At 47.6% G+C, this 71,519-nt stretch overlaps 2 protein-coding genes and 1 long non-coding RNA gene across 4 annotated transcripts; 2 read left to right on the top strand and 1 right to left on the bottom strand.

Annotated features, from left to right (window-relative positions):
- Nucleotides 1–16,648: 16,648 nt before the first annotated feature.
- Nucleotides 16,649–32,340, top strand: LOC143261975 (uncharacterized). Its single transcript, XM_076528003.1, has 7 exons — nt 16,649–17,196; nt 17,356–17,768; nt 17,830–18,150; nt 18,209–18,554; nt 19,050–19,188; nt 32,206–32,211; nt 32,299–32,340. The coding sequence occupies exons 1-7, from the start codon at nt 16,649–16,651 to the stop codon at nt 32,338–32,340; spliced, it is 1,815 nt and encodes a 604-aa protein (XP_076384118.1).
- A 7,428-nt stretch (nt 32,341–39,768) lies between these two features.
- On the top strand, nt 39,769–41,727 carry LOC143261984 (uncharacterized). Of its 2 annotated transcripts, none has more exons than XR_013035964.1 (2): nt 39,769–39,862; nt 41,022–41,727. It is a non-coding gene; the product is annotated as an uncharacterized LOC143261984 (long non-coding RNA). The 2 variants fall into 2 exon arrangements; XR_013035963.1 differs by having other exon boundaries at nt 39,775–39,928.
- A 1,357-nt stretch (nt 41,728–43,084) lies between these two features.
- LOC117221797 (uncharacterized) lies at nt 43,085–44,125 on the bottom strand. Its single transcript, XM_076528002.1, has 4 exons — nt 44,074–44,125; nt 43,594–43,650; nt 43,357–43,505; nt 43,085–43,286 (listed from the first exon to the last, which is right to left on the bottom strand). Exons 1-4 carry the CDS (start codon nt 44,123–44,125, stop codon nt 43,164–43,166), a joined length of 381 nt encoding a protein of 126 aa, XP_076384117.1. The 3' UTR covers nt 43,085–43,163.
- Nucleotides 44,126–71,519: the final 27,394 nt, after the last annotated feature.

Genomic DNA, 71,519 nt, shown 5'->3' with positions numbered 1-71,519 from the left:
CCGCAGCTTGCGGTAATATTCGCGATACAGATGTACGCGTTCTACGGCTGCATCATAGGGTCGAGTCCGCGCGCCAGCGGTCCCGTCGTGATATCAATTCGCCTGCTCGGATTATAAGTTACATGTGTACCTATTTCAGCATTATCGGTTTCGCTGCGAGCCGAAACGCCTGTCCGACGGAATCTCTTTACCCCGGGAATAACGTTATTATCGCGTTACCTCAGACGTATCCCCCGTTTCCATGGAAATCGACGGAACAGAAAATCCCGGGGCCGTTTAAACGCGATAATTCGTTTGCCGACGGTTTCCGAACGGCTCTTGTTTTAATCAACGGTTCCGGCCTGTGAATGGAAACACGGAACCGCGCGGGGGCGCCAGACGGAAACAAAAGGAGAGGGTGCCGACGCGTCCGCGGTCTAGCGCGGATAATTATATCTGACCGCTTTTCCTCGAGTGTCGTCCAATTAATTTCCTCGAGTGCCGCCACCGCCGCTGGCTCGATACGTTGTCGCGGGAGAACGCGACACGCGGCCGGTCCATAAACCGGGAATGTGACCCAGGCCTGTGTCGCCGGCATAATCTCGCGGACGCGCTTCCCTCGGCCGCAATAAAATGGAAAACAAACACAAACGCGCCCGACATTTCAGAGCACGGTTAAATTGACCGTCGATTTCGCAGACCAGCATGTTACTTTAAACGTACCGACGATTTTTTCTGGCAGGAGGTAACTCGGGCATGGCCCGACGAAAGTGATCGTCGAAAGAATAAGACACTCGCGGTTTTTTCGCGGGTTCCTGTTTCGCTTGTGCATCATGGTGGGAATGAAGTCGATCCAGGTCGTGTAAATTTAACTGTACGGATCGCGTGTGAATTTAAACGTACGAAATTCGTGTGAATTTTACTCTGTGCGAAATTTGCGGAAATTCAACTGTGCGAAATTCTTGTAAATTTACCTGCGAGTATTGAACTGTGCGTACTTTGTGTAAATTTAACCGTACAGAATGGGCATAAATTCAACTGTGCGAATTTCGTGCAAATTTAACAGTACGGATTGCACGTAAATTTAACTGCGCGAATTTCGTGTAAATTTAACCGTACAAATTGCACATCAATTCAACAGCGCGAATTTCGTTTAAATTTAATAGTGCGGATTTCACGTAAATTCAACAGCGCGTATTTCATGTAAATTTAACCGTGCGCCACTGTATCGTATTCTCGACGGGCCGACAGCGAATTTCGACGCGTGGCCCACCGATCGTAAAAACCAAGGAAAGAAAAAAAACACGAAAGAAATAAAGAAAACCGGTGCTGACGAAAGATAAGTAAGATTTAACTTACTCTCGAGCGGACGATTTACGCAGCGCCACTTCCTTTTGTGGTGGGCACCAATACGAACGCGTAAACCGTTCAGCTCGCTGATAAGCCACGGAATGCTGGCAATGGGGGCGGAAAGCTCGGAAACGTGACCGGCTGCATCATCGAGCGTTACACCGGGGTTTGCGCAACTTTCTTCATTTAACTTGACTTCCGACATCCCCACTTCCCCGTCCCTCCACCGACGATTTCGTCGAGAGATGATGTATAATATCGTTGATCTGCTTCATAGTTATAGTGATTGGGAGCTTATCGAATGTAACGATTAGACTGCGGATTTTTGTGCGGAATAAAAATTGTCCGCGTCGATTGCAATAGAAACTAAAGGGACGGTTCTTTCCTTCAGTAATTATTTTAATCGACTGAAAATTATACATCGACATTTTTTAGATTTCAACTATTCGTCATAACTTTTCAGAAGAAGAAAATATTGAAATGTAGAAATTTGTTCAATATTTAAACAATATAGAATATGTATTGATTAGGAAAGAACTAAACATGATGAAAACAGGAAATATCGCGTACCGTATCTACAACTAGGATTACAACTACTTCACTTAATTCTACAACTCGCAACGCTCCTCACTCGACGACTCTCAAACACACTCTGTCCACTCCAAACACGCTCTTTCGACACAACGCCTGCCTTTCCAAAAACGTGACAATCGCATCCGCCGGCTCTCCGTCGCCAAGGGTTTTTCCCATCTGACCCGGCCTTCGCCAACGTTTCTCTTCTATTGCCTACCATAAATACAAAGTCTTAAAACTACGGTCTCCTAAGCCTAACACTCCTCCTCGTCCTAAACGTAACCACTAAATTACGATACTACAGAAATATTGAATATATTTCGAAAATAAATATATTAAATGTTACATATGTGTGTATAATGAAATATTAGAATAGAAATTTTTCAAAATTCGAACGGGTCGCGTGAATTCGTTTGAGATGTCAGAGGGAATATTTCTTGCAAATATTTTGCCTCCTTGCAACCAAAATTAACATTCATCACCAGCGCTTCCGTAGTCTTTTTGCCTAACACTAACATCAAAAATTCCCCGAAACAAAGTAATTTCCCTGACGAAACCAAAAAAGTAAAACGAAAGATCACGATTTGTCCCAACTCCATCACGCTCTAAAAATCGTAGAAAAGTTGGATTCATTCGATCGTACCGCAACGCAAAACCGAAATACATTAGTGTCGCCCATGCGTGACCGACGACGCGGTATCGAGCGCATTATTCAATTACCGGACACTTTTAAATAAACAGAGAGATCTGTTGGTAACATGCGAGCCGTGAGAATGGGATCGAACCTGACATTTTAATTCGTGCGGTTCCCGGGCAGCGTTTGCGAGAAACGAGGTCGGCACCGTCGTGAAACAGCGATCCTCCGCCGAAGTTTCCGCCGAAGTTCTTACGCACTGACTCCGCATTCCTGGAACACTGCTTACAAATCATTAGTAACAATTATTACTCGATTGCCTGCTCGTAACGAAGGACCTTTCGCCGTAAACCTCGGAATTGGGAATAGCGTGCCGGCGGACATGTCGCGAAGAACAACGAACTAAGACCCGGCGAAGGGAGGGAGATAGGGTGGTTGAACGCACAGAGGCATTAAAAGTCAAAAACTCATCATCGCGGCCAAGTGTCTGCAAAGTCGGCATAAAAGAGCTAATAAGGGACGGCGTTTTAAACACATAAAGTCCAACAGCTGCTTCAGCCGAGCTACTCCGCAGTGATAACAAAAGAAGTTGAAGTATTAAATCCGAAATGTTCCTGGACGCCGTAAATGCCCCGTCCATGTCGCACGCACAACTCTTAAAGTCCTCCCATGGGTAAGGTTAATATCGGCGCTATCGGAGACACGCCTTTTTTCACGGGACAGGAAAACAAAGTAATTGCGAGCAGCTTCGCGTTCGGTTTTTTTCCTCCGTCATTGATTTCATTTTTAAGCTTTTTACGAGCACGGGCATACCTGCGCAGTTTGTCGCCGGGAATGTGTGGATGGCTCTTCAAGCCGAGTCTGACAACGATGGAAAATCCACCGGCGTAGAATGTCCTGTCGTAAATTGAGTACGTGACTACGTTTGTTGCCGTCAAAACACCGTTCTCAGGATATTTACGAGTCGACGCTATTATGTGTCACAGGAGTGGCGTAAGGCTCCAATATTTTCGTTTTAAATACACTTATATTTATTTTTCATGGGCTGCCCCGTCGGTGTACGGGCGCGGACGTGCCGTACACGTATTTCTTCGTCAATTAACTACTACATGCGCACCACCTTTCTTCCCAACCTTTGTCCAACTATTGCCCTTTCCACGGGCACTGTGTCTGCCGAACGTTTTTTCGCTGTCCATTAAAGCTTGACCAAATAATTTGGTGTGGATTTGCAGTGGATACGTAGCATTCGCGTGTTTAACCTTGTTAACGCTTTTTGGAGTTTTGTGACTTCCGTTCATTCACGTGGCGATTTTCGTTAAAACTGACAATCGGTTTAACTTGAATTTAAAACTCGGTATAGAATTTTTTCGGAAATATCGAAAGTCAATTTTGGAATACATTTTTTCTGTTCGATTAGTATATACACGGAATTACAATGATGCGACAATAAATAAAATATATGAAATATATAAAATAATGATAAAGAAAACCAGTACAGGTCGATCAACGTATTGCTCTAATTTCTCTAATTTTCTGCAGTTGTTGTTCCATCAGAAACCGAAAATTCGTGTGCGACGAGGGATGTAATTTTACGTTTGCAACAATCAACTGTAACCCGGGGTGCTCGGAATTTTTATTTCGACAGCCACGAACGCTTGATAACCGAGTTAGTGGTCTTAAAAATGATGTTCACTATTCTGCAGCCCCGAGTCTCCTGACCGTAAAAAATTTACGGACTAATGCAGTTCTCCAGAACGGACCTCATCCTATTCTTTCTTGCGGATGCAGTGCACTTCTCCGCAAGAAGAAATCTAAAGAGCCATTAACACTGAACTGGAATAATGGACAGTCTTATCTTCCATCGCCAAGTTCTAAAGTTCCTTTCGCCGGCTATATAGCGATTAAAGTATTATTAACAGCTCGCAGTCATGCACGATTTTTTTAAATAACACATCACCTCGTGCCCCTGAAACTTGTTAACTTTTAAACATTTCTATGTAAAGCCTACTTTTAAACTACTTTTTACTTTAAATTTAATTTTATTCTCTCGATCAGTTTAATTTTTATTTGACGACTGTTATTTATTTATTTTTTAAGTTCGTTCTTTGTTGATATAGCAGATTACTCTGCCAATGTTCCTGGAAAATTATAATAATTTTAATCATTTACTTATTCTGGAACATCGAAATCTCCAAGTTACGCGTTTACGGGAATAAATAAATTCGCGATTATATTATTATTATTATTATATACAGGATAAAATAGCTGAATAGTAACATTTAAATGTCTCCATTATTTGTAGATACATCAGCGTACAACAAATTTAATCACACACTGAATATTGTGATATTAAAAATGTGATATGGAAGGAAAAATGTTGTTTATTGCTTCGCCTCGTGGAAAATATTTCAAATACCACTTTCAGGAAGTAAAAGGCGAAATTTTATCGGGAAGCGTGTGGACCGCTGTACGCGTACGAGAAATTGTGTGAGAAAAGCGAGGCGAAAAACATTTTTCTCTTGCAACCATTTTGCTCGCCCTGTCGAACAGTTTAGTTACTGCGCACGTTTGACTGCGGTTTTCTGAGAAACATGACGCTTGCTCTGCGCACAAGTAGCCATAATTGCTAAGCTTGCCGTCGGGCGTCTCGAGGTGTCAACATTGCACGATGGCGTTCGGTGATTTCTCGAAGGCACGAAACAGCTTTCGTTGTGCACTTAGAAACAGCAAAGATATTTCAATGTTTTTTTTCCACGCAGCTTCTTCGAACGCGTGTACGAAAATGATCAAAATTTCGGAACGAAAATAAACACGAATATACGACAAATGAAAATATGGTCTTCTTTCAAACTAATAAATGATCACGATAAGAAGAATACAAAGCCGGAGATTTATCGAGGACAATGAAAATAAAACGCGAACGGGTTACTATCGATCCACCAACAATGCCCATTACTTTTTTCGCCGTTGAGAAATTTGAAATGAATTTTTTATCGATGCCGGAATATGCCGCGCGCAAATGAACGAGAAAACTTGGTATAATTCGGATAATATTTGAATAAACGAGCCATCCCGGAAGGTCTCTTGTAATTTCAGTAATCGTCGAGAGAGGCTTCGATCGCTCTCGCTAGACCGACGAGCTCTCGGGTTAAGTACAGCTGCGAACCGTGTCGTTCCGTCCTTCGTTGCTCTCCCTGGACAGAATAAATTTGGATCGCAAAGTAAACAGGCGCCATCAAAATACTTGGACATTCAATATTCTCTAACAAAACCCATCGTCGCAGCGTAAGAGTTGAATGAAGAAGGGCCCGCGAAATCACTTTATCAAAGAAGGCGGCGCAGTAATAACCATTTCCTCGTTGAAATTGCAATCTCTCTCTCTCTCTGTCTGTCTGTCTCTCTCTCTCTCTCGTCGGGCGCGACAGAGAAAATGGAAAAATTGTTGGAAAGATTGTGTCCCTTAACAGAAGATGATGATGACACTCGTTACGATCGGCCAGGGGCGAGCGTCGCCGTTACGCAAACGACACTGAATAAATCTGGTGCTTCATGCGTGCTTAGGAATCGTCGCGGCGCGTCGCGGGGACAAGCGTTGGCCTAAGCAGAAGCGGCAAATTTGCGTCGAGTGACGTTACCTGCTTGCCTCGTACAGTAACGGACAAACGATTGAGACATCAAGAGAGAAGAAAAAGATCGGTGGAACGCGCCGTGCTTGCAGATCTTCCACAAAATGACGTCCGTCATTTGAAGCGCAATTCGTCACACGAAATACGAGCAAACATCGAATCATCCAAGAATAATATTTAGTATTTAAATTATATGTATATATTTTGATGTAATATTTTTATAGAATATTTTTATATAAATATTTTGCACAATGTTTACGATTGGAAGTCAGTGGAATTCATTATTTCTTTCGAATCAAATTCACCCTTTTACAAGCGACACTCGCAGTTTTCCAAACGATACTCACCCTCCCACAAATTAAATTCACTTTCGTTAACCTCAGCTTTTGCAAATCAAGTTCTTCTACGTTGTTTTCTAAAACTATTCGAATGAAAATAACATTTACATAGAACAAGGAACATGAACGTCTGTAATTTTCCTTCCAGTTTCGTAATTTCATCCACATATTCATGTAACAATAACGACAATCCGTGGGAGCGATGGTTGCAACAGAATAATTAACAACATCCGACACAAACTATTTGCCGAAATAATGTTCAATATTTGAGAGCTTCAACTGATGGACGTGATCCCGCGGTTCCTGTGTCTTCTGGAAGATGACATCATCTAAAACGATAATGATCTCTGAAGAATTTCGCGAAAAATATTTCCAGCTGAAAAATTGTGAATGTTATATAAGTGAGACACATATTTGCAGATTGAGGAAGGAAACAAACCGAAGAAACAAGTATCAGTTGCATGTTTGGAACTGAAATTAAAATCCGTCGTCTTAAAATTAAGACCGCTGCTACTCTATGCAGCAAAGTCTACCGTAGACGAATACTTTGTATGCTAGCATAATCGCCGGCGGGGGAAGATCGAACCAATATAATCTGGAAAGGGATCAGAGGGAATTTGGTGCGAGAACAGGAATTTGCATGTTTCGGACACAGGCCAACTTGAGCACAAGCGACCCCTGATACATGCTAATTAAGCTTCATGAATTTAAAATTGCGCTCGTTAACCGAGGCGCGTGTCAAACAATTTCATGTCACGATAATGATTATCTTCAGCTCGCTTTATTACTACGGGAGACCCATTTCTCGCGTGACGCCGCGAATTTAGGAAAAACCGGCGGCGGCCGTGGCGTGTTCGAAGGATCTCCCTCCGGAAAAGTTGGTTCGAGCCCGGCCGAACTCCGGGGTCAACTTATGCACGGATATATCCGGCTTTGATCGCGCGGCGACCGTTCCCCTCGATGAAAGGAGTCAAGCCCGCCGCGTCGAAGCAGGCCAGATAAACGTATCACGGCTGACGCCTTTGTTCCTGATTATGGAATTTTTTCGAGCGACGCGCAGCGTCCGTGTTTCCTTCTCGCCCGTTTCAGTTTTATTACCGCGAGACACTATTTTTATTCCGGGATTTATAACGGCCAGCTCAGCCGGCCTCGAAATAATCTCCCGCCAGGCTTTTCAAAAATTCCACTTTTTTCGGACAGCATTATCCTTAACGCTGCCCCCTACCCACACCATCCTGCACGCTGCTCCATCACGGTCGCGCGCAGGCTGCGACCAGCTGAAAAAGATGAACCGTCCATCGCACTTGCACTTTACTTACAACACCTGCGATTCTTTTTCTCCTTCCGGCGCGGCGGAGCGAGCCGCGAAGGGAACTATCCCCGGCTGAATTAGAGCCTTCCGAGCTGCTGTAACGAAATAAACGCCGACGCCCGGTTCAAACTGCGACCAACGTAATTACAGAGCTGCGCGGGAAGGGCTGGCCGCGCAGGTACGAAAATGAAATCGCGCTGGACAGAGAGTGTTTTTCTTTTTTTATCGGAGCGTCGCGTCGCGACGTTCGCGCGTCGCTCTCGCAGCGAGTTAACGAAAACCGCGGTGTCGCCGTGGGACGGCTTGCCAATATTATTGACGCGAATCTTGGAACAACGGGCAAGCAATATCGCGAAATAATAAATAACTTCGTCGCCGTTATCCGCGAAGCTCCGCGAGCGAATATTTGATATAATGCGTGCCCGGAATAACGGTGGGGGAGGGGAAGGAGCACGCCAGCGAGCGCCCGGCTCTTTAATCTATCGCCCACCTATCCTTGCTTCCGTTTGAGGCGTGGATAAAAATGCAGATTCCGAAAGGCCAGAAAAATGCTAACTACATTGATAAATGGCCTGCACAAATGGCCCATAAATCCTTCGAATGATGTACATCGTCTCCGCGGATCACCCGCGCAAACGACCAGTTTAAAACGGTGAGAGGGGAGGCGTGCGGATCCTCATATATTCCTCGGCTTTATTTATACTTGTGGATGTGTAATATCTAGACCACTGCTATTCGTGCAAGATGAACATTTTCCACGTCTATCGCAAAACGGTCCGGTGTAATCTTCTTTCTTTTTTCTTTTTTTTTAATGATTTTGCGACGTTCGCAAAATTCGTGTTTCACGCGAAGTACGTTAGATGCATTTTTTGAACATTATTTCAAATTGCTACACGTAGCTTGATGTTCAGAAAACATTTCTTTCTTTTTACTTTCGAGCAATTTTGATCTCGCTTGAGAATATTTTGCATTGCTTCTTATTTACGAAATTTTGTCAAAGTTGCATGTTGGTGAGAAGTATATATTTTTATAATAATACGATAAATGCAATAAGTATAACTATGTACGCTAGCGACGCTGGTAGCAAATGCGTTAATAAGTTCTAATTAATGTATCAACATTTTTAGTTTCGTTTCACCTTTTCACTATCTCCGATTCCACCCAATCATTTTTAGTAAAATTTTTCGAGTTGATTTTCGGTACATGTTGGATTAATTAACTCCATTGGTCAAAGATTTTACACGACGATCGCGTTTCGCGCGTGAACGAAAAATGTAAAACGTACGCGAGATGAAAAATGGTAGCACGCGAATGTTATTATATGTTCGTACAATGATAGCGGATGTAATTAAACTTTTATTTGAGAAAGTGAAATTTCGTGTGCGTCAACCTAACTTGCAACGTCGAGTACGTGCATTATCTCTGATGTTCATTCTGCCGCACTGAATGGAGACGGAATGAAGCATCGGGTGGAATGGGATTCTATTAAATGGTGCTTCCTGTTCAAAAAAAATCCACTTCGACGATTTTCTGCGTTGTTCGAATAAAAGAATTCAACGGTTTGAATGGAATGGAGCTGTCTGGGGCTAATATTTTATTATTCGCATTAACTTATATGCTAATAATTGATATCTATGGAAACAAATACTGAATTCGATAAATTTCTCGGTTGTTATAGTGTGATATATTCAATTTTGAGAATAATATGGGACACGAAAATTGATAGCGAATTGCCATGCAGTGGGTGAGCTCTCGACGAATTTAATATTCAATCGATCCAGATCCCCGTTCGTACGACACATATTTACGGATGATAGTTATTCGCTGCGTAACGAGTCGGTAAATAGTCACACGATATTACCGTGTGCAACGTACACTGTTCAGATTTTTACCCGTAAATCACGACAGCAGCGGAATGAGGAAGATTCCATGGATCACAATAAATCGAAATGATGGAATATAACTTTTCCTCTGATTGAAAGTTCCACTCCCCCCCCCCTCCCCAAAAAAATGAATTTCGAAATCAATCGAGTACATGTGCAAATGACTGATCGTTGCTGTAACCGGTTGCAATACAAACTGCTACCGCGGCCATTTTTCTATACGGTTATCTTTATCTTTTTGGACAATGAAGCTTCGTACGAGGAGAAGTTACTTTGTCATTTTGACTTATTGCGAGCCATGGGATGTCCATCACTGACGGATAGAATTTACTACCTAACCTCTATTCTTATCTTTCTTTTGCACGATTTATGAATTTTCAACGAATAAAATATTCGAATAGAATATTGCAAATAAATAATCTAGTAAAATATTGGAATAAAACATTCGAATAAAATATTGGAATAAGATATTGGAATAAAATATTCCAATTAAATATTCGAATAAAGTATTCGAATAAAATATACCAATGAATAATTCGAATAAAGTATTGGAATAAAATATTCGAGTAAAGTATTCGAATAAAATGTTCGGACAAAAAGAATTCCTTCGGATAATTATCGAGGATAATTGTCTTGGATAATCGACTATTCGAAACAATAGCCAACTGGAGCTAAAATAAATAATCGTTGGAACAAATAAGAATCTGAAACCAATTAATTCGTTTTAACGCGATCAACCGTACCTAAAATAAAAAACTGCAAATGTTCATCGAGCCTGTGATAGACCTGAATCCTTTAGTATCATTTGTGATATACGTCGAGCCTAACTGCGGTTGCAACATCTATGGTCTCACTGCAGATGATTCAGATCTCGGTGAAAGACAATCATAGTGCACCCGTAGAACAAGATACCGGTCCCCTCTGTATAGGATACGAAATACACTGCGACCTCATGGAAAGCTGTAGATTCAGTAGCTATGGAAATCAATAACGGCAATCCCAGCCCTGTGGAACACGATATCAAGGATGTCGTATTCCTGGCACAGATATTGCGTTACGTTGTTTTACTTTCTTTCCCATTGACGATTAACGTTGATTTACGTTGTTCTACATTCTTTTTCTTTGTTTTGCATTGATGATTTACGTTATTTTACGATGATTTACTTTCGTTGCTTCGTTCAGCGTTGTTGTTTAACACAGTATTACGTTGTTTTACATTGTTATACATTGGTTTTACGTTATTTTATATTGGTTTACATTTATTTGCTTTTTGTTATCTTGCTTTTCGTTGTGTCGCATTGATCATTAACGTTGTTTTACGTTGATTTACTTTGTTTCACGTGGTTTTTTAAAAATACTGTTGCGAATTACTGCACTTCTCTTGCGTCGCGGCATTTTGTTTACAATAGAGTACATAAACTATAATACAACTAATTCGATTATGTTAGAGATCTTTGAATTAGATGGTGTTGATCGCTCGACGGTCCGATCCCGACTCTTCGGTTGTCCGTTGATAACACACCTCCGCGGCAACCCCTCTCTTCTATTTTTCTTTAAGGAGTTGCTCACAACAGGGCCGTTTCACATTACAGCGACTTGATTTGGACAAGTCGCCGTAACAATACTATTACGTTGCTTTACGTTGTTATACATTGTTCTTACGATGTTTAGTATTGTTTTACATTGATTGACGTTGTGTTACGTTGTTTTTCTTTGTGCCGCATTGATAATTAACGTTGTTTTACGTTTGTTTTGTTTCACGAGGTTCTTTGAAATAGTATTACGTTGTTTTACGTTGTTATACATTGTTTTCATATTGCTTTATATTGTTTTACATTACCTTTATCTTGTGTTACGATGTTTTACTTCGTTTCGCATTTACGATTTACGTTGTTTTACGATGCTTTCCGTTTTTTGCATTGTTCCGCGTTGTTGTTTAAAATAGTATTACGTTGTTTTACGTTGTTATAAATTGTTTTTACGTTGTTTTATATTGTATTATATTGATTTACGTTGTGTTACGTTGCTTTTCTTTGTGTCCTATTGATAATTAACGTTATTTCACGTTGATATACTTTGCTTCACGTGGTTCATTAAAATAGTATTACGTTGTTTTACGTTGTTATACATTGTTTTTAAGTTGTTTTATATTGTTTTACTTTCTTTTACGTTGTGTTACGCTGAAACGACGTGAAAACAATGTATAACAACGTAAAACAACGTAATACTGTTTTTAACAACAACGAGGAACAATGCAAAGTACGTAAAGCATCGTAAAACAACGCAAATCATCAATGCGAAACAAAGTGAAACAAGGTAACACGACGTAAATCAATGTAAAACAATATAAAACAACGTAAAGTCAATGCATAACAATGCAGATCAACATAGTACTGTGATAAACAACAACGTGAGGCAACGTAAAACAACGTAAAGCAAGGTAAAAGAAAGTAAAACAACGTAAAAACAATGTAAAACAACGTAACATAATGAAAAAAAGCATAGAACAACCTGAAAAGCAATGAATAGCAACGTAAAGCAATGTAATACTCTTTTAAAAACAACGCCAAACAAGGCAAACGACGTAAAGCAATATAAAACAACGTAAGTAATGAATGCGAAACAAAGTAAAACAACGTAACGCAACGTTGAGCAATGTAAAACAATATAAAATAACGTAAAAACAATGTATAACAACGTAAAACGCCGTAATACTGTTTTAAGCAACAATGCGGGTCAACGTTAAACAACGTAAAACAACGTAAAAACAAAGTAAAGAAACGTAAATCATGAATGCGATACGAAGTGAAACAACCTAAAACAACGTAAAGCTATGTAAAACAATATAAAACAACGTAAAAACGATGTATAACAGCGTAGAGCAACGTAATACTGTTATAAACAACAACGTGAGACAAGGTGAAATAACGTAAAGCAAGGTAAAACACGTAAAACAACGTAAATGATGAATGCGAAACGAAGTGAAACAACGTAAAGGAGGAGGTTGGTAAGGTGGAGGGAGGTAACAGGCGGAGGTAGAGATAGAGATAGAGGTACATACGTAGCGGTAGAGGTAGAGGTACATGCGTAGAGGTAGCGTTTGAGGTAAATGCGTCGAGGTAGAGTCAGAGGTACATGCGTAGAAGTAGAGGTAGAGGAACATGGCTAGAGGTAGAGGTGGGGGTACAGGTGTAGAGATAGAGGTAGAGGCAGAGGGAGAAGTACAGACGTAGAGATAGAGATAGAGGTAGAGGTAGAGGTAGAGGTACGGCCGTAGAAAAAGAGGTAGAGGTAGAGGTAGAGGTACATTTGTAGAGATAGAAGTAGAGGTACAGGCGTAGAGGTCGAAGTAGGGGTACAGGCGTAGAGGTACATACGTAAAGATAGAGTTAGTGGTACACGTAGGGGTAGAGGTAGAGCCAGAGCTAGAGGTAGATGTAGAGGTACAGGCGTAGAAGTTGGGGTAGAGTTATAGGCCTAGAGTTAGTGGTACCGGCGTAGAAGAAGAGGTAGAGGTAGAGCTACAGGCGTAGACGTAGTGGTAGAGGTTGAGGTAGAGGTAGAGGTACAGACGTAGACGTAGAGGTAGAGGTACAGGCGTATAGGTTGGAGTAGAGGTAGAGTTGGAGGTAGAGGTAGAGGTGGAGGTAGAGGTAGAGGTAGATGTAGAGGTACAGTAGTAGAGGTTGAGGTAGGGGTAGAGGTAGAGGTACAGGTACAGGCGTAGATGTAGAGGTAGAGGCGTAGATGTAGAGGTAGAGGTACCAGCGCAAGGCTAGTGGTCGATTTATTGGTAGTGGTACATGCGTAGAGGTAGATGTAGAGGTACATGTGTACTGGTAGAGGTCGAGATACAAGCGAAAAGATAGAGGTAGAGGTAGAAGTAGAGGTAGAGGTAGAGGCACATGCGTAGAGGTAGAGGTAGAGGTACATGCGTTAAGGTAAAGGTACATGCGTCAGGGTAGACTTAGAGGTACATGCGTAGAGGTAGAGGTAGAGGTAGAGGTAGAGGTAGAGGTAGAGGTACAGGCGTAGAAGTAGAGGTATATGTACAGACGTAGAGGTGGAGGTAGAGCTACAGGGGGAAGTGCAGGCGTAGATATAGAGGTAGAGGAAGATGTACAGGCGTATGGGTAAAGATAGAGGTAGAGGAAGATGTAGAGGTAGAGGAGGAGGTAGAGGTAGAGGTAGAGGTAGGGGTAGAGGTACAGGCGTAGAGATAGAGGTAGAGGTACATGCGTAGAGGTAGAGGTACATGCGTAGAGATAGAGGTAGAGGTACATGCGTAGAGATAGAGGTAGAGGTACATGCGTAGAGGTAGAGGTACATGCGTAGGAGTCGAGTTAGATGTACATGAGTAGAGGTAGAGGTAGCGGTACATGCGTATAAGTAGAGGATGAGATACAGGCGTAGTGGTAGAGGTAGAGGTAGAGGTACACACGTAGATGTAGAGGTGGAGATACAGGCGTAGACGTAGAGGTAGTGGTAGAGGTAGATGTTGCGTACAGACGTAGAGGTAGAGGTAGAGGTACAGGCGTAGAGGTGGAGGTAGAGGTAGTGGTAGAGGTAGAGGTAGAGGTAGAGGTAGAGGTACAGGCGTAGAGGTAGTGGTAGATGTAGAGGTAGAGGTAGAGGTAGCGGTAGAGATGGAGGCACAGGCGTAGTGGTACAGGTAGAGGTACAGGCGTAGAGGTAGAGGTAGCAGTAGAGGTACAGTAGTAGAGGTGGAGGTAGAGGTAGACGTATAGGCGTAGTTGTAGAGGTACAAGTGGAGGTAGAGGTAGAGGTACATGCGTAGGGGTGGAGTGAGATGTACATGCGTAGAGGAAGGGGTAGAGGTTCAAGCGTAGAGGTAAGGGTAGAGGTAGCGGAGTAGGTATATAGGTAGCGTTCTGCAACCAACGGTGAGGGGATGGCTGAAACCGCGGCGAGGGGGGGTAAAGGGAAGGAAGCGTCATCGTGAGAGGCTCTCGGATGCTTTACCCGCAAGTTGCTTATCTTGCGAAGCGATATCGGGGATTTTGGTCTCGTTTATTAGATTTATTAAAGTAATGTTTTTTTATCTCGGTATAATATTGTAGAGAACGTGAGAGAGGGGGGATGCAGCGGTTGTTCTCTCTCTTGCAAAAACGATGCAGGATTTTTCTTGTGCGCGTTAGGCGCGACGCCTTTATAGAAGTTTGTGGTTTTGTATCCGGAGAGACTCGCGGATGCTTTACCCGCGCTTGCGAAGCGATATCGGGGATTTTGGTCTCGTTGAGATTTATTAAAGTAACGTTTTTTTTATCTCGGTATAATGTTGTAGAGAGCGAGAGAGGGATGCATTGCAGCGGTTGTTCTCTCTCTTGCAAATGATGCGGACAGGAAGAGAGATGTATTTTTTCTCTCTCTCTTACTGTTTTTGCTTTTTCCCTTTGTTAGCGAACATTTTATTTGCTACTGAGTTGGGAATTGGTATGGAAGTTGGTGCGTTGAACGTGCCATCGTTGCAATCGTTCGCAACGTCTAAGATATTTGAACACGGTGTTCATAATTTTTCGAGCATTGTTCGACGGATTTTTATTCGATATTGTGATGTTATTTTCTGCGACGTGTACTCCGTTTTTCGTCCGAGATATCCGCACGCTAGGTTTTCATACGTGAGTGCATGCGTGTTCAAACCGCGAGACTTGCTCGATTACGTGATATACAATAGTATTGATGTTTTAAAAGTAATCGTTCCTTTGAACACGCAATGTAGTTCAAAGAGATGGTTGAAGAGGATTATTTTTAAATACCGTAAAGAAACTGATTATGTTTGCGTCGAACCAGTGTTGATACCATTATCAAAATTTGAACGGTGTATGACCAGAGGTGATTTCCTCCCTCCATTGAACAAAGTGAAGAGGAGATTGGAATATTCATTGTACGACGACGATGATTGGGATATTCGTAAAATCAAAGGGGACATTAATTTACCGACCGAGAAACTCAATGCTTCACGCGTGAAATTCTTATCGAAGTATTTTTCATCGAGTGACGAAGATACGTCGTGAGATGGTTCCTACATTACAGAATTTGGCTTGGGGATACGTCATAAATTTATACCTGAACGATCAATTTCCGCTCGAGTGGAAAACAGCGACGGAACGTCTAATGCGAAAAGATTTGACGAGTCGCGCGAGTTTCATCTATACGAAACGATTTAGCCAAATTATAATGAAATGGCCCGCGATCGATTCACCGTCCGCGATACTACATATCATCGAGATGGGAGTGCACCGCATGGTTGGTTGTATAGTGTAGTTACGTTCGTGAGAACTGGAAACTTAACCGACGACGTGAAATCAAAAAAGAAAAAACTTGTTTTTCATAATTAATGTGGATTAATATTTTCACAAGATGGCGCAAGTTTGCAAGGGCATGTTGAAATCGTTAACACAGATGTCAAGGTTGATTCGAACTGTGGACGAGTATCGCGAATGGACGAAATCATGTATTGAATGTTTACAATGGTGTAGGAAATATATGAACATTGTGAAAAAAACGAAGCATCCATAGGTGTAAAATCGAGTTTGCTGTCGATCATGTGTCGTATGAAAACTTTGAAGGTCTCGTTAGATCATCGGTTTTCATTACGCGTTGGTAGCGGTTCGTATGGAAACGTTGGCGCGAGAGCATCGACTCTTCGTTGGGAGAACATCGAGTCGGCGTTTAAGAATCGTATATCGACCGGCGTTGTGATCAACGTCGAGCATGTCGATACACGTCATTTCTTGCAACACGCGAAGCGAATAGTTACGAATCGCATTACAGAACTTTTGAACGTTCATTTGTCGTTAAAAGTGAACGTAGTATTGGAGGCAGAATTTGTGCTGCGCGACGAGGTTTCGGTGAAAAGTTTTAGCACGCGAAACGTCGCGCTCTTTCAATCATCGAATCTACGTCGCTGGTACGCGAAAGATGTTGTACCAATGCTTTTGACATCGATAGAAGAGTTTGAAGGACGAGACAGTGGATGGGCGTTATCGAAGATCCTGCATTTGATGGTGAATTCAAACAAGTATCAGCCGTTACAAGCAGGTTGTCAGGCATCCGTGCCTCGAACAGTGCAATTAAAGAAAGCAGTCCTCAATGTGTACAGTAACGACAATAATGCATGTTTCTATTGGGCAGTGGTGGCAAGCCTATATCCACCTAAAAATAATTTGAATCGCACATCATCCTATCCGCATTACAGCGTCGTGCTCCGCACCGCGGGATTCCAATTGCCGATGTTGTTCAAGGACATACCAAAGTTCGAAAAAGTGAACGACGTTTCCGTGAACGTGGTCGAATGGGGAGGGGAACAAGAAAGATGTCGGACGTTGCATTTGACCTCAACGAAGCGGGAGAAACATTTATATTTGCTGCTCATACACGACTCTGAAAACTTGCGGAATCATTATCTCTGTATTAGGAATTTATCTCGTCTGGTTTCATCTCAGATCATCACGCAGCACAACAAGCACATTTGCGATCGGTAAGATCCACACATGTAAATTTTTTTTCTTTCTTTTGGATGATGGTGGTGATGGTGGTGGGCGAGAAAAATTAAATTAAAAAATTATGTTTTTTTTGTCAGGTGTCTACAATATTTCAAATCGCAGGAAAAATTGAACATTCACGAGATCGATTGCAGTCGAATGAATGAATGTGCTTTGAAACTTCCGACGGAAGACGATAAGTGGCTGAAGTTCAAGAATTATGCGTACAAGGAACCGACACCGTTCGTTATCTACGCAGACTTGGAATGCCTGCTGGAGAAACAGAAAGATCAAGGTCATGGAGCTTACTGTAGATATCAACATCACCATGCCTTCAGCGTAGGCTACTACCTCCATTGTCGATACGACAGTTCGTTGAGCGAGTATCGGGCTTATCGTGATGAGAAAGATTGTACCGCATGGTTTGCATCGAAGTTGTACGAGTTGAGCTGTAAATTGCAGCCGGTGTTTGATCGAACGGTTCCAATGGCTCCGTTGACCGCCGCGCAAATCTCAACTTTTCGTACCGCCACGTATTGCGAAGAATACGTGAAGAAGAACAAGAAACGTGTGCGAAGAACCACTCGGTAATGACGACGTGGGAGTGCGTGATCATTGTCATTTCACAGGTGTGTATCGGGGTCCGGCGCACATCCGTTGCAATCTGAGCTATCAATCCTCGTACGTGATACCGGTGGTTTTTCACAATTTGTCCGGCTTCGACGCACACTTTTTCATCAAAGAATTGGCAAACGCGTTCGAAGGTAAAATAGACGTGTTACCGCTGACGAAAGAGAAGTACATTTCTTTCGCGAAACACACTAAGAGGAATAACGATGTGATCAAAAAATCGTGGAAGACGTGCATAAAGTTTCGGTTCATCGATTCGTTCAAGTTCCTGAATTCGAGTCTGGACAAGTTGTCGTCGTACTTGGACAAGAGCGACTTGCGTATCGCGAGGAGCCAATTCAATCGTCTTTCGAACGATGATTTTCATCTTCTAACCAGGAAAGGCTTTTTCCCATACGACTATGTTTCGACCTATCAGCTATCTGATGTATTTCGATGTTAATAATTTGTATGACTGGGCCATGTCGCAGCCTTTGCCGTACTGGGGTTTCCAATGGGTTGACGATACGAGTAATTTCAACATCAATTCCGTGCCGATCGACAGTCCCGTCGGGTACATTTTAGAGGTCGATTTAGAGTATCCTCAGGAAATTCATGAAGCTCACGCGGATCTTCCATTTTGCCCGATTCACGAGGTTGGGGCGTTGCAAAAGAAACTGTTGACAACGCTTAGCGATAAGAATCGTTACGTTCTCCATTATCGATACCTCCGGCAATGTTTGAGGTATAATTTAAAATTAAAGAAAATTCATCGTATACTGAAGTTTGAACAATCATGTTGGTTACGCCGTTACATAGATTTAAATACGAGGTTGCGCGCCAACGCAAACAATGACTTCTCGAAGAATCTGCTCAAACTGATGAATCATGTGAACGTAAAGTTGCTCTCGCGATGGAGCGGTCGACACGGTGCTGAGCGTTTAATAGCTCGACCAAATTTCCATTGCTGTACCGTATTCTCCGAGGATTTTGTCGCAGTTAAAATAAACCAGCTTTCTATTAAATTTTATAAACCTGTTTACATAGGCATGTCAGTGTTGGACATATCAAAATTAAATTTGTATGATTTTCATTATGGCTACATGCTTCCAAATTTTCAAGAAAGATGCAGGATTTTGTTCGCGGACACGGACAGTTTAATTTATCAGATTATTTGCGACGACGCGTACGAGATGATAAAACGTGACATTCACCGATACGATACTTCCAATTATGACAGAAATAACGCGTATGGTTTTCCGATCGCGAACAATAAAGTATTAGGATTAATGAAGGATGAGAATGGAGGCAAAATCATGACAGAGTTTGTGGGTCTTCACTCGAAAATGTATGCGATTCGGGCACAGGACAAAGACGATGTAAAAAAGATTAAAGGAATTAAGAGTAACGTGACGATTAAAAATATAACTTTCGACGGCTATTTAGCATGCCTTCACGATCATCTAGAAAAATCAGTTTGCGTTAAATTGATAATGTCTATACAACATCAAGTGTATTCAGTATCGCAGAGTAAATTAGCATTGAGTCCATACGATGATAAGCGATACATTTTAAACAATTCGATCGAAACCCTTCCTTGGGGACATTATAAAATCGCGAAGGTGGGGAGTGAGAAAAAATAAAAGCGGTTATATAATTTCATCGATGTTCCGAATCCCATGTTGCGCGCGTGTTCACTTTTTATTTGTAAGCGGAAGGGGCGTATACGCTCCTTGTATTATCTTACGTGTAAGAAGGGGGGCGGTAGGGGAATTGTATATATAAGCTTTTGACATTGCATACAGCGAGTAGTGCGTTCTACAGATTACTTATTGCGCAGTTGTTCTTCAGTATTATAATATTCACAATGTCAAATCAAACCAATAATTTTCTACATAAAAATGGATCTCACAACGATTATAAAAATTATGGGTAAGTAAAAGAAAGTTTGAAGAAAATAAAAAGTTCCTTTTATGAAAAAAAGAAAAAAATACTGTATGTTATATATTCCTTTTTTTTATAGATACTCCATTTCGATGAAACGGACGTTTCAACAGTCGCAACCCCAGTCGCAGCAGAAGCAGTTGCAGATACCGCGCAACGCACGAATCTTGGATAGAAGATACTCCATAGCCGGCAATTATTTCAAGTTCCTTGAAATTTGTGTACGCGTGGATGAAAATTTGCGCGTCGAGTTCGTCATCATTCGTCGTAGGATTTGCGAAACGAGCGATCTTAGCGCCTCGCGCATAGTACAAATTGCCGATCGAGCATATGGCATTGTCGTGTACATAATTTTTACATATCGAATAAAAAGTTGAACTATCTGCCAATACTTTCTACTCGAGCGTACTCTGTCTTCCTCTTCTTCTTCCTCTTCTTCTTCCTCTTCCTCTTCTTCCTCTTCTTCCTCTTCTTCCTCTTCTTCCTCTTCTTCCTCTTCTTCCTCTTCTTCCTCTTCTTCTTCTTCTTCTTCTTCTTCCTCTTCTTCTTCAACACCAACAACTGGAGTAAATTTTGCTGTTGCTCGATCTGTTGTATTTGCCAGCGAACGTCGTCGAGTCTGAACTCGGTATTATTAAATCTGTCCTCCCAATGTTCGTTCACGGATAACGTTTGATTGGTTTCGCAGCAATTCCAACGGATACTCATTTTATCGAACCATTTGATAAATTTACCAACGGGCATTTCATTCGTTACTAACGTAATAAATATTCGAGTAATTTAATTTATAATCAATCCAGCTTCGCAAAGTTCTTCGATTATGGATGTTATTTCATTGTCGTGGTTGGTATGGCTAGCATTTTTCGATGCCATCAACAATTTCAAACGATCAACCAGAACATTGGTCCTGTAACAGTTTTGTACTTGTAGCCCTTATTTCCCATTATCTGATTACCACGTCGGTACGCATGCGTAGCGATGAGAATGTTTCTATAAATTTCCTTATCGTTCTCGGTGTACAGGTTCTCGTTGGGTATTCTTTTGAATATCAATGCGTAGAGACCTGGAGTTCCTCTGTACCTAATTTTATTAATAACAATATCATCGTTGATTTCCACGTCGAACGCAACGTTTCCAAGCATCAGTTTGTTATTATGAAAATACACTCCGTACACATTGTCCTGACTTTTCGGCGGCCCGCTAAAAACATTTCTCAAGTATTCGCTCGCTATAGGTCCAAGATTACTGAACAAATGCTCGTGTTCGTCGCGGTGCTTTTCAGGATTTCTCAAAATATTTCGCACCGATGATTCCAACGATGTTGCAGCCGTTGGAGATGATTCGAAAACTCCCTCCTTCTCCTGATGCTTTGAAGCTGTTGGTTCGAGCACCATATTGCTGTCCGTATCGTCGACGTTATTGTCTTCAACGTCAACATAATCGACGTCATCGCTGACACCGATGGGGGAATATACTTTATTCTTCTTCTTTTTCAAATGCATCCTTGGAGTTAATGCCGCTACATCGTGTTTCCTCTTTTTCTTAATTAATTTTCTCTCCACTTTCTTCACAGAGAACAGCAGCTACTGTGTTTGGTGTATTATCTTTCGCTTTCGTAGCTGTATTTTGAACCAGCTGTTTCAACGGTTCCACGATCGGACGTAAATTCGTCTCAATGTTGGACTGTATATCCATTTTTCCAACTTTCAAGGCTAAACTCTTTTTACGTATGACGTCACTAGTCTTAGCTATTTCCTTAACGATGACAGCTCGCAGGTTTTCCTTTGACGGGTGCATATCAAGTGGGAGCACGATGTGACACCGAAACCTCTTACTGTCCAAATGAGTCAGATCACAGCACGTCGAATTCGTTAAATCCGCGTCTGTAACGTCCTCGTTTCACAGGGCTGTCTTTGTCGATTACAAGGAATTCATACTTGTTTCGCCAACACCTTGAACAAATTGCGTTGAAACTTTCGAACGACATATCAGTATTCACATGATCCTGATGAACGTGTCGCAGATTCGTGACATCTTGATTGAATAGAAGCACTAGATTCCCATTGTCGCGAATCAAATGTTTGGGTATTCTCGCGTACCATTGCGACAGATAGAAACAAACGACGTGCGAATGCCTGCCCGTCGCGAAATATTCTCTCATGGCATCCTGTTCATCGCAAGCAACGTCGTCAAAGATAAATATTGAATTCAACCGAGCATCTGCCGGGTGAATCATGTCCACGTTGTCCGAGTATGCAAAATAACCTACGCCCTCCTCCCCCACGGACGAGGGCAAGTTGCTCAAGTATTGATACTTTGGTTGACGCAGCGATTTCGAATACACATATACGTTTGCGAATCGCAGCCAATTCGAACTCTCCAACAGACTAATCATAACGTTCGTTTTACCACATCCTGACGGGCCGCTTATCACACACCGTATAGTACTCGGTAGCAATGATCCGTGTTTCCGAATTATCTCATCGTGGTCGTCGAACGTGCGGCAGGTCGGAACCCGGATATTCAAGGACTGTCGTACGAAACTATAGATATCAGTCTCCCAGTATTCCAATGATAGAGCGCATCTCTATGTAAACTGGCGTACGTACATTTTTTTCTTTTTTCATAATCAACAGAAAAATAAAACAAACCTACGCATAACAGCTCCATATACCATTTACAGACTGGTAAAAACTGCTCTGTATACCGTAACAGATTGGTAACAACAGCTCTGTATACCGTTAAGGACTGGTAAAAACAGTTCCATATACCGTTACGGACTGGTTAAAACAGCTCTGATGAGACTAGGTATGGGTCTGAAGAAGAAGAAGAAGGAGGATGACCGACGAACGGTCAAAGGAAAGAGAAAAAAGGTAGAAACAGTATCGAAAGAATTCTACCGATCGCCAAACGAGGCGGCTTTCTACCGCTGTTGTTACCCGCTTTGGGAGCTTTGGGAGCGTTGACAGGTGGCGCTGCTGGGGTGATCAAAACGATAAACAATGCGAAAGCTGCGAAGAAACAATTGGAAGAAGCGCGACGACACAATCGCGCTATGGAGGGCCGTGGATTGTATCACACCGTACAAACGTGGAAAAGGAATGAAGAAAAGAAAAAAAAGACAAAAGAAAGGAAAAAGATAACTCGGCGACGGACGTTGAATTGAAAATTACCGCATTTTCGCGGAGTTTTCATGCGCGATGAATTGCCGAAACAAGTATGGGTAAACGAACGAGGAATAGTGAATCTGGATAGCGGTCATGGTTCAGCAACGCACTGGGTCCCGTATATAAAGCATAGTTCGCAAGTCAGTTACTTCGATAGTTTTGGAGATCTTCGACCACCGATCGAATTGATTCGTTATTTCGGACCGAACGCGGCGATCTCGTACAATCACAAGATTTATCAAAGTTACGACGAAAGCGTGTGCGGACAATTGTGTGCGAAATTTCTGCGAGGAACTCTGATATAGTTCGTCGCAAGGATGTCATACACGTTCACGTTATCGGGAAGAAGTAGCGTGTTATCGTCCAAGTAATTCCCGCCTATATATTATATTTCAACAATACTGATTACGAACTGGGCCTGCTCGATTTGCAAACTTATTACACGATACCATACATCAGTTCAAATATCGGAAACAATAAATTTTATTTCGGTGACGAGGGTGAGGAGATAATCATCCCGGACGGTTCGCACGAACTGGAGGTGATCAACGCTTACTTGAGGCGTGAGTTAAGTGCGCGGTATCCTTCTCCAATCAAAGATAACAACGATGTAAAATATCCACTAATCCTACGAGCGAACAACAACACTATGAAAAGTGAAATTAAAAGTGCATATAAGATAGATTTTGCGAAACCTGACACCGTGGGTCCTATCCTAGGATTCTCTAGGAATCGCATTCTATCACCGAACTCGTGGTATGTATCGGACACTTCCGTAAATATCATTAACACGAATAATATTCGAATAGAATGTAACGTAACTACCGGTTCGTACGATAACGGGATACTGTTTCACATGATATACGAATTCGCGCCCAACGTGTCGCCGGGGTATAAAATATCGGAAACGCCAGCACGAGTCAATTACCTTCCAATCGTTACACGATCAATGGATGATTTAACGATTCGTATCGTGGACCAGTCTGTACAATTGACTGATTTTCGAAACGAAGAAATCGCGGTACGGATGCACGTTCGTCGAACCGTCTCATAACCTTGACATAACCGTTATGTTAATTCATAATAATAATACGATATCGAATACGTCGAACATAAAAAACGGTGCACCGTTTCGAAATAACAACAACAACAGTAAGAAGAAGAAGACAAGAAAACTAACCGCGCGAAAAGTGGAATATCAACGATCTTTGGGATTCATCGTTCACAAGTAATCGAACTCGCTTCACCACCATGTCCGACGACATTTTGAACATCTCCGAGGCACCAATCTTCGATAATCGAATAACTAAGATCGACCTGCACACCTACAATCCGTGCGTCAACACAACGTTTGGAAATAGCGATGAGATAAGAATACCCATTCAACATCAAGACTGGTACACTCTTCCGTGTAAAAGCTTCCTATTCGTGGAAGGAAGACTCAGCCTACCATGAGGATCGACCAACGACATGGTGGCTCTAGACAACAATGCGGTAGCGTTTATGTTCGACGAGATACGTTACGAGTGGAAATCGATCGGTCCAGAAATACCGATACAACGACGACCTTGAATAATTACGCCAGTCTGAACATTACGAAGAGCATCGCGCTATGCAACGCGGGATGGATGTACAGAAACGACGATCAACGGAGGGAAACTCTCATCGCTACGCTTACGAATTTGCTAAATTTCAACTTTTGCGTGCCTATGAACACATTGCTAGGCTTCTGCGAAGATTACAAACGCGTTTGTAAAAAAAAATGCTCGACACGGATTGATTTTGATTCGCGCGCGCAACGACGCTAACGCGTTACGAAGCTGGTCCGACAATGCGAAACCTGTCCTGGATTTGTATAAAATTCAATGGAGAATGCCGCACATCGCTTTGGATGAAATACACAAGTTGTCGATACTGCGTATTCTTGAGAGCGATAGATCGATCAGCATGAGTTTCCGTTCGTGGTAACTGTACAAATATCCGATGCTGCAAACAACCACGAAGCACACGTGGGCGATAAAAACAGCTCCGCAAATGAAAAAACCGCGATACGTGACATTCGCGTTACAAACCGAAAAGAAAAACGATTTAAAGAGAAACTCGACCCAATTCGATTCGTGCTTATCATCCAATATTAGACTTTACCTGAACTCGGAAATGTGTCCCTATTTTCGATTGATGCGTATGCTTTTACACAGCAAATTTACAAATTAAAAAATATTTTAAACTTTGTATTACATTTTTTTTATTCATCGTTGACGCCACCATCCTCGTTGTCGTCGTCATCGTTGATAGACACAACGGACATTGCGCCCTAAACATATATTATAATCAAGCGTTTTTTAAAATAAATTTTTAATTTCATTAATTTTCAAACTCACAATTATTGCATACGCCTCTGTCTTCTCCCCCATCGTATGGTAAAATATGCCACACTCGTCCACGCTTCTTGGCGGTATCGACGTCGTTCGAGGATCGTACGAACAATTCCTGGACCAAAAGCGATGCTCCAACATGGGTTTGTCCCCGGCTTCCCACCAATAGAGTTCTATGCCGCACACGAAGCATTCCACGAAATCATCCTCCCTCAGATAATAAAATCCAGCGATCGCGAGCTGCTCCGGCTTAATAAACGGGACCGGCCAATTTTCAAAGCTGCAAAGCCTGCCCTCTTCGCACCGATAATCCATACGTTTCAACGTTCTCTCTCTCTCTCTCTCTCTCTACAAAAAGGCGCGATAGAAATAAAAAATAATTGTAACTAAAAAAAAAAAGAAAAAAAATGTGTTACCTTTCGATTTCATTAGCCACATCCAAAATACACAAACTTCGCTCAAACAACAATGATATTGAATCTTCTCTTTCGAAGTTCGCGTCCAGCAATGAAGCCTGCATGGTACGTGGTATTCTTGATACATCGGTTCCGCGATCAATGAATTGAATTTCGGACAGCAGAGATATTCCAAATTGAAACTGCGAACTCCTATTTTATTTTAAATATCCTTTTCAATATGCCCCCCTTTGTACGCGACGACGGGATCCTTGTAGTCTCGAACGAAATTTTTTATAATAGTGTCAATGTCCTCTTGTAGATAATTCTTTTTCCACTGTAAATTTTTAAATGGAATCCCGTGCACGAAATTCGAGACATGCCATGCAGGCTTCCGATCGCTTCTGGATAAATCCATGTAGCGAACGCGCAATTCGAATTCAAATAATTCATATTCAGCGGTATAAGCATTTACGATGGCTAATTCTTTACAATTAAATTTGTTGGCTACGAAGAAACCGTCCATATCGCCAATAAAATCTATTGCGGGCATCTTAAACGTAAACTTACTTTTTGCAAAATATATGTCTATAGCAACACGCACCTCTCCACTGTACGACAACGATTTAATTTGTTCCGCGTTATGCTTCTTCTATTTATTAACATGTATGCACGCGCACTTCACTCTCCACAACGTCGTAAAAATGCAAGCGCTCCCTCTCTAATCTACCCATCTCTCTCTCGCTCTCTCACTCTAAAACATTTCCTACAATGTAAAAATACAAGTGCGATAAAATAACGCCACATGATTAAATTCAATAAGACAAGAAGACTGCTTAGAAATCGTCTCCAGACTCGTTACAAATGCGATGCATTCGTCGTGTGCGACGGAAACCGTTGCGACGCATCTATCCTCCATCTCTTTCTCACTCCCAAAAACCGTGCTTCGTTCATAGCGGACCAAGCGGAAGAGAGAGAGAGAGAGAGAGAAACCGTATTGATGCGTCTATCCCCCATTCTCACTCCAAAAACCGCGCAATGTATATTATTTTTCTAACGTTGACGTAGGCTATAGGTTCTGCAATCTCGGTCTTGCAACCTCCTCTTCTGTCCAACCTTTTGTCCCAACACAAATCATCATATTTGGAAATCTTTTTGATTAATTTCTTAAGCTTATCATGCAAAAACTTCATTGTTACAGCAATCAGGTTTGTTTCGTTCTTCTCTTTGAGCATTTGGTAGACTTTCAGTTCCAAACCTACTTCAAAGAGGTTAAAAAGAATTTCAAAGAAATTTCTCAGTGTTCTTTCTCTCTCGCCGTTGGAATAATCTTTATCATCTCCTTTAGTATGTAGTTCTGCTTCAGATAATATTTGTCTGTGGTAAGCTCCTCTAATCATCGAAAGAGAGAGCAACAGAGGCAGAATAATACAAATAGTTAAAACCTTTCTAAATCTTGATCTAGAAACAGTTCTCACGATAGTTGTTTTGATTTAAACAAAAGTAACCATATTCTTAATTTAATGATAAAATATATGAAAGTATATACTAATTAAAGTGATATTATTCGACATAAAATAATGTCTTTAATTATAATCTTTAATCATTTTTGCTGCTGGTTAATATAGTAGATTTGGTATGTTTGGATTAAATGAATTACCAGATCTATCATCTGATGCTGCTGCTCTAAAATGATTTGTTATTAGAGAAACTATTTTCATTTTTAGTTAGATAAAAAATGTAAAGGATAAACAGAAAAGAGAGAAGCTTAATCAACCTTTGGAAACATTAAAAAAGATATTGCCTGAAGACTTTAGATAGGAGCTGCTGTGGGTAAAGTAGATTGTTTTCTTTTTCTTTGTTTTTGAGGATCTGATTACAGGTAGTAGAGGATTCAGTATAAAGTCTTTACAGGAAAGTTGCAAGCAATATGCGCAACAAGTTAATCAGTCAAAGAAAGGCTCATGTTTGGGTAATGCTTTAAAAGGAGAATATGAAAACTTTGTGAATATATTCCACACATTGAATTTACTGCAGAAGACATTGAAAATATGGGTTCCGGTCCAGAAATAAGAAATCTAAAGTTGAAAAATGTTCTATGCGGAAGTCCTGAAATTGAAGGAAAAATGATTTATGAACAGTATGGCGCAAATATTAGGTAAGGTAGATCCAGGTGGTAATATTATTTATATGATGAATTACAGGAATCATTTTGTACCACTTTTTAGTAATATTGAAAAAGATATAAAGAGAAGCATGAAAGTTTCTAGAGAGGAAGCTCGTGGTAATGTGATAGATTCATACTCGAACAATATTACCCAATCTTATATTTCTATGCAACTATGAGATATTAAAAATAACTCACACAAACAAAGTGGTCATTCAAGGAGTACAAGTAAGGAAAATCGTGAAATTGGTGCAAGCTCTAGAAAACATAAACATACTGTTACGGACAAAGATAGTAAGGTACCAAAAAGGGGACACATTGATATAAATGATACTAGCAATGAGTATTCGGAATTTCTTAATGATTTACAAGATGGATCTAGACGGGATGGGCTGAGTAATGCTTATCAACGTATTCTTCATCAATTGATTGGACTTCTGTATCAATTAGACTTGTCGATTCTTTGCTTACTAAGGAAGTCCATATATAAACATAAATATCCTTCATTATCATTAGCGTTTGAAGAGTCTGATATTGATAAGTTGAGTAACATTGTTCTTTGCTACGAGAAGAAGTCTATTCATCTACAAATTGAAAATGTAGACAAATATTATACAGATAATAACATTAGTTATGCTAGATTATTTACTAAAGAAAATCGAAGTTTTTCCATTAATAATTACCTTAATAGTTTTGTTAAACATCTAATCTCTAAGACAGATGATTTATCAAATGATATAGAATACGTTGTTATCTATACTAATCCAGGCTTGAATCTTACGAAAGGAAAAAGATTAAAAAGGGGAAGATTTAAAAACTTTTATCCTTTTAAAATTGATAGCATGGAAGAATGTGATATCATATTAAGAGACTTTTTGTTTACAAATGATAATATACAAGGGCGTGGTTTTTATCAATTTGCGCGAGATAAAATAATAAGAAAAGGACTTTTAAAGAAATTAGAATTTTCGTCTGCTATGCAGACAGTAATACAAGATAGAAAATATTCCCAGAAAGAAATAAAAGAAGCATTTTTGGATAAATTAGTATTTGCAGTTAATCAACATAATAGAGAAGAATTGAACAGCATTATCAAAAGTGAAATGGAACAAAATAGTAAAGTTCACGACGGTTATGTAGCATTACAAAAAATTGTATTACGTGATTTAATAACTTCAGAAAAAGATGGAAAACTTGGAAGTTATATATTTGAAATTACATATGGATCCAATTTATTAATGTCCTTCTTACACAATATGTTCTTGCGTAAAAACATGTTTTTCATCAATTTTGAGGGAAAAAATTATGGCATATCTATTGACGTCACTATCAATTATAAAGATAGCATTACTTGTATAAAGCCTCACAAAACAAATAATAGTATTGGTTATTATCAGTTATTTCCTCCTAAACGACAGGAGAAAAAGAATACATTTTCTGTGAATAAGTGCTTCACTCTTTTCATTCAAATATTAGAAAAGGATGAAAATATAAAATATTTTGTTATCTATACTAATGCAGATCTAAATCTAAAGAAAAAAAATTTAAATATAAACGATCTAAAAATTTTTATCCTTTACAATTTAATAACATAAATATCTAAAAAAAAGGATATAAGATTTTGAAAGACTGTTTTTGTATAAATGAGAATGCTCTTTATCAATTTTCGCAAGAAAAATTTGTTATAGCTGCCACCTTTTTGGCAGAAAGAAAAAGAAGAAGGAAGACTTTCTGGCGAGAGTGAAAAGGAAATAAAAGAGAAATTTTTTTAGATAGACTAATATTTGCAGTTAATCAGTGTGACAAGGAAGAATTGAACAGTGTTATTAGAAATAAGATAGATGAGGGTAATGTTCCGTATAATTACGAAGAATTACATGAAATAGCGTTACGTTGGTTAGAATTTCATGAATTTGGCCCTATTACTAAGAGAATAATGGAAAAACTTTTGGGAGATATAAAAAATAATAGGTCTAGTTATCAGGAATCTGTAGAAAATATTGATGAAGAAATCAAATTTGCTAAAAGTGTAGTTGGCAGAGAAGGAATATCTGCATTTTATCAATTTTTAAGTTTCTTAATTAAGGGAGAAGGAAAAATATGTCTGGAGCTACTAAAGAAGAAAAGAATAAATTTAGCTACTATGTCGAGTATTTTGCATGTGACAGGAGCTAACGCTGCAAAAGCCTTTAAAGACCTATATGACCTATGGTTTGATGAAGAAGGAAGTAAAACACAATATCTAAAAACTCTAGACAAAGAAGAGGTAAATCAAAGTAATATTTCCAGTATTTTGAGTGGAGCAGGAGCTAACGCTGCAAAAGTCTTTAAAGACCTATATGACCTTTTGTTTGATGAAGAAGGAAGTAAAACACAATATCTAGAAACGTTAGACAAAGAGAAGATAAATCTAAGTAATATTTCTAGTATTTTAAGTAGAGCAGGAGCTAACGCTGCAAAAGCCTTTAAAGACTTACATACTTGCTTTGATAAGGCAGGAAATAAAAGAGATTATTTAAATAATCTTATAAAAAATAACTCGCCGAATGTGATACTTAATATACTATATAAAAAAGTAAAAAAAAAGTTAAAAAGCTCCTTTGCTTTCTTAGTTGAGCAGAATATTGGTGTAGAAGATAAAATAACCAATCTAAGCCATTTATCTGATTAGCATATCTAGTAAAAATGGGCCAAAAACAGGATTGGGATTGTTCACAACAGAATGATCCTAAGAGAAAAACCCGGAAGTGTACTAGTAATCAGAGTAAGAGCAAAGGAGGTAGTAAAAATAGCAACAAGTTCTGGGATCTTCTAGATAAAAGAGAAGTTAGTGTGACAGCTAGAGAATATCTCGATTGCCTGAGAAATAGCAAGAACATAGAAGAAGTGGTACAAATAACCAATGTGATTCCTTTTATAGTTCTAAAACGTGAAATTGAAGAAGCACAGCAAACATGCAGGCCGTGGCAATCTTTGCCAAAACAATTGGTTAAAGGAGCAATTAATTTTATAATCCACGAGCTCGCTCTTGATTTTTCTGCTTGTGAAAACACCTGAAATTCACAGTGGAAACAGTTATTTCTTCCTTGAGCTGCACAAGAAATGCACAAATAATTATTGGAGCGCGGTCAGCGCCTTTTTGACCTTATAAAAACATAAAGTTAATTATTGTCAATGAAGAGCATGATTCATCTTTTAAATAAGAACAGGAAATTATATATAATTATATATAATTTTATCAACTTCTCCACTGTTTGAAAGGATCCATCATGTTAAAAACGGGAATTGCAATCACGTGAAGTTAACTAAGCGATTTGATGATGCAAATGGAACAGGCTATTAACGATACCTACAAGGAAGGGCTTTCTCCCACAATAATATGTTAATTTTGTTATATAGGAGAGGATAATTTATTTTTGTTAATTTTTTAAAGATTATATGAGTTTGTTATTTTCGATTACAGATTAATTTAATTATGTTGTTTAGACTTCGAAATCTCACCGAAATATTTGTTTATAATAATAGATTTTAATTGTTAATTCGTCCACCGATAGGTTAAGATAGAGTTTGAATAAAGTTTATATATTGAGAAAAATAACGCTTTTTTTTCCACCTTCACCGACGCGAACCCCAGTGTTACATTTTTCTAAACTGCAGAGGAAAGACGCAACTAGCAAGCAATTCGTAAAATTGTAGAATGAAATTCGGCAGGAAGCGAACAGCTCGCTTTGCCAGTCCAGTTCTCTATAAGCGCATTTCACAATCGCGTACCTTTCACAATCGAATTTAGAAATTTTCAATTCTGTTAATAAATAAACATCATCGCCTTCTTGAAACTAGTAAGTATTTACATGTTTGTCATAATATTCTTTACTTTTTCTTTTTGCTTTATTAGAATTTTCTGCTGCAATAATCTGACTAGTAGTTAATTTAGTTAATAAATTGTCTAAATAATCAATGAAAGTTTTCGGTACTTTCTGTTTAACAAATTCCGGTGGAATTATTGCCTTACTTCCAAAAATAAGCTTGTGTGATGAAAAACCTGTAGTTTCATGATTTGAGGTATTATAAGAGAAAATGTATCTATATTCGTCCCAATCCTCTGTTGGACAAAAATGATTAAGATAAGTAATGAAAGTTCTATGACCTTGCTCTAAAGAATCGAAAGATTAAGGATGAAACGTAGTTGATGCGATTTTCTGAATTTTAAAACTTTTACAAAATTGTTACATTATTTTACTTGTGAAATTAGAAGTTTGGACAGCCAAATCAATGTATGAATTCTTGAACAAAAGTAACTGCTACTGTAATACTTCTTATATCAAATAATTTCTATTTTTCTTTTTAGTTAGAGGTAAAGAACCAACTATATCTATTTGTACCTTATCAAAAGCCTTTTTAGGAGCATCTGTGATACACATGGGTTATCTTTTTCTCGCAGAGACTACCTGATTTCTCTAACAAATGGGACATGTACGCATGAACTGTACAGTATCCTTCCTCATACCTGTCAATGGTACTTTTCTCATAAACGTTTGTAAGTTTTCCTTATGCCTTGATGGCCTCCTATTATTGATTCGTAACATTTTTTAAGAATTTTATTTCTATTAGATTCAAATGAAATAATTATTTCATTTTCGCAAATTATTATTTTGTATACAAGATCATTGAATATTTCATTTAAAATATCTTTTAGCTGAGACTAGTCAATTGGCTCCAGATTATTGATATAAATGATTTTATACCTAATGAAGTCAAAAGATGTTTTAAAGCCAAAAATGATTTTACTATTTCAATTTCTATATTTTCACTTGAAATTTTATTGACTACTAGATGGAAAATATAATATTTATCTTGATAAGTAGCTAATGCTTTTCCTACATTAAATTGTACCCTTTTAAATTCTCTATGTTAAATTTACCTTTTTTTTTTTTTTTTTTTTTTTTTTTAACGTGGGGGAAATCTGCTGGTCAGACACCCCCGTCCCGCACGAAGGGCGGGGCGGGGGTAGTGCGGGGTTCGACCCGCTAAAACCCCCACGGCGGCCTAGGGCGCTGGCGATTAACGGGGGAGCCACGGGAACTCTTCAAGAACACGACCGCAGCTCCCCCTCGCCTGGCCGGCCACCAGGATGGAGCGGTGGCCGGCCGCGTCCCGGGGGGAGATTAATCCTCCCCCCCATGAATCATCTTGATTCGGCGGTGCGGGGGACCGCACCCCACACCGCCTCTTCACGACGGCCGCACCAGCGGCCGTCGGGGGCGACGGTTTTGTCGCCCCCACTTTAAAATAGGGCATCCTCGGTTGGCGGGCGGCGGGCAATTAAACCGGCATGGTCCGGTACACCCGCCGCCCGCCTAGTATCAGCTACTCGGGGGGGGCTCTAGGCGTGGGCGCACACGCCGCACCCCCCGCTCACGGCGACCCCGCTCGGCAGCCTCCTTCTGCAACATTACCTGTTCGCAGAAGGCTATGGCTGCCGCCCATTTTGTCGGGCTCTCCAGCATGGCCCCAACTAAGCTGGAGAGAGCGAGGTCGCCACCAACTTTCCTAGTTAGGACTCGGCGCAGCACTGAAAAGGCGGGGCACACCTCCAGTGTATGCTGCGCCGAGTCCTCCTCCGCGCCACAGTGGTGGCACACCGTCGTCGCTTCCCGACCGATGCGACACAGGTAGACACCGAAGCAGCCATGCCCGGTGAATACCTGCGTCGCACGGTAGGAGAGCCTGCCAAACCGCCTCTCCCGCCACGTGGTGAAGTGCGGCAGGAGAGCCCCGGGGACGCGCTCGGCGGCATGGGAACAAAGCTCCGCATGCCACCTGGCGAGCGCTAGTCCCCGGGCCTGGAGCTCGAAGCCCTCGACCGCCTCTTGCTCCGGCGGGTCCCCCCGAGCCCGGCCAGCGATGCATATGCGCCTATAGACATAGGCGCGCATCGCCGCCTGCAGCTCGAAGGGAATTTCTCCCGCCAGAGCAAGCGCCGCCACGGTAGACGTGGTGCGGTACCCCCGTATGAGGCGAAGGGCCATTTGCCTCTGAAGCCGGCGCAACAACAATGTGCTGCGCCGGCTTGCCCTCACGGACGGCGCCCAGATCGGGGCGCCGTATAATACCATTGACCGCACCACGCCTAGGTATAGGCGGCGCACCATATCGCCCGGTCCCCCGATATTGGGCAACAGGCGGCCTAACGCGGCCGCCGCCCTCTCAACTCGGGGGACGAGGCGGCCGAAATGTGCTCCGAACCTCCAGTGGCTGTCGAGGATCAGTCCGAGATACTTGATCTCGGACTTCACCTCGACGCAGGCTCCTCCAACCCAGATCCACGATCTGGCCCGTGGCCGAGACCAAGGCCGTCCAAACCAGACGGCCTCGGCCTTCTCCGGGGCCACCTTCAGCCCCAGACCGTGGATCCTCGCGACGACGGCTGCCACCGCAACTTCCGCTCGTCGGATGGTCCTCTCGAAGGTGTCCCCGACGGCGACCACCAATGTGTCATCTGCATAGCAGATGAGGGTGGCACCGTCGGGTAGGGAGGCCTTCAGGACTGCGTTATATCCCAGGTCCCACAGGAGTGGTCCTAACACGGACCCCTGTGGGACCCCGCAGTCCACTTCCCTCCGTATCGTCCCGTACCGGCCCGGGTATTCCACCCACCTGCCCCGCAGGTAGGCCCCGATTACCCGCCTCAGATAGGGAGGCACCTGGTGTTCAGCCAGGGCCTCCCTAATGGCGGACCAGGGCAGGGTGTTAAACGCATTGACGATGTCTATCGACACCGCCAAGCACACCCCGCCCCGTGCCACGGCATTGTCCGAGAGGGACTTTAGACGGTCGATTGCATCGACCGTCGATCGCCCCTCCCGGAAGCCTAACTGGCAGTCCGCCAGATCGGGGCCAACGCGGGACAGGTGCCTGGCGAGGCGGGCAGCAATGATCTTTTCAAAGATCTTGCCCACCTCGTCCAGGAGGCAAATGGGCCGGTACGCGGAGGTAGAATCCGCAGGCCTCCCATCCTTCCTTAAGAGGACCATCCGACTTCTCCTCCAGAGGTCCGGGAACACCCCGGACCTCAGGAGCCCGGAGTAGAGGCCTCTAAGCCTCTCGCCCAGGACGCCCATGGCAAGCAGCCAGACCCGGCCGGGGATACCGTCCGGCCCCGGGGCAGTATTCTTGCCCCGGAGCCATTTGACTACCCCGGCCATTTCCTCCGGCGCGACCTCCAGATCCGGGGACCACTCGTGTCCCTCTAGCTGAGGGACGGGCCGGGACGCCTCCCCGCTGACGGGGAATAGCGCGTCCACGACCCGTCCGAGCATCCCCGGATCCAGGCTCTCCGTCAGAGGGGGCGCCCAGGGACGTAATCGTCCCATCGCCATTTTATATGGGCGCCCCCATGGATCTCGGTTGATAGTGCCGAGAAGGTCGCGCCAGGCCTGGCTCTTTGCTTGCCTGATGGCCAGCTGCAGGGCGACCACCTTCTCCCTGTATCGCCCATACAGCTGGATAGCCAGCTCCACGTCGGAACGCCGTCGTCGACGGGCGCGGGCGTACTGGCGTCGCGCGCGAACGCACTCTGTGCGCAAATCCGCTATCGCGCGCGACCACCAGTACACCGCCTTCCTCGGGAAAACCCTGGCCCGGGGCATGGCGACGTCGCAAATGGACGTCATTGCGCCCCGGAACCATTGGGCCTCCCTTGTCCCGTCGACTGGCCCGGCCGGTGTTGCTGGCCAGGCCACGACGTGGGCTGCCGCCATCAGGGCGTCCTGGTCGAGGCGCTTTAGCGCCCACCGCGGCTGAGGCGATCCCTCATCAGCGGGGCGACGTCGGGGCGTCGATGGGGCGACGGAGAGGCCGAGAACAATGTACCTATGGTCAGACAGTGTCTCGACCTCCTCCGCCACCCTCCACCCCGTAATACGGCGCGCGGCGGGGGGCGTTGCCCATGAAAGGTCAACGATGGACCCCCCATTATGCCGCACGCACGTATGGACCGAGCCCGTGTTTAAAAGACGGAGCTCGAGTCCCGCCGCCCAGTCAAGCACCTCCCGGCCCCTCGGGTTCGTCCTGGGGGAACCCCAAGCCGGCGACTTGGCGTTGAAGTCCCCCAGGACCAGCACCGGACGGGGCTGGCAGCGGGAGACGCATCTCCCCACCCCGTCCAGATACTGCACAAACTCCTCGAGGGACCACCTTGGAGGTGCATAGATCGCCACAACCGCGGTGCCGCCCCAGTCAACGGCCAGGTATCCCCGACCGCGCTCGATAACGGAGCACGCCGGGGACCCCGGCCGGCCTACCCATATTATAACGGCGGAGCCGCCCAGGTCCCCCATCCAATGTGGATGATCGGGAATCCTGTACGGTTCCGCCGCTACGGCCAACCCGGCACCCCGCTCGGCCAGGAATTGCACCAGGAGGTCCTGTGCCCTGGCCGAGCGGTTCAGGTTGGCCTGTATTATAGGGCCCTTGGGCGCCATTACGGGCAGGCCTCCACCTCCATCGCCGCCGCGGGAGCGGTGGCGTCTGGGGCCTCTTTGGCCCCATCCGCCCCCGCGGGCGCGACGGTGGCACCTTTGGGTGCCACCTTTGGCTTAGTAGCCACGGTGGCCGTCGCCTTGACCACCGCGGATTTTCTCCCCCTGCTGCCCCTGCCGCGTTTCGCGCTGGCGGGGCACGCCCGGCTACCGAGGCGGTGGCCGGCCGGCTTGCCCGCTCCCGCACAGAGCGGGCAGTTGGGCTTCGCCGTACAGCCGGCCACCTTGTGGTCCCGACTGCCGCACCCAAAGCAGCAGCCGGAACGATCCTCGGCCGCAGTGCATCGCTGAGTTGTTTGGCCTAGGCCAAGGCAGCGATAGCACTGCAGGGGCCGGGCGCTGAGGGCCTCCACCGTCGCCCGGGTCCAGCCGACCGTGAGCTTGCCCGCGACCGCAACTTTACGCGCGGCCGCAGCAGGGCACTGGACCCAGAGGGTGCCCAAACCGGAGGGGGAAGACCGGATTTCGCCGGTCTTAACCTCCCCCCGGTCGCACCCTCCCACATGGGCGACGGCCACGGCAACCTCCTCCGGCGTGGTCGAGTCGACCAGGCCGCGCACCCTTAGATCGGCCTTCTTAATTGGGCGCGCGACCTTCACGCCGGTTCCCGCCAGCGCGTCCGCCATCTTCGCAGCTAGGGCAGTGGCCTTAGCTGCCCCATCAGCCCCGGGGACCTCCAAAATGATTCCCCCCGTCACCGCTCTCCTGGGCTTTAACGAGGCGATGCCAATCTCTGCCAGGTCAACCTTCGACCTGGCAGTGGCCATCGCCTCGGCGTACGTCATCGCCCCGCCGGCCGGTACCGTTATCGTAACGGCAGCCGTGCGGGGCGGACGCGGCGGCAGGGGAGCCCTCTTCGGGGCAGCCGGTGCCACCCGTTTCGCCGCCCTCCCGGCCGAAGAGGCCTTGGCAGCCGCCGCAGGTTTAGCTGCGGCAGCCGCCTTTTTGGCCCTTCGGCCAACTACCCTCGACCACAGCTCAGTAGGAGGTGTGGTGGAGGGCGGCACAACAGCAGAGGCAGCCATCTGCTGTGGGGGCTGCATCTGCGCCGCCTTAGCGGACGCAGCCCCTCCTCCACTGCCACCCTTTCTCCCCCCTTTCTTGTCTATCGACGGGCTGGAGGCGGGCGGCACGGGCGGCACCGACCGCGGATCCTGCATCCGCGGGATCAGCTCCCTCCTGAACGATGCCAGCTTGGCATCGATCAGGGAGCCGATCTGTTGCAGCAAGTTTGCCGGCGCCGCTGCGGACGCCGGCAAGGGCTTCCCTCGCCCAGGGCGTTGGGGCCCTCGGGCGCCGGCGCCAACCAGCGGCCCCGTGCCCCCCTCAGGAGCCGGCGGCGGAGGCATCTCGGCTGCTGCCGGCTTCGCCTCCACCGCCTGACGGAGTCGGGCCACCTCGGTCCGCAACTCCGCCATCTGCTCTCTGAGGAGAGCGTTCTCTGCTTCCAACAGCCGGGTGGCGTCGGAAGCTGACCTCATGGTCAGCTCCGCAACGCCCGCCCGGCTGTTCAGGGCCGCCGCCTGCAGGACCCGCACCGTGGCCGGCCGCAACTCCCTTGTTGCGCTGGAGATCCTGGCCACTTCGGCCAGGCTCTCCATTATTGACGCCGCAACGTCTCGCGTCGGACGACTGCGAAGATTCGCGGCGACCTCCACCTCGTCCGGAAGTGGGTCGACCGATCTCCCGGGCTGCGGCCCCGGGGCCACCGGGTCGAAGATCGCCGCGATGAGGCCCTTGTTGGCCTCCGTCAACTTACGTTTGGCCTCATAGAGGCCAACGTACTGTCCAGTAGTTGGCGGCCTTCCCCGCTTCCTCCCTGTTGAGGAGCCAGGGGCGCTCTGCGAAGAGCGGTGAGAGGAGACCGAGTGATCGGACTCCTCTCCCGCATCGCATTCGCCAAGTTCCAAAGCGGACCTCTCTCTGCCGCGTGTTGCGGGAAGTTCCCGCAACACCGACCCATCCATGCGCTCGAGGCGCACGCTAGCTACGCGCGCCTCCTCCTCCCTCTCGTTTCCCCCCTCCCCGGTTTTTTTATTTTGTGAACTATCCATGATAAATCCCACGAGTGTGGTCGGAAAGGAGGTCACCCCGGGTAGAGCCGCCATACCCGGGGAAGGCTAATACGCCCGGGGGATCGCCAGGTACCCCGGGGTTGTCCGCTAACGATTGGTGCACCCACCAACCATAGCTGGCGCTGACTCCAGCTACGCCCTCTTCACCGCGCAACGCTGCTTGGGGCTAGGGATTTTTTAGAGAGGTTGTCATCCTCGCGGTCCAGCCGGCTAAGGCAAGACCCCCGTTCCTGTAAAACATGACCACAGGTTTACGGTATGTGTCCGACTTTAGTTGGCCCCTCACCTCAAGCCACTCCGGCTAGGTAGGACCTGCCAGGGAATAAAATCCCCGCCGGCACAGCCTTGAGGATCATTGGGGCACGAAGCCCCCCCACCACGACAAGGTAGCGGACACGGGGGGGATTAAATTTACCTTGAGATATTAAATTTTCATTAATTTGTGATATTGATTTGAGATTTGAACTTATAAAATTAACAGCATTATTTTTCTGTATAAATCATTGAACTTAAATCATTTATTGCCAAAACTGCCTTGATATTTTCTCTTACTATTATTGGTAAGATTGATTTATTTTCACTATTTCCGCTATTATTCCCCATTGCCAGATCGTTATGATGCTGGACATAGTCCACAGGTCGGATCCAATGGCAAGCTCCTTTTTCAATTTCATTATAATTTTCTGCCACAACATCTTGCCTGATGCAGGGCATTTCAGTCAACAAGTCGGACAATGGTGAACACATTTTATTAATTTCATTATCATTCCCCGCCACAATGTCTCGCCTGATGCAGGGCATTTCAACCGACAGTTCAGACAATGGTGAACACACTTTATCAATTTCATTATCATTCCCCACCACTACGACACGCCTGATGCAAGACATTTCAGCCGACATTGAATTATATTATTTTCTAATAAAGTTTTCATTTGACCTTTAATTTCGTCTTTATGAATTTGAAGAAAACGATATTGTTTCGTGTTAATTGATATTTCATTAGTAGTTTGGATTTTGTGTCGGTAAATAAAATTGATAAGGAAATTCGTTTATAATTTTAAGTATACATCCTTTTTCTAAGTCGTTTAAATGTTCTAACTTAAAAATTTTAACCAATTCAATTAATCTATTTATTTTATCTTTCAATTTATTTATTTTAAGATCTGCTCGAGCTGAGCGTGAAGAATCTGGTTTAATTTCAAATTCCTCCAACTCGACGACTGTACCCTTACTCTGTCGGCAATGGTGTTTAGCGAAGGTTTTAATATAACCAGTCTTTTGTCTTGTTAATACTTCCCCAACATATGCTCCATTGCTTGTATCCAATCTATTCATATAACCTTCTGAATGCTATTTTTTATTGGAAGAGAAACTAGGATTTTAGTGCGAGGTGATAATTCTAACGTAATAGTGGAACAAAGAGGATATTGTTTTTCATTAATTAAAAATCTATTTGGTAAGTTCTTTTAAATTTTAAAATAATTTCTTGATTTTCTAAAAACGGCATACCAAGTATTCCAGCTGTTTTAATGAGAAGCGAATCATCTACTACTTGCAATTTAACGTCAACATTTTTAATGGAAATTATCAATTCCCCATTTGTAATGACTACTCCTGTTAAGTAATAGATGACTTCAAAATTTATCTCTATTTCTTTACTAAAATAACCTCTTTTTATTAGATTTACTTGAGAACCAGTATTAACTAAGAAACAACATGAGTTTTTATTAAAGATTTCGTGTTGAACTGAAATGATTAGTAAAAAAGAAAGATCATTCAAGCTAATTTGGTAATTATACCTGAGGATTTGGCGCTTGTAATTTGAGGACAACTTTGTACTGTGCCCTTGTACGAAGTCTTGTGCGAGTTTAAATCTTTGTTTTTGAGAATGAGAACTGTTGAAGATATTTTCTGACTTCCTTTTATCAATTTTTGCAATAATTACAATGGATATTGAGAAGATTATTTGATAATTTAGTACCAAACAATCTATCCCGATTACATTGAAATTCTGGGCAATCTCTACGGCCCCATTTATAACACCGCCTGTTCTAACCGTACTCCTAACTCTATTGCTTCTTCTAAATTATCTATTCCCTCTTTTGAAATTAACATACTTATATGAACATCTCTTAAGCATCTATGAAATCTAATTATTACTGTTCATTTTAATAAGATTATTACTCCTGGTAATTCTTTACAATGGTATTTTTCTTTAGCTGTACCTAAACCCTTATTTAACATTTCATATAACCATTGACCATAGATTTTTATACTTTCTTTATCTGTTTGTGTAACTATCATTAATACATTATATATGTGATGGAAATCATATGCTCTTGCTAAAAATCCAAATTATTTGGTTCTTGTCTATTTTCTATTAATTATAATGCATATCCTATTTTATTCTTTATTAAAGCTAATAAATTTTCTATCTAGCGATCTAACAAGCCTACATTGTTTAATAAACTTAAATAAAGAACTTGATTTTCCTCGAAATCTCGGCACCAATTCAGTGGCTAATTTTAATGATAGATATGCATTTTCAGGCTCAGTGAATGATAAATTACTATTTGGAAGAGAAACTGCAGAAGATGTGAGTGGAAGATTCGACAAAGGAGATGAAATTTCAACAGATGAAGATTTTGATACAGACAAATCTCCATCTATATGAATTGGTTGCAACTCCTTATTTACAGAAGACTGCTGTGATGAACAATCCTCAGATGAGCTTATTTCGAATGTAGTTGTTATGTCTTCTACTTCAAAATCTTTGCTACTAGTCAGGTTCAGCTTACGTTTTCATTTTAGTTTCTTTAACAAATCAGCACGCCACATTTTAAAGCTTTATATACCCTCAACGAAATAACTCAAATTCCTAACTCAACTCAACATTAATTCAATTAAATAACTAGGCGAATGATACTATTAACAATTATGTAATAGTGATAGAAAATGTCTCAATGATGATGATGATGACCTCAGAAATGCCTCGATGATGGTGATGACCTCAGGAATGCCTTGATGATGATGACTTCAGAAATGCCTCGATGATGATGATGACTTCAGAAATGCCTCGATGATGATAGTGCCCTCCACAACGCCTCATTGACGAAATCTTTGCACTTGTGATTTCAGGAGGAACGGTAAAATTGACTTTACTATGGTGTCGCTGAAACCACCTTGCTTCGGTATTCATCGGTATTCATATTATTAGTTTTATAATAATCAAAATAAAGTAGTCACATGAAATTATTTTAATTTTAAATGCATTCATATAATGACATACAATTTATTAATTGTTTTTGGTCCTAAATAGTTATAAATTAATGTCAAAGTTTAAAAAAGTACCAATGTGCGTAGTTTCTCCGCAATATAAACTAAAAATCATTAGCTACGAATATAACTTACGGGTTTTTGATAATTTCAGCAATTGTAATATACTTAATAAATGATACAACTCAAATTCTCTAAAACTCTGAGTTTGAGAATTTTTTGTAGGTAATTACTACATTAAATATATGGATATGAGGATAATATGAGGATATGAATGCAAGTTTCAGCTTTCTCTTTAATACACAAAAAATGAATGTCCTATTATAACACTGTCCGACACGATTTTTGGGTTCCTATAGCCACTATGAAATTCTTGTAGAGCTTCACTCCCTAATCAAGAATTTGAAAACCGAATTGCTCCATCACCCTCAGTTTTTTAAATAAACGAACTTTTGTAAAAACCCAAAATTTTCGGCAAAAATGAGGTATTGCATGAAAAGTACAAACATTAGAAAGTTCTAATTGGTGTTAAAAGATAGAGGAGATTTATTAATTGTTTTTGGTCCTAAATAGCAATAAATTAATGTCAAGGTTTAAAAAAGTGTCGACGTGAGCAGTTTCTGCGCAATATTTTTGTATTTTTATGAAAAGTTTTTTGTTGAGCACGAAAACTCTACCCAGGATCGTATTCTGTAAACATTTCTGAAGAAGAAACGGCCCAATAGAAGCGTCAGGACGATGTATATTTTGAGTAGGTCAAGAAAATGTTCGTCAGCAACATGTACACGACGTTTTGCCGCCATGAGCTTCGCTGCTCGTTTCTCTCTGTCCGACAGGGCCGAAGCTATGGGTAATCAACACCGATAGAGGGATCCAGTAGAGCACCAACTTAGCGTGTGGAGCGTGCCATTTTTTTTAGTACCTCAATGTGCTGTCTTCTTTGACATATTTTTATGGATAATAATCACCAATACAAATATAATTTTTATATAAAACTTGTAAGTGATGAAGTTTACTCAATATATCATATGAAAAATATGACTTAACATGATAAATATTGAATAGAAGTAATCCACGAATAAAACAAATCCCTGAAACTGCAGGTACCACTAAAGCTAATTCTTGAGAACCAAATAATGATCTTATTTTGTTGTCATCAATAAATTGTAAATCAATCACCCATATAGTATATATAGAAATAATATAATGGTTACAAGCAGTATCACTTTACTTTTTTCACTGTCACTATTAAACATTTCAAGTTATTAATTGAAAGTATATTGAAAATGGTTACATGTATTATCCCTTCTTGTTCTTCAGAAGTAGATAATAGATCTTATATCTGTGTACTTTTATTTATTTACGAAATACGAGATTTATATTAATTATATTATTATTATATTATTATATATAAATTAATGATCAACATATTCTTGTTCAAACTTCATAAAATCTTCTTCTGTAAATTCAGTAGTTTCAGGTTCTTTAGGTTCTTCTTTCTTTGGAATACATTTCTTCTTTACTGCTCGATCTAAAAGCTGTAAGCAATTTATTAAGTAATATAATCTCATATGGAAATTAACCAAAAATTTTTTAACTACTTGATACCTTGACTGTTACATTTGTGTTAATGCGATTTTTACTAAGCATTAATAATCTTTCAACATTTTTATCTGTAAGGTCCTTCTCTGATGCTAATTTCTTTTTAGTTTCATAAATTGATACTTTTCTTGATCTTTTAAAGATTGTTGCAAGATCTAAAAACATGAATAATTTTTCTTAATTTATTATATGTATATCCTAAAGTAAGATCTTTTTTGTTTAGATATTTATATGTAGTCATACCAATTTTATTATTTCTCGATATTATCTTGTGTTTCGATGATATTAAATCCAAAGTATCTTGTTATTTAGTATGATTTTGTTTTTTCTTTTCTGTAAAATGAATAAGTGTTACTTTTGAACAAAACTGAATAATATGTGTATATAAAATGCGAACCCTGGTTCAAAGTCCTCTCATAACCAAGAAGTTCAAGACCTTTATTAAAAAAAAATAAGTGAAAATCTGACATTTTCTATTGTATATTAAATTCGTATGCACGTAAATATTTTATATACATGCATAACTAAGGATCGCACGCGTATGTTACAATTTACAGTGTGCTACAAAAACTCCATTCCATTGATACATACATATTATATTATTTGTGAAGATGCGAAACTCTTGTGATTTTCGGGTTCCAGAATTAATCAAAGTGTTTCTTGATTTTATCACACGATGACACTGTAATACCAATGCGTGACAGTAAGCCGTTTTATCCCTACTGTTGCGGCTCCTATCTTGTAAATGTGTGAACATGGTGAACTGGGCCGCCATCTTTTGGAGAGAGTTTTGATGTTATAATAACTTCGTGTAGCTGCGTTGTTTTGTTTTATTATGGGACTAATAGTGTTTGAGGACTATATGATGAGGCGCTGTGTAGAAACAAAAGAATACAAATGTTAACGAGAGCAACGCGCAATTGAAAGTTTTTTATATATTCTCCTTTTTATTTGTGTATATTAAAAAAAAATATTTACAAATATTGAAATAATAGTTAGTAACGTTTGACTTCCGTTACTTTAAACGGTAAGTACTACAATTAACTTGGAGACATATATATATATATATATATATATATATATATATATATATATATGAGATATTATGATTCTAATAAGTCTTCTGGATGTCGCGTTTTAATCTTCTAATTGTATCCGCATAGCAGTTTGCTGTTAGTGGATTTGGGTGAGTGTTGATTCTATCTTTGTGTTTGTTAGTCGAATAATTTCTTCCTGTACAGAGAGAACATTTAATGTTTTACGAATGTTGTCATTCCTGATACACCAAGGAGCATCTATTATTGTGCGAAGTATTTTTGTTTGTAAGCTTTCCATTTTTTGGATGTGTAACTTTGCTGCCGTTCCCCAGAACTGGATTCCATAGGTTCAAATTGGTTTTATTGCACATTTATATATGAGTAATTTGTTATTTGTATTGAGCTTACTTTTCCGGGACATTAGCCAGTTCATAGATTTGGTTCGCATTTTAATAATTCTGATTTTTTGTTTTATGTGATGGTTCCATGTAAGTTTCTTGTCTAAATGAAGTCCCAGATATTTCACCGAGGTTGCTAGTGGTATGATCCTATTGTATAGTTTAAGGTTATTTGTTTGCTCTGTTTTTCACTTTTAGTGGTGTTAACTTTAATTCTGTTCGTATCTAACCAGTTTTCCACTTTCGTAATGTGGTTTTGAAGATTTAACGTGGAAGTTTGTAGGTTATCGTGAATGGAGATTACTGCGGTGTCATCTGCGAATGTGTAGATTTGAGTGTTTTGATCTGTTGGGATATCAGCTGTGTAAATAGTGTAAAGTAGAGGGTCTAGTACACTTCCTTGAGGTACTCCAGCTTTGATTGTCCAGATGTCCGAAGTAGTGTCTTTAATTTTTACTGTGAAGCTTCTGTTGTCTATGTATGATGTAATTATTTTACGTAGTGGAGTGGGTAGCATATGTTGCAATTCCTCGAGCAGTCCTTGGTGCCAAACTCTGTCGAAAGCTTTTTCGATATCTAGAAATAGTGCTGAACAATATTTTTTTGTTTCTAGTGACTGGATGATTTGTTGAACCATGCGATGATTTCAGAAACCAAATGATATGGGTCTGTATGATTGAGGAACGTTGGGATTTTTTCCCGGTTTTAATAATGTTATAATTTCTGCACATTTCCATATTTGGGGGAAATATCCCACTCGAAGAATTGCGTTTGTGAGTATAAGGATGTACCTTAATCCTTTTGTCAGTAGTTCTTTCAGCATTTGGGCTGTGATTCTGTCGTTTCCTGGTGATTTATGGTTTTTAAGGTTTCGGATTATGGTTTGAAGTTCTTCTTTTTTAGTTGGTTGAATTAGAGTGGTGTACTCCAGTACTATTGTTATTGAGACTAGCAATGAGGCAAGTGTCATTGGTGAATACCTCTTGAAAGTAGTCCGCCATTGCATTTGCTTGTTCCTTGAGTGTTTTAGACCATTTTCCGGTCAGAGATTTGATAGGACTTATTGGTTGTATTGGTCTTCTGATTTTTTTGACTGCTTTCCATAAAGAGTGATTTGTTATTTCAGTTGTGTCAAGATTGGAAATATATCTGTTAAATTTGTTATTGTTGTAGTTATTGATTTCTGTTTTTATATTTTTGTGTGTGTGTGATTAGCCTATTAAATTCTGTCTTCAAGTGTAATGGTTGCCTATGCTGTCACTGTCCCCTTATTTGGCTTCTTTGTTTCATTAGTTCTGTAATAAATGCTGGATATGCTGGATATCTTTTTTCTTTCTCTTTTATTTGGTACTGTGTGGATTCTGTTGCTGCTGTCTGAAGACAAGTTGTCAGCTTTTCTGTTGCTACTTCTATGTCTTGTATGGCTTCAACCCCTTAACGTGCACGCTTGAGCTAACTCGAGCGCGCTAAACTGGCCAAACTGTGCACACTCGAGATAATTCGAGCGGCGTTGTACTTTATGTTACTATAATTTTTCACACACAAATGCAATCGAGAATTGAAAATGACAATGTGAAAGCAAAAAATCATTATCATTTACATGGGATTGTAAGCTATAACACTTACTTATTCAAGTATAAAATATATCTTTTTTCTACTTATCACTTACGACTTATCTCTTCCTTGTGAGTCGCTTTCCGACAGCGTATTCATATTCAGATTCTGATTCGCTCATTTTTCAATATATATTTTACTAAAATATAATGTAAAATAAAATATAATAATAATAACAATAATAATAATAATAGTAATATTCTGAAAATTAGAAATCATACCAATTGTATAAATATCCATTATTTTTGTATTTTTGAAATTTTCTTGCTAAGACAACGTTCTAAATTTTGTTTTTTACATTTAAAATAATTGATTTTTTTTGGCCGGCCTTTTTCAAAAAAACTGTGCATTAAGGGGTTAAGCGGTATGTTACATGTTAGTATGTTTTCTATAATTTTTCTATAATTATCTCAGATGGTAGTTCTGTTTGTTAAGTTTAACTGATTGAAAAATTTTGTGATTTTCAAGTTTATCGTGAACATTACTGGTGTATGATCTGAGGTAAACTCGAGGAGTTCTGTAGTTTGGATTTGATAGTTTTTGATATTGGTGATTCCAAAGTCTAATATATCTGGTATTTTATTTGGATCGGTTGGCCAGAGTAGGTGGGTCTGTCAGTTAATAAAACTGATAGTTGTTTCTGATTTATTAATTGCATTAAGTTTGCTCCTTTAGAATTAGTTAACCTTGATCCCTAGAATTGGTGTTTAGCATTGAAATTGCCTGCTACCAAAAAATCGTTGTCTAGTTTGTCAAAGAGTTCTCTCAGTTCTGTTATAGTTAGTGAGTGTTTGAGAGGACAATAGATTATTGCTATTGTTATCTGTTGTTCTAGGATTACGTTGATTATGGTTGCTTGTATCTTTTCTGTTTGGATTGATGGAAGTTGAAGGTGTTTAACCTGCATGTGTTTTCCACTAGGGTGTGGAGTACCATAATATGTGTAAAAAGGAAGTTTAAAATGTGACTAACATGTTTCACGTGTTTCAGCGAGGAGAAATATTTTGGTACTATTTTTTGAAGCATATACTTTTAACTTGGGCATTCTTCGTTGTAGCCTGTTGCAGTTCCATTCTATAATTTGATTTATGTTTGGTTTGCATTTGATTTCTGTAGTGTTACGAGTTCTAATAGAAGATTTAATATGGTTGACATTTGTGTGGTTAGATTTTGTATCACTTGATTTGTTTCAGATGTTTATATTGCTAGCTTTTGTATTAGATATTCTAGATTATTGTTGTTGTTGTTGTTGTTGTTGTTGTTACTGTCGTTGTTGTTGTTACTGTCGTTGTTGTTGATACTGTCGATGTTGTTGTTACTGTCGTCGTCGTTGTTACTGTCGTCGTCGTCGTCGCTGTCGTCGTCGTCGTCGTTGTTGTCGTAGTCGTTGTTGTTGTTGTTGTTGTTGTTGTGGTTGTTGTTGTTGTTGTTGTTGTTGTTGTTGTGGTTGTTGTTGTTGTTGTTGTGGTTGTTGCTGCTGTTGTTGTTGTTGCGGTTGTGGTTGAGGTTGTGGTTGTTGTTGTTGTAGTTGTGGTTGTTGTTGTGGTTGTTGTTGTTTTTCTGGTTGTTGTTGTTGTGGTTGATGTTGTTGTTGTGGTTGTTGTTGAGGTTGTTGTTGTTTTTGTGGTTGTTGTTGTGGTTGTGGTTGCTGTTTTTGTGGTTGTTGTGGTTGCTGTTGTTGTTGTGGTCCTCGTTGCTGTTGTTGCGGTTGTTGTGGTTGTGGTTCTGGTTGTGGTTGTTGTTGTTGTGGTTGTTGTGGTTGCTGTGGTTGCTGTGGTTGTTGTTGTTGTTGTGGTTGTTGTTGTTGGTGTGTTTGTTGTTGTTGTTGTGGTTGTTGTTGTGGTTGTGGTTGTTGTGGTTGTTTTGGTTGTTGTGGTTGTGGTTGCTGTTTTTGTGGTTGTTGTGGTTGCTGTTGTTGTTGTGGTCCTCGTTGCTGTTGTTGCGGTTGTTGTGGTTGTGGTTCTGGTTGTGGTTGTTGTTGTTGTGGTTGTTGTGGTTGCTGTGGTTGCTGTGGTTGTTGTTGTTGTTGTGGTTGTTGTTGTTGGTGTGTTTGTTGTTGTTGTTGTGGTTGTTGTTGTGGTTGTTGTTGTTGTTGTGGTTGTTGTGGCTGTTGTGTTTGATGTTGTTGTTGTGGTTGTTGTTGTTGTTGTTGTAGTTGTTGTGGTTGTTGTGGTTGCTGTTGTTGTTGTAGTTGTGGTTGTTGTGGTTGTTGTGGTTGTTGTTGCTGCAGTTGTGGTTGTTGTTGTTGCTGTTGTTGTTGTCGCTGATGTTGTTGTTGTTGTTGTTGTTGCTGTTGTTGTTGTGGTTGTTGCGGTTGTTGTTGCTGCAGTTGTGGTTGTTGTTGTTGCTGTTGTTGTTGTCGCTGATGTTGTTGTTGTTGTTGTTGTTGTTGTTGCTGTTGTTGTTGTGGTTGTTGTGGTTGTTGCTGTTGTTGTTGTTGTTGTTATTGTTGTTGTTGTTGTTGTTGCGGTTGTTGTGGTTGTTGTTGTTGTGGTTTTCGGATGTGGTTGTGGTAGTGGTTGTGGTTGTGATTGTTGTTGTTGTGGTTGTTGTTGTTGTTGTTGTGGTTGTTGTGTTTGTTGTGGTTGTTGTTGTTGTTGTGTTTGTTGTTGTTGTGGTTGTTGTTGTGGTTGTGGTTGTTGTGGTTGTTGTGGTAGTTGTGGTTGTTGTTGTTGTTGCGGTTGTTGTGGTTGTTATGGTGGTAGTGGTTGTTGTGGTTGTTGTTGTTGTGGTTGTTGTTGTTACGGTTGTTGTTGTTGTTGTTGTTGTTGTTGTTGTTGTGGTTGTTGTGGTTGTTGTTGTTGTGGTTGTTGTTGTTGTTGTGGTTGTTGTGGTTGTTGTTGTTATGGTTGTTGTTGTTCCTGTTGTTGCTGTGGTTGTTATTGCTGTTGTTGTGGTTGCTGTTGTTGTTGTTGATGTTGTGGTTGTTGTTGCTGTTGCTGCTGTGGTTGTGGTGGTTGTTGTTGTTGCTGTTGTTGTTGTTGTGGTTCTGGTTGTGGTTGTTGTTGTTATGGTTGTTGCGGTTGCTGTGGTTGTTGTTGTTGTGGTTGTAGTTGCTGTTGTTGTGTTTGTTGTTGTTGTTATTGTGTTTGTTGTTGTTGTTGTGGTTGTTGTTGCTGTTGTTGTTGTTGTTGCTGATGTTGTTGTGGTTCTTGTTGTTCTTGTGGTTGTTGTTGTTGTTGCTGCTGTGGTTGTTGTTGCTGCTGTTGTTGTGGTTGTTGTTGTTACGGTTGTTGTTGTTGTGGTTGTTTCTGTTGTTGTTGTTGTTATTGTTGTTGTTGTTGTTGTGGTTGTTGTTGTTGTGGTTGTTGTTGTGGTTGTTGTTGTTGTGGTGGTTGTTGTTGTTGTGGTTGTGGTTGTTGTTGTGGTGGCTGTTGTTGTTGTTGTGGTTGTTGTTGTTGTTGTGTTTCATGTTGTTGTTGTGGTTGCTTATGTTGTTTTGGCTGTTGTTGCTGTTGTTGTTGTGGTTGTTGTTGTGGTTGTTGCTGTTGTTGTTGTAGTTGTGGTTGTTGTTGTTGTTGTAGTTGCGGTTGTTGTTGTTGTTGTTGTGGTTGTTGTGGTTATGGTTGCTGTTGTTGTTGTAGTTGTAGTTGCGGTTGTTGTTGTGGTTGTTGTGGTTGTTGTTGTGGTTGTAGTTGTTGTGGTTGTTGTTGTGGTTGTGGTTGTTGTGGTTGTTGTTGTTGCTGTTGTGGTTGTTGTTGTCGTTGCTGTTGTTGTTGTTGTTGTTGTTGTTGTTGCTGTTGTTGTGGTTGTTGAGGTTGTTGCGGTTGTTGTTGTTGTTGTTGTTGTTGTGGTTGTGGTTGCTGTTGTTGTTGCAGTTGTAGTTGCGGTTGTTGTTGTTGTGGTTGTTGTTGTTGTTGTTTGTTGTTGTTGTTGTTGTTGTGGTGGTTGTGGTTGTTGCGGTTGTTGTTGTTGTGGTTGTGGTTGTTGTTGTTGTGTCAAGGTTATGTCAAGGTAATGCCAAGTTTATGTCAAGGTTATGTCAAGGTTATGTCAAGGTGAGGACGTCGTCGCGTGGCCGCCGTCGTCGCGAGGATCCGCGATCTGGGGCTGAAAATAGCCCCGGAGAAGGCCGAGGCTGTCTGGTTTCACGGACGGCCTCGGTCTCGGCCACCGGCCAGATCGTGGATCCGGGTTGGAGAAGCCTGCGTCGAGGTGAAGTCCGAGTTGAAATATCTCGGACTGATCCTCGACAGCCGCTGGAGCTTCGGTGCGCATCTCGACCGTCTCGTCGCCCGAGTCGAAATGGCGGCGGTCTCTTTGGGCCGCCTGCTTGCCAAGCTCGGGGGACCGGGTGATTTGGTGCGCCGCCTATACCTGGGCGTGGTGCGGTCTATGGCCTTATACGGTGCCCCAATATGGGCGCCGTACGTGATGACCAGCCGGCGCAACACGCTGTTGTTGCGCCGGCTGCAGTGGCGGATGGCCATCCGCCTCATAAGAGGTTACCGCTCCACGTCTACCGTGGCGGCGCTTGCTCTGGCGGGAGAACTTCCCTTCGAGCTTCAGGCGGCGGTGCGCGCCTATGTTTATAGGCGCACAAGCATCGCCAGCCGTGCTCGAGGGGCCCCGCCGGAGCGAGAGACGGTCGAGAGCTTCGGGCTCCAGGCCCGGAGACTAGCGCTCGCCAGATGGCGTGCCGAGCTTTGCTCCCACGCCGGCGAGCGCGTCCCCGGGGCTCTCCTGCCGCACTTCACCTCGTGGCGGGAGAGACGGCATGGTGTCTACCTGTGTCGCATCGGGCGGGAAGGGACGACGGTGTGCCACCACTGTGGCGCGGAGGAAGACTCGGCGCAGCATACGCTGGAGGAATGTCCCGCCTTTTCAGCGCTGCGCCGAGTCCTAAAACGAGAAGTCGGCCACGACCTCGCACTCTCCAGCCTAGTTGGGGCCATGCTGGAGGGCCCGGGGAAGTGGGCGGCAGCAATATCTTTCTGCGAGGAGGTTATGTCGCGGAAGGAGGCTGCCGAGCGGGATCGGGAGCTTACAGATCCCGCCCGACGTGCCCGGGGACGTCGTGCGCGCCCACGCCGAGAAACCCCGGGCAGCTGAGAGTAGGCGGGCGGCGGGTGTACCAGAACATGCTGGTTTCATTGCCCGCCGCCCGCCAACAGAGGAGGACGTCCACTGTTGGGAGTGGGGGATGACGAGTCGCCTGAAGGAGGCGAGGGTTAACTGTGATCCTCCTCCAATATACTCGTCGTCCAGCCGGCGGCCGCTGTGATCAGGGCGGGGGCCCTGGTCACCTATCGCGCGGTCGCCGTGTCGAGGCGGTGCGGGGTGCGACCCCTCGCGCCGCCGAATTTAAATGGATGTTAGGGGGGAGGATTTATTTCCCCCCGGGACGCGGCCGGCCATCGTTACCATCTTGATGGCCGGCCAGGCGAGGGGGAGCCGCGGTAGTGTTCTTCAAGAGTTCCCGTGGCTCCCCCGTTGAATCGCCAGCGATTGGTACAGCGTCCTCAGGTCGCCGTGGAGGTTTTAGTGGGTCAATCCCCACACTACCCTCGTCCCGCTCCCCCGGGCGGGGCGGGGGTGTCTGGCGTGCAGATTTCCTCCACGTAAAATAAAAAAAAAAAAGGTTATGTCAAGGTTATGTCAAGGTTATGTCACATGCCTAAATCCTCTCACTACACCTCCACGTGGTGGCTCCTGGGTGCTGCCTGCGGGTAGTAGCTAACGGAGTGAGGGGTGGTCCTGGGAAACCAGGATCCCTAAACCGTAAACTGGTGGTCATGTTTTACCAGAACGGGGGCCTTGCCTTAACCGGCTGGGCTGCGAGGAGAAAGACCTCTATAATAAATCCCAGTCCTAAGCTTCGAGGCGCGGCGAGAGGACGCTTCCGGGTTGCGCACACGGAAGTGGCCAGCGGGTGCGCTGGTCTTGAGCGTCTCAACCGACGGGAGGTGGCGGCACCCGTTGTGTATTAGCCTTACCCAGGCAAGGGCGGCTCTGCCTGGGTGGACCTTGAGTAATCGTCAGACCCCATTCGTGGGACAACTATGGAGAACTACAAAACACAAAAAACAAATAAAACAACAAAAACAACTAAGCGTGTCAACGAGGCAACAGCCGAAGAGAGCGCAATGGACGTGTCGGGGGCTGGCCAAAAGCGCCCGAGAGACGAGGATACTGGCTCCGAAGGAGGGAGTGAGGGACCTCAGAAGGGAGCGAACAAATTCTGGAGACCGAAGTGGAAAACAACGGTCTCGGACTCGGACTCGGAGGCGGATGAAAACGGGAGGGCCGTTTCAGCGAAGAAGAGCCCAAAGGACAAATACAAGAGAGACGGCCATGGAGCGGAAGAACAGGATACAGAGCCCAGGCTTAAAGAGAGAAAAACAGACCTGGTCCAGATCCAAGCACGGGAGAGGGAGATGGTCGGCCTCCTAACAGCGGAGGTCGCAGAGGAAATCATACAGGCAGCTGAGGAAGTTGAGCGAGTCTCAACGGTGTCCAAAGGTCTGAAGGGCACCCTAGCAAAAGCCCTGATAGATGCAGCCCTCAAATACAAAGCCGTCTCTGCGGTGCTAACAAAGAGGACCTACACCGGGGAAAACCGCGATGTAGAGGAGGAAAATTGCCGACTCCGACAAAGAAATCGTGAGCTGGAGGCCGAACTTGCTGCGACCAGAGCCGCAATGTCTGCCGAAAAAACAGGGAGGACCCGAGAGACCACGGAGGACCGACCTGCCCCTGTGGAAACCAGCAACGAAGTGCTCCACGCCGTGACTGAGATCGTCCGCCGAATAGACGCCCTGGAGCGGAGAATCGAAACCAGGCTGGGGCGGGAAAACGAGGTGGCAGCGGCAACCCTGCGTCCACCAGTGGCAGCTAGGGTGGAGAGAGCGAGACGCCAGGTCGCGGAAACAAAGAACCTGGACAAAGAGGTCACAGGAACAGTTCCCACTAAGCGCGCGGCTGCGGGCCCACAACCTCAGCAACCAGGGACATACGCATGGACCGTTGTCCAATCGAAGGGAGCGAAGAAGGCTGCGGCACGGGCCGCAGCACTTGCAGCAACCGGACCGGCAACGACAAATGCGCAGAAGAGAAAACAAGGAGGAAAGGGCCCACGCGTACTCGGTGCAGGGCCACCACCACCAACACAGAGGGAGAAACAAGCACACAGGGAGTGCGCGGACCTGGTCCGCGCTTAACCAACGGCCGCCGTCTCCATTGCCTTGGCCCCGGAGGGGAAACTCTCCTACACCGAGGTAATGCAGAGGGCGCGCCAGCATGTTTCGCTGGAAGGGCTGGGGATCTCGGGGGTGCGGACCAGGCACTCCAGGACCGGCAGCCTACTTCTGGAGATGAGGGGACCCGAGTGCCAGACGCAAGCACAGAAACTGGCGGAGAAAATGTCTGCCCTCCTTGACGGTACCGGCGCGCGTGTAATCCGGCCCGTCAAGCAGCTGGACATCCGGGTGGCTGGCCTGGACTACTCGGTCACCAAAGACGAGGTAAGGGGCGCGCTCGCTGGGCTTGGTGGGTGCACTATCGAAGAAATAAAAACGGGGGAAATCAGACAGTCGGTACCGGGCGCAATGGGCGCCTGCTGGGCGCGCGGACCGATTGATGCAATGAAGAAAGTCATCGGGGTGGGCCGCGTATTGGTAGGGTGGTCCAGCGCGTTGATTGTCCCGCTGGGAGAGAAGCCACTGCAGTGCTTCAAATGTCTGCAACTGGGTCATGTTCGGGCCACCTGTCCGAACAACGCAGATAGAAGCACGAGGTGCTTCCGCTGTGGGGGCGAGGGTCACAGGGCTGCGCAATGTGTCGCCAACCCGAGGTGCCCGCTGTGCACTGACCTAGGTCGGGCACACGGGCACCGTCTGGGGGCAGCGACATGCGCCCAGCGAACGATGCGGGGGAAGATGGGGAAACCTCCCTCTGTAATAGTGGGGCAGCCAGCCTGGGGAACTGCGGGGGCGGCAACCGCGAATGCACCCGCCGAGCACATGGAAAGCAGCAATAGTGGGGAAAATGGGACGGCGATGGAAGTCGTCCCGAGCGGTAGCACAACTCAGCCTTAACCACGGGTATACGGGTCCTGCAGGGTAACCTGAACCACTCGCGCGGGGCCCAGGACCTGTTTGTCCAGGCCCTACGCGAGATGGGATCGGGCGTCGGGGTAATGGCGGAGCCATACCGTATCCCCGATAATCCTCTTCGGGTGGGCGATGAGATGGGGTCCGTGGTTATCACCGCATCATGCGGTGAGCCGGGGTCCCTGACCATCGCACTCCTGGAGAGGGGAAGGGGATACGTCGCGGTAGAATGGGGGGACATCATACTCGTCGGTGTGTACATCTCCCCAAACTGTGTCCTCGGTGAGTTTCGGGGGTTCCTGGACGGGCTACATGTGTGTCTAACAAGATACACATCTCGCCGGGTCATCGTTCTGGGGGATTTCAATGCACACTCAACGGCGTGGGGATCCCGCAGGACGAACACGCGAGGGGAGACTGTACTGGCTTGGGCGGCGAGTCTGGACCTCCGGTTACTAAACCGGGGGTCCCGGCCGACGTGCGTGCGGCGGCAGGGGGTCTCCATCGTGGATTTGACCTTTGCGTCGCCTGCCGTCGTGCGTCGGGTCACAGGATGGAGGGTGGCTGAGGAACTGGAGCTAGCCTCGGACCACGTTCCCATCATCATGGACGTGGGAGCAGCCCCCAACGACGCGCGGGGTCCTGTGACGCGTCAGGCCGGCCGACGACGACGACCTCGGTGGGGTATCAAGCAGTTAAACACTGACTTGCTAAAAGCTGCAGCATTAGCAGCATCGTGGGGAGGGCGCGGTTTTTCAGAGGGTGGGCAGGTGCATCCTGAACGGGGGGCCGAACTGCTGCGGAAGGCGTTGTGGTCAATTTCTGACACTGCAATGCCCCGCAGTAGCGACGCCAACCGGATGGCACCCGTATACTGGTGGTCGGCTGAAATAGACAGGCTGCGTGCTGCGGGACACGCAGCCCGTAGAAAGTACACGCGAGCGCGCCGGCGGGCATCGAGCACTCGGGCAACCGTGCTTGAGTGCCATCGCGAGTACCGCGACGCGTTGTCGGAGCTCCGAAAGGAGATCGCCAGGGCCAAGGATCAGGCATGGTGAGAGCTCGTCGAAACATTAGACGCGGATCCCTGGGGGAGGCCCTACAAAATAGTTATGGGCAGGCTTCGCGCGCGGCCCCCCCCCCAGCTACAGCGGCGTTAAAGCCCCAGCTCCTGGACAGAGTAATTGGGGGTCTCTTTCCCTCCGAGGTAGATCCCGAGGAGGCCGTAACAGACCTCGCGGAAGAACATCGAACAGAGGCAGACACTGCATGGAACGAGGGGCTGGCGGTAACGGAGGACGAGCTCCGCCAAGCCGCGAGTCGGATAGGGAGTAGGACGCCCGGCCTGGACGGCGTCCATGGTCGGGTGCTGGCCTTGGCCCTGTCGGCGCTTGGCTCTGACATAAGGCAGCTGTTTGACAGCTGTCTCAGGGAGGGAACCTTTCCGTCACCGTGGCGGAAAGGAATGTTAGTACTAATCCCCAAAAGGGGGAGAGACGCGGGCTCGCCATCTGCGTGGCGACCGCTTTGCCTCTTAAACGAAGAGGCGAAGCTGTTCGAGAGAATTTTGGCGCGCAGAATTGTGGCTCACCTGGCGAGCGAGGCGGCTCCCGGACTTTGTAGTGCCCAGTACGGCTTCCGGGAGGGCTTCTCTACTGTGGACGCTGTCCGCAGGCTGAGGGCGCTCTCGGACACCGCGACACAGGGGGCGGGGTTGCACTGGCGGTGTCACTTGACATTGCCAATGCCTTCAACTCCGTTCCCTGGGCGTGTATTTTAGAAGAGTTGCGGTACCAGCGGGTGCCGCAGTACTTGCAGCGGATAATAGGGAGCTACCTCTCCGACAGGTGGGTGGAATATCCCGTTGCCGCGGGGATGGCGAGCCGGCGAGACGTGCGCGGTGTCCCGCAGGGGTCCGTTTTAGGTCCCCTGCTGTGGAACATCGCGTACGACCTAGTACTGCGCGAGGGGGGGAAAATGCCTGCCGGTGCGAACATCATCTGCTACGCCGATGATACGCTGATTGTGTCCGCCGGCAGGACATGGAGGGAAGCCCTGCTTCGCGGTGAACTGGGGACAATTAGAGTAGTTAAAGCCATCCGGGCATTGGGCCTAGAGGTGTCGGCGAGTAAGACCGAAGCCATGTGGTTTCATGGCAAAGGCCGCTTGCGGGCACCTCCCCTCTGCGGGATGGACGTGGGGGTGGGACGAATCGGGGAGGGGTTCAGGTACCTCGGGATCGCGCTCGACGGTGCCTGGACGTTCGGCCGGCACTTCGAGCTCCTGGCTCCCCGGGTGGAGGGTGCGATCGCTGCGCTCGGTCGCATACTTCCTAACCTGGGGGCACCCGGGGGACGGGTCCGTCGATTGTTTGCGGGAATGGTGCGGGGATTATCCCTTTATGGGGCCCCTATATGGGCGCGCGACATTATTGTCGGCCGGCGCGGTGGGCCTCTGGCCATACTGCGTCGTCTGGAGCGCAGGCTGGCGATAAGGGTCGTGCGGGGGTACCGCACCATATCTCACGCATCAGCGATGGCAACTTCGGGTCTGCTCCCGCTGGACCTGGAGGCCGTGTGTCTTGCGGATGTTTACATCCGGCATCGCGGCCTTCGGCTGGCTGGGGTGGCCCCGGATCAGAGGAGTCTCCAGGTGGCGGCTGAAAGGGAAGCCGCCAGGCAACGCGCCGTAGAGGCCTGGCGGCAACGCCTCACATCAAAGGTCGCGAGGGGTAGAAACATTAATAGAGCGGCGAAAGCGATCCTCCCTGCGTTCCGGGAATGGCAGCGTGCCGGACTCGGGGGGAGGACCACATACCGAGCGACGCAGGTGCTGACGGGGCACGGATGCTTCGGCAGTTACCTGTGTCGCATCGGAAAAGAGGTGGACACTAGGTGTCACCACTGCGGTGATCCTTCGAACACGGCGCAACATACGCTGGAGGAATGTCCGGCGTGGGCTCCACAGCGCCGTGGCCTGAGGATGGTCCTAGGTGGAGACCTCGCGCTTGGTGCCATCATATACGAGTCGGTCGCAAGCGCGGGGTCGTGGAAGGCATTCACCTCCTTCTGCGAGTCCGTAATGCTCCAGAAGGAGGAAGCTGAAAGGCGTCGCAGACGAACCTGCGACCCAAATAGAAGGAGGGGGCTGCGGAGACCCAGGGTGCGTGCGGACCGCGCACTCCCGTTGGGTACCCGCTGACGTGTAGCGGAGTCCATCCCGCAGCGGATGTGACATCATGCCTCCCCTTCAGGGACCGAGCGGCTCGACAGAGCCCCGCATAATCCTGCCCCCTCCCCCGTGAGGGGGTGGGATATCCGTAAAGGGATTACCTCCAAGTAAAAAAAAAAAAAAAGAGGTTATGTCAAGGTTATGTCAAGGTTATGTCAAGGTTATGTCGGTCGGATAAGCAGGCTGAGCGCGGTATTGGGGGTGGCATTGCTCGTGCGGGTGGCGTTCCACAGCCTGCACCGCGCGGTGCAACGGCTGGGGGGGTGTCCGCCGCGCCGACGAACGCGCCGCCAACGCGCAGCGATGTCTGCGCAGACCAGGGCGCAGACTCGGCCTCCCGTCGCGACACGAGCCGAAAAGAGCCGAAGCTCAGGCTGAAGCGAGCGCCGGCTCAGGGACGCGCGGGGGGAGACGGGCTGGCTAGCCTGGATGACGTCGCTCTACGGCCGCGCAACACGGGACGCGCAGGCGGCTGCGCAGGCGCGGCCGAGCGAAGCGTCGACACACGACCGGAGCCGAACGGCTCTACGAGCAACACGGAGCAGGGACGTGCGGAGGGGGACGGCCCTCTCCGTCGAAATACGGAAAGCAAGCTTGACGTCACGTAGCGCCTGTGACAACTCGCGACCGACTCGCACAGTTTTTGTTTACTCGTTTTTGTCTGAGTATAGTTTTTGTCGGTTTTCTTACAGAACCTTTTTCTTTTCTTTTTCTTTCTTTTAATTTTAACGTTAGCTTATCGGTCGCTAACCGATAAGTTTGAATTTTAATTTAATTCGGTAAAGTGCAGTTTGTGGGTGCAACGGCTACGCCGAACTTACAAGTAATGCATTGGATTATTAGGAACTCTACCCATCTATACATTTCCGGCTTAACACCGGCGTCTTGTCGACGGTAAATCTTGTTCCAATTTTATTTTATTTTATTTTATACTAGTGCACTGTGATGGCTAGTACGGCCAATTCGCAGAGAATCCGGTTGGGGGGTCTTAACGTCCTCCAGATCAACCTGCATAGGTGTCGACTAGCTCACGACTTGCTCCAGCAGGCCGTGCACGAGTTCGAGGTCGACGTTGTCCTCGTGTCGGAGCCCTGGACCGTTCCAGGTGATTGGCACAGGGACGAAACCGGAAAGGCGGCCGTCTGGGTCACGGGGAGAGGCGCTGCGGGGGCGGGAGTTAGGCCTGTTGGTGCCGTTCGGGGGGCGGTGGCGGTCAGCGTGGGTGATCTCACCCTCGTTGGTTGCTATTTCTCCCCGAATATCCCGCTCACCGAATTCGGTGCCCTTCTCTGTGATCTCGAAGCCCTAATTGGAAAAGTTCCTTTGGGCCAGATTGCAGTGTGCGGGGACTTCAACGCGAAGTCCCAGGCCTGGGGATCGGTCTGCTCCGATGCAAGGGGGCACGCCGTCCTCGAGCTCATCAATAGGGTTGGCCTCGTTCCGGTTAGGAGTACCGGGGCGTTTACGTTCGAGCGGGGGAGTCAGCGCTCCCTCATCGATTTTATGTTTTGTGGCGGGGGCGCCTATGCAAGGTTGATGGAGAGCAGTATCCTCGACGTTGAGACTGCCTCCGATCATCGGTATATCCTACATAAATTTGTAGACTGCGCTGCCGGGCGGGGACCGTACAGTGGCCCTCCGCGCCGGAGCGTAGATATTAAGCGTTTTCTGAAATGGTATTACAAGTTTGCGCATGAAGCTAACCCTCTCAGTATTGTTACTGTTGAGGACGTGGACGCGTACATAGACATGATCGTCAAACTGACCGGACGCGCGTCTCGCACTCTCCACCCAGGGCTGCGCAATAAGCGTCCCGTGTGGTGGTGGAGTAGCGAGATTGCGACGGCCAGAAAAATTGTATGTAGGGCTAGACGAAGCCTCCAGAGAGCCAGGCGCGGCCCGGACGCCTGTGTCCTGGAGGTTAGGATCGCGGCGTATAAAGCATTAAAAAAGGACTTGGCCCGCATTATTGCGAAAGCCAAGTCCTCAGCGTGGAGATCCTTCACTGATAGGGTAGAGGCGGATGTTTGGGGCCGGCCATACCTCTGGGTCAGGGGTAGGGTCAAGGGACGCTCCCCGCCAGCATCCCTTAGCGCCGACGAGGTTGCGGGCGTCGTCCGCAAACTTTTTGTAACGGAACCTCCTAGTGGGGCTCCTTTCCCTCGAATTGAAGATTTTTGTTTAGAGTGCCCTGCCTCTTCTAGCCAGTTTTTTACAGAGGATGAGGTCGAGGCGGCCATCAAAAGGGTCAAGAGGAAGGCGGCCGGCGTCGACGTTATCGCGTCCTGCGTGGTCTGGGCTCTTGGGAGAGAGGCACTTAGCCATATTGCCCACCTTTCCAACACATGTATCACACTGGGATACTTCCCGGAGGCATGGAAGGTGGGCAGGCTTGTGCTGATCCCCAAGAAGCCTGGACCCGGGGGCGTGGTGTCGTGGCGCCCGCTTTGCCTCCTCTCGAACTTCTCCAAGGCGTTCGAGTATTGTCTCAAGGAGCGCCTTGCGTCCGGGGTTACCTTTGCAAGCAACCAATTTGGCTTCGTCAAGCGCAAAAGCACGGTCGATGCCATGTGTCGTCTCATCGACACATGGGACGCTGCTAAGCGTACAGGGTTGCACTGCGTGATGGTGGCCTTGGACGTCAGGAATGCCTTTAACACCGTACGGTGGGACGGTGTTCTGGACGCCTTGGCGGGGAAAGGGGTCCCGGCTCCGCTGCTGCGCGTGCTGAGTAGTTATCTCAGCGGGCGCGTGGTGGAGGCGACGACCCCGACAGGACCTGAGCGTTTTACAGTACATGCCGGGGTGCCTCAGGGCTCCGTTCTCGGCCCCTGGCTCTGGAACGCCCAATATGATGGTCTCCTCGAGATGCCTCTTCCCAGGCACTGTAGTGTCTTAGGGTTTGCCGACGACGTCGCCCTTCTCGTCGGCGCGCGTAGTGCCGACCGCGTGGTTGTGTTGGCCGAGCAAACGTTCGCCCGCATCCACGCGTGGTTTCGGGATAAACATTTTGAGCTGGCGGAGGAGAAAACTGAGGTCCTGCACCTGACCAGTAGGAAGGCGCCGGAGGCCCTTCAACTTGCCCTCGGTTCGGCGTCCCTCCGTAGCGGCGGTTGCGTGCGCTACCTCGGGCTGCTGATGGAGGGAAATCAGTGCTTCCGCGCGCATGTCAGGCGAAGCTGCGAGAAGGCAGCCAAGTACGCAGGCCTGCTAGCCCGAATCCTTCCCAACATCCGGGGTGGGGGCTGCTGGGCTCGGCTGCTCTATTATAGGGTGGTCGAGTCGGTGGTCCTCTACGCGGCCCCTGTCTGGGCGCACGTGGCGTCGAGGTGTGGCAACGATAAGGCCATTAACGCGGTCCAGCGTTCGATCCTGGCTCGAGTAGCCAGGTCGTACAGGACCGTGTCCCTCGACGCCGTTTGCGTTCTGGCGGGCGTGCCGCCCCTGGTGTTGGTGGCGGAGGAAAGGCTGCGTATTTTCCGCAGGCTGTCCGCCCTCGACAGGGGTTCGGAGGGCTTCGTGTCGGAGGCTGGGCGGGTGAAGGCTGAGGAGAAGCTTGTCACGCAGCAGCGTTGGCAAGCGAGATGGGATGCTGCAAGGCATGGACGCTGGACCCACCGCTTGATTCCCAATATCAGCGAGTGGATCCAGTGGGGCCCTAAAGTACTAAGCTTTCGCCTAACCTAGTTTATCTCCGGGCACGGATGCTTCGCTGAGTACCTGGCGAGGATGGGCTTTACGGATAGTGATCTCTGCCTGGCATGCGGGGGGGGCCTGATGGCCCCGTTCACGCGCTCCTGGAGTGCGGGCATTTCGCTGCCGAGAGGGGCACCGCCGAAAGGGCAATGGGGACCGCCCTCAGTCTCGGGAGCTTCATGACATTGCTTAAGGACGATGCTACAAGGAATACTCTCGTTAGCTACGTCACTGACGTGATCAAGCAGCGAGAGGAAAATGACAGGCTAGAGAAACGACGGCACCGCAGGGTGCGAAGCAACCTTACGAGACACAGGCCTCAGCCTTAAGGCTAGGCGTTTATTCTATGTTTTAATTTTTAGGTTTTCTTTTTATGACTTTAGTTTTAGTATAGGCTTACCGTGGCCTTAGTTAAACGGTTTTTGACTTACGATCCAGACACCCACCGTGCAGTAATCCCGAGAGGGGACACCGCGGTGGGTGCTCTGCGCAAAGGCTGACGCCTGAGGAGGGGTTTAGTGGGTATACTTGGTATTGCACCCTTTTCGCCAGGGAGTCCCACACTCCCGCCCACCAACATCTTAGGGCGGCGTGCGCAATGCAATCCCCTCCTCCTGAAAAAAAAATGTCAAGGTTATGTCAAGGTTATGTCAAGGTTATGTCAAGGTTATGTCAAGGTTCGCCACAAAAGTGGCGGAAGCGCTGGCAGGCACCGGCGTAAAGGTCGCGCGTCCGGTCAAAAAAGCTGACCTTAGGGTGCGCGGCCTGGTCGATTCGACCACGCCGGCGGAGGTCGCTGCGGCTGTTGCCCGCGTGGGCGGGTGCAGCGAGGGGGACATCAATACCGGCGAAATCCGGGCTTCCCCCTCGGGATTGGGCACCCACTGGGTCCGATGTCCTGCCGCGGCCGCTCGCAGGGTTGCTGTCGCGGGCCGGATAACTGTCGGCTGGACCCAGGCAGCCGTGGAGGCCCTGAGTGCCCGGCCTCCGCAGTGTTACCGTTGGCTTGGTGTTGGCCACACCAGTCAGCGGTGCACTTCTGCCGAGGATAGGTCCGACTGCTGCTATAGATGCGGCAGTCGGGACCATAAGGTGGCAGCCTGTACGGCCACGCCCAATTGTCCGCTTTGTGCGGGCGCGGGCAAGCCGTCTGGTCACCGCCTCTGCAGCCGGGCATGTCCTGCCAGTTCGGAGCGAGGCAAGGGAGGCGGCCAAAGGCCGTCTGCAAGATTTCTTAAAAACAGGAAGGAAACCACGATGGCCAAGGGAGCGACCACCGTGGCCAGCAACGAAAAGGCGGCACCGCCTGATGCTACCGCCGCGCCCGCGTGGGCGGATGGGGCCACTAAAGTCCCAGACGCCACCGCACCCGCGGCCGTGACGGCGATGGACACGGCTGTGTAATGGGGCCCCCGGGCCCGATAATACAAGTTAACCTCAATTGCTCGGCCAGAGCGCAGGATCTCCTGTTTCAATGCCTGGCCGAGCGGGGTGCCGGATTGGCAGTCGTGGCGGAGCCGCACAGGGTCCCCAAACATCCACACTGGATGGGGGACTCGATTGGCTCCGCCGCGATTATTTGGGCTGGGAGGTCGGGGTCCCCGCCGTGCTCGCTTATCGAGCGCGGCTTGGGATACGTGGCCGTTGATTGGGGCGGCACCGCGGTTGTGGCGATATACGCACCTCCAAGTTGGTCCCTCGAAGAGTTTGAGCAGTATCTGGACGGGGTAGGGAGATGCGTCTCCCGCTGCCATCCCCGTCCGTTGCTGGTCCTAGGGGACTTTAATGCCAAGGCTACGGCTTGGGGTTCCCCCGGGACTGATTCGAGGGGCCGGGAGGTGCTGGATTGGGCGGCGGGACTGGAGCTCCGTCTCCTGAACATGGGCTCGGTCCATACGTGCGTGCGGCATAACGGGGGGTCCATCGTTGACCTTTCGTGGGCAACGCCCCCGGCCGCGAGCCGTATTACGGGGTGGAGGGTGGCGGAAGGGGTCGAGACGTTGTCTGACCACAGATACATAGTTCTCGACCTCTCCGCCGCCCCACCATCGACACCCCGTCGTCGTCCCGCCGATGAGGGTTCGCCTCAACCGCGGTGGGCGCTGAAGCGCCTCGACCAGGACGCTCTGATGGCGGCGGCCCATGTCGTGGCCTGGCCAGCAACACCGGCCGGGCCAGTCGACGGGAATGGGGAGGCCCATTGGTTCCGGGGCGCAATGACGTCGATTTGCGACGTCGCCATGCCCCGGGCCAGGGTCTTCCCAAGGAAGGCGGTGTACTGGTGGTCGCGCGCGATAGCGGAATTACGCAACGAGTGCGTCCGCGCGCGACGCCAGTACGCTCGCGCCCGTCGACGACGACGTACGGACGACGTGCTGGCTGCCCAACTGTACGGGCGATATCGGGAGAAGGTGGTCGCCCTGCAGCTGGCCATCAGGCGAGCGAAGGACCAGGCCTGGCGCGATCTCCTCGGCTCTCTGAACCGAGATCCATGGGGGCGCCCATACAAGATGGCTTTGGGACGATTGCGTCCCTGGGCGCCCCCCGTGACGGAGAGCCTGGATCCGGAGCTGCTCGGGCGGGTCGTGGACGCTTTATTCCCCGTTAGCGGGGAGGCGTCCCGGCCCGTCCCTGAGCCAGAGGAACATGAGTGGTCCCCGGATCTTGAGGTCGCGCCGGAGGAGATGGCCGGGGTCGTCAAATGGCTCCGGGGCAAGAATACCGCCCCGGGGCCGGACGGTATCCCCGGCCGGGTCTGGTTGCTCGCAGCGAGCGTCCTGGGGGAGAGGCTGAGGAGCCTCTACTCTGGGCTCCTGAGGTCATGGACGTTCCCCGACTTATGGAGAGAAAGTCGGATGGTCCTCTTGAGGAAGGATGGGAGGCCGGGGGATTCTCCCTCCGCGTACCGGCCCATTTGTCTCCTGGATGAGGCGGGCAAGATCTTCGAGAAGATCATTGTTGCCCGCCTCTCCAGGCACCTGTCCCGCGACGGCCCCGATCTGGCGGACTGCCAGTTTGGCTTCCGGGAGGGGCGATCGACGGTCGACGCTATCGACCGTCTCAAGTCCCTCTCGGACAATGCCGTGGCAAGGGGCGGGGTGTGCTTGGCGGTGTCCATTGACATCGTCAATGCGTTCAACACCCTGCCCTGGTCCGCCATTAGGGAGGCCCTCGTCGATCACCAGGTGCCACCCTATCTGAGGCGGGTGATCGGGGCCTACCTGCGGGACAGGTGGGTCGAATACCCGGGCCGGTACGGGATGATACGGAGGGAAGTGGACCGCGGGGTCCCGCAGGGGTCCGTTTTAGGACCGCTCCTGTGGGACCTGGGTTACAACGCGGTCCTGGAGGAGGCCTCCCTGCCCGACGGTGCCACCCTCGTCTGCTACGCGGACGACACGTTGGTGGTCGCCGTCGGGAGTACCTTCGAGAGGACCATCCGACGAGCAGAGGTTGCGGTGGCAGCCGTCGTCGCGAGGATCCGCGATCTGGGGCTGAAAATAGCCCCGGAGAAGGCCGAGGCTGTCTGGTTTCACGGACGGCCTCGGTCTCGGCCACCGGCCAGATCGTGGATCCGGGTTGGAGAAGCCTGCGTCGAGGTGAAGTCCGAGTTGAAATATCTCGGACTGATCCTCGACAGCCGCTGGAGCTTCGATGCGCATCTCGACCGTCTCGTCCCCCGAGTCGAAAAGGCGGCGGCCTCTTTGGGCCGCCTGCTGCCCAACCTCGGGGGACCGGGAGATTTGGTGCGCCGCCTATACCTGGGCGTGGTGCGGTCTATGGCCTTATACGGTGCCCCAATATGGGCGCCGTACGTGATGACCAGCCTGCGCAACACGCTGTTGTTGCGCCGGCTGCAGAGGCGGATGGCCATCCGCCTCATAAGAGGTTACCGCACCACGTCTACCGTGGCGGCGCTTGCTCTGGCGGGAGAACTTCCCTTCGAGCTTCAGGCGGCGGTTCGCGCCTATGTTTATAGGCGCACTAGCATCGCCAGCCGTGCTCGGGGGCCCCGCCGGAGCGTGAGACGGTCGAGGGCTTCGAGCTCCAGGCCCGGCGACTAGCGCTCGCCAGATGGCGTGCCGAGCTTTGCTCCCACGCCGGCGAGCGCGTCCCCGGGGCTCTCCTGCCGCACTTCACCTCGTGGCGGGAGAGACGGCATGGCAGGCTCTCCTACCGAGCGACGCCGGGCATGGCTGCTTCGGTGTCTACCTGTGTCGCATCGGGCGGGAAGGGACGACGGTGTGCCACCACTGTGGCGCGGAGGAAGACTCGGCGCAGCATACGCTGGAGGAATGTCCCGCCTTTTCAGCGCTGCGCCGAGTCCTAAAACGAGAAGTCGGCCACGACCTCGCACTCTCCAGCCTAGTTGGGGCCATGCTGGAGGGCCCGGGGAAGTGGGCGGCAGCAATCTCTTTCTGCGAGGAGGTTATGTCGCGGAAGGAGGCTGCCGAGCGGGATCGGGAGCTTACAGATCCCGCCCGACGTGCCCGGGGACGTCGTGCGCGCCCACGCCGAGAAACCCCGGGCAGCTGAGAGTAGGCGGGCGGCGGGTGTACCAGAATATGCTGGTTTCATTGCCCGCCGCCCGCCAACAGAGGAGGACGTCCACTGTTGGGAATGGGGGATGACGAGTCGCCTGAAGGAGGCGAGGGTTAACTGTGATCCTCCTCCAATATACTCGTCGTCCAGCCGGCGGCCGCTGTGATCAGGGCGGGGGCCCTGGTCACCTATCGCGCGGTCGCCGTGTCGAGGCGGTGCGGGGTGCGACCCCTCGCGCCGCCGAATTTAAATGAATTTAAATGGATTTTAGGGGCGAGGATTTATTTTATTTCCCCCCGGGACGCGGCCGGCCATCGTTACCATCCTGATGGCCGGCCAGGCGAGGGGGAGCCGCGGTAGTGTTCTTCAAGAGTTCCCGTGGCTCTCCCGTTGAATCGCCAGCGACCGGTACAGCGTCCTCAGGTCGCCGTGGAGGTTTTAGTGGGTCAATCCCCACACTACCCTCGTCCTGCTCCCCCGGGCGGGGCGGGGGTGTCTGGCGAGCAGATTTCCTCCACGTAAAATAAAAAAAAAAAAAAAGGTTATGTCAAGCTTCCCCCACCCATGTCCGCTACCTTGTCGTGGTGGGGGGGCTTCGTGCCCTAATGATCCTCAAGGCTGTGCCGGCGGGGAATTTATTCCCTGGCAGGTTCTACCATGCCGGAGTGGCTTGAGCTGAGGGGCCAACTAAAGTCGGACACATACCGTAAACCGGTGGTCATGTTTTACAGGAACGGGGGTCTTGCCTTAACCGGCCGGGCCGCGAGGATGACAACCTCTCTAAAAAATCCCTAGCCCCAAGCAGTGTTGCGCGGTGATGAGGGTGTAGCTGGAGTAAGCGCCAGCTATGGTTGGTGGGTGCACCAATCTTTAGCGGACAACCCCGGGGTACCTGGCGACCCCCGGGTGTATTAGCCTTCCCCGGGTATGGCGGCTCTGCCCGGGGTGACCTTCTTTCCGACCACACTCGTGGGACCAATTATGGATTCTTTTTCACTAACAACCGGGGAGGGGGGAAACGAGCGTGAGGGGGAGGTGCGCGGGCCTATCGTGCGCCTCAAAAGATGTGCAGAGCCGGTGTCGCGGAGGCATTCGGCAACACGCGGCAAAAAGAGGACCGCAGCGGGCCTTGGTGAGTGCGATGAGGGGGAGGAGTCAGATTTCTCTGTCTCCTCCCACCACTCATCGCAGAGTGTCCCGGGCTCGTCGTCGGCGAGGAAGAGAGGACGGCCGCCGACGACCGGCGAATATGTTGGCCTCGCAGAGGCCAAACTTAGGCTGGCCGAGGCTTCGCAGCTGGAGGCCGAGGCAAGGGAGGTGGCGGCGATATTCGACCCGGGTGCCCCCGTGCCGAGACCATCGCGGCCGAGCGTCCCGCTCCCGGACGAGACGGATATCGCGGAAAATTTCCGCAACCGTCCGACGCGGTATGTCGCGGCCGCTATATGGGAGAGCCTGGATGAGGTGGCCAGGATCTCCGGCGTTTCGAAGGGGCTGAAGGGCAACTTGGCCCGCGCCCTGAGGGTGGCCGCTTTAAACGGCAGGGTGGGGGTGTCCGAGTTTGCGGTTAGGTCAGCTACCGACGCCACGCGTGCCCTGGAGGCCGAGAATGCCGTCCTCAGGGGGCAAATGACGGAGCTGCGGGCGGAGGTGGCCCGGCTCCGGCAGGTGGTGGAGGCGAGAACGGCTGCTGCCGCAATGCCTCCGCCGCCGCGCCCGGGAGAGGGCTCAGTATCGCCGCCGATCTTCGCCGCCCGGGACTGCCAACGCTCCGGGCAAGAAAAGTCCTCGCCCCCACCTGCGGCTGCGCCCGCAGATTTTCTGGTGCAGATAAGCGCCCTGATAGACGCCAAATTGGCGTCATTCAGGAGGGAGCTCGCGCCGCGAACGGACTCGGCCCTGCGATCGGTGGCACCTGGGCCGTCCTTCCCCTCACAGTCTTCGGACAGGGTGGGGCGGAAGACGAAGAAGAAGAAGAAAGGTGGGAAATCTGGGGCGGCTATAGCGGCCCAGACGGAGCCCGCTCGACCTCGAGCAGAATTGGCCCCACACTCCGCCGCGCCTCCACCCCAGGAGGCGTGGTCCCAGGTGGTTGGCCGGAAGGCCAAAAAGGCGGCTGCCAAGGCCACTGCGGCCGCGAATAGAAAAGGACGGGTGGTCCCGGCGGCCCCCAGGAAGACACCCCTGCCTCCTCGACCGCCACGCACAGCAGCGGTTACCATAACGGTTCCGTCTGGCGTGGACATTACTCACGCGCAGGCGATGGCCACTGCCAGGTCCAAGGTGGACCTGGCAGAAATTGGCATCGCCTCGCTGAGGCCTCGAAGGGCGGTGACTGGGGGGTTAATTTTGGAGGTCCCTGGCACCGATGGGGCCGCCAAGGCCACCGTCCTCGCCACAAAAGTGGCGGAAGCGCTGGCAGGCACCGGCGTAAAGGTCGCGCGTCCGGTCAAAAAAGCTGACCTTAGGGTGCGCAGCCTGGTCGATTCGACCACGCCGGCGGAGGTCGCTGCAGCTGTTGCCCGCGTGGGCGGGTGCAGCGAGGGGGACATCAATACCGGCGAAATCCGGTCTTCCCCCTCGGGATTGGGCACCCTCTGGGTCCAATGTCCTGCCGCGGCCGCTCGCAAGGTTGCTGTCGCGGGCCGGATAACCGTCGGCTGGACACAGGCAGCCGTGGAGGCCCTGAGTGCCCGGCCTCTGCAGTGTTACCGTTGCCTTGGTGTTGGCCACACCAGTCAGCGGTGCACTTCTGCCGAGGATAGGTCCGACTGCTGCTATAGATGCGGCAGTCGGGACCATAAGGTGGCAGCCTGTACGGCCACGCCCAATTGTCCGCTTTGTGCGGGCGCGGGCAAGCCGTCTGGTCACCGCCTCTGCAGCCGGGCATGTCCTGCCAGTGTGAGGCGAGGCAGGGTAGGCGGCCAAAGGCCGTCTGCCAGACTTAATAAAAAAGGGAAGGTAACCACGATGGCCAAGGCAGCGACCACCGTGGCCAGCAACGGAAAGGCAGCATCGCCTGATGCTACCGCCGCGCCCGCGGGGGCGGATGGGACCATTAAAGTCCCAGACGCCACCGCATCCGCGGCCGTGACGGCGATGGACACGGCTGTGTAATGGGGCCCCCGGGCACAAATAATACAAGTTAACCTCAACTGCTCGGCCAGAGCGCAGGATCTCCTGTTTCAATGCATGGCCGAGCGGGGTGCCGGGTTGGCAGTCGTGGCGGAGCCGCACAGGGTCCCCAAACATCCACACTGGGCGGGGTACTCGATTGGCTCCGCCGCGATTATTTGGGCTGGGAGGCCGGGGTCCCCGCCGTGCTCGGTTATCGAGCGCGTCCTGGGATACGTGGCCGTTGATTGGGGCGGAACCGCGGTTGTGGCGATATACGCACCTCCAAGGTGGTCCCTCGAAGAGTTTGAGCAGTAACTGGACGGGGTAGGGAGATGCGTCTCCCGCTGCCATCCCCGTCCGGTGCTGGTCCTGGGGGACTTCAATGCCAAGGCCTCGGCTTGAGGTTCCCCCGGGACTGACTCGAGGGGCCGGGAGGTGCTTGATTGGGCGGCGGGACTGGAGCTCCGTCTCCTGAACAAGGGCTCGGTCCATACGTGCGTGCGGCATAACGGGGGGTCCATCGTTGACCTTTCGTGGGCAACGCCCCCGGCCGCGAGCCGTATTGCGGGGTGGAGGGTGGCGGAAGGGGTCGAGACGTTGTCTGACCACAGATACATAGTTCTCGACCTCTCCGCCGTCCCACCATCGACACCCCGTCGTCGTCCCGCCGATGAGGGTTCGCCTCAACCGCGGTGGGCGCTGAAGCGCCTCGACCAGGACGCTCTGATGGCGGCGGCCCGCGTCGTGGCCTGGCCAGCAACACCGGCCGGGCCAGTCCACGGGAATGGGGAGGCCCATTGGTTCCGGGGCGCAATGACGTCGATTTGCGACGTCGCCATGCCCCGGGCCAGGGTCTTCCCGAGGAAGGCGGTGTACTGGTGGTCGCGCGCGATAGCGGAATTACGCACCGAGTGCGTCCGCGCGCGACGCCAGCACGCTCGCGCCCGTGGACGACGACGTACGGACGACGTGCTGGCTGCCCAACTGTACGGGCGATATCGGGAGAAGGTGGTCGCCCTGCAGCTGGCCATCAGGCGAGCGAAGGACCAGGCCTGGCGCGATCTCCTCGGCTCTCTGAACTGAGATCCGTGGGGGCGCCCATACAAGATGGCTTTGGGACGATTGCGTCCCTGGGCGCCCCCCGTGACGCAGAGCCTGGATCCGGGGCTGCTCGGGCGGGTCGTGGACACTTTATTCCCCGTTAGCGGGGAGGCGTCCCGGCCCGTCCCTGAGCCAGAGGAACATGAGTGGTCCCCGGATCTTGAGGTCGCGCCGGAGGAGATGACCGGGGTCGTCAAATGGCTCCGGGGCAAGAATACCGCCCCGGGGCCGGACGGTATCCCCGGCCGGGTCTGGTTGCTCGCCACGAGCATCCTGGGGGAGAGGCTGAGGAGCCTCTACTCTGGGCTCCTGAGGTCGGGGACGTTCCCCGACCTATGGAGAGAAAGTCGGATGGTCCTCTTCAGGAAGCATGGGGGGCCGGGGGATTCTCCCTCCGCGTACCGGCCCATTTGTCTCCTGGATGAGGCGGGCAAGATCTTCGAGAAGATCATTGTTGCCCGCCTCTCCAGACACCTGTCCCGCGACGGCCCAGATCTGGCGGACTGCCAGTTTGGCTTCCGGGAGGGGCGATCGACGGTCGACGCTATCTACCGTCTCAAGTCCCTCTCGGACAATGCCGTGGCAAGGGGCGGGGTGTGCTTGGCGGTGTCCATTGACATCGTCAATGCGTTCAACACCCTGCCCTGGTCCGCCATTAGGGAGGCCCTCGTCGATCACCAGGTGCCTCCCTATCTGAGGCGGGTGATCGGGGCCTACCTGCGGGACAGGTGGGTCGAATACCCGGGCCGGTACGGGATGATACGGAGGGAAGTGGACCGCGGGGTCCCGCAGGGGTCCGTTTTAGGACCGCTCCTGTGGGACCTGGGTCACAACGCGGTCCTGGAAAAGGCCTCCCTGCCCGACGGTGCCACCCTCGTCTGCTACGCGGACGACATGTTGGTGGTATTTGAAGATGAACCATTTGAATCGCATTGATTTGAACCCGAGCCTTCTACTTCGCACTGATTTGCAGCTAAATAATGTGTTTCGCATGGATTTGTAGCTAAACCTTCTACATCGCATTGATTTGCAGCTGAATCATGTGTTTCGCATGGATTTGAAGCTGAACCTTCTACATCGCATTGATTTGCAGCTGAATCATGTGTTTCGCATGGATTTGAAGCTAACTCGTTCGATTCGTCTGTATTTGAAGCTAGATCACTTATATCGCAAGTATTTGAAGCTAAATCATGTGTTTCGCATGATTTGAAGCTAAACCTTCTACAACGCATGGATTTGAAGCTTAATCATGAGTTTCGTATGGATTTGATGGTAACTCGTTTGATTCGCATGCAGTTGTAGCTAAATAATGTATATCACAAGTATTTGTAGCTAAACCATTTGTTTCGCATGAATTTGAAGCTAAGCCATCTACTTCGCAT

This window comes from Megalopta genalis, unplaced genomic scaffold (assembly GCF_051020955.1).
Source record: "Megalopta genalis isolate 19385.01 unplaced genomic scaffold, iyMegGena1_principal scaffold0077, whole genome shotgun sequence".
NCBI lineage: Eukaryota > Metazoa > Arthropoda > Insecta > Hymenoptera > Halictidae > Megalopta > Megalopta genalis.
The sequence above is the reverse complement of the archived record's forward strand: the minus strand, read 5'-3'. Positions and strand labels throughout refer to the sequence as shown.

Bases quoted from the DNA above. Each gene is read 5' to 3' on its own strand.
- LOC143261975 (XM_076528003.1), top strand. From the start codon at position 16,649: ATGCTTTTGACATCGATAGAAGAGTTTGAAGGACGAGACAGTGGATGG. The intron at 18,151-18,208 runs GTATCGCGAGGA...TCTTCTAACCAG, and splicing joins CTTGGACAAGAGCGACTTGC to GAAAGGCTTTTTCCCATACG. The intron at 18,555-19,049 runs GTATAATTTAAA...CAATTATGACAG, and splicing joins TACCTCCGGCAATGTTTGAG to AAATAACGCGTATGGTTTTC.
- LOC117221797 (XM_076528002.1), bottom strand. From the start codon at position 44,125: ATGGCGGCCCAGTTCACCATGTTCACACATTTACAAGATAGGAGCCGC. The intron at 43,506-43,593 runs GTATGACTACAT...TCATGTTTTTAG, and splicing joins ATCGAGAAATAATAAAATTG to ATCTTGCAACAATCTTTAAA. The intron at 43,287-43,356 runs GTATCAAGTAGT...AATTGCTTACAG, and splicing joins ACACAAATGTAACAGTCAAG to CTTTTAGATCGAGCAGTAAA.